The sequence below is a fragment of the Eulemur rufifrons genome, chromosome 8 (assembly GCF_041146395.1).
Source record: "Eulemur rufifrons isolate Redbay chromosome 8, OSU_ERuf_1, whole genome shotgun sequence".
NCBI lineage: Eukaryota > Metazoa > Chordata > Mammalia > Primates > Lemuridae > Eulemur > Eulemur rufifrons.
The window spans coordinates 119,440,762-119,512,850 of NC_090990.1; positions in this window are offsets into that span (position 1 = coordinate 119,440,762).

Consider the following 72,089-nt stretch of genomic DNA (forward strand, 5'->3'; position numbering starts at 1 on the left):
TAAAAGAAGAGGGAAATTTGGACATTGACACAGAGAGAGAAGACCAGCATGTGAGCATCGGAGGCAGAGATTGGTGTGATGCATCTGAAAGCCAAGAAACACCTGAAGATACAAGAAACTGGAAAAGGCAAGAAGGATCCTTCTCTGGGGGCTTAGAGTGAGCATGGTTCTGGTTCGTCAATAACTGTGAGAAAATAAATTTCTGTTGTTTTAAAACTACCTAGTTTGTGGTACTTTATACAGCAGCCCTCGGAAACTAATACAAGTACTCTTCTGAGCACTAAACGTTAACTACGATTTAGGTCATTAAGTATGAAATGCCCGATTTCCTTAAATACTAAGTTGGACAGTTGATCTCTCTGATATTTCACTTTGTTGCCTCTTGTTTTATCTTTATTGTGAGGTACATCCTCAGTCTTTCAAATGCATGTTTTGGCTTGTGATTATCTTTCAAAATTTTTTTAGAGACATTTTTGTGAAATCATGGATATGTCAAAAATTCATGTTACTTTAGAATATGAGTTCTGTCGTGAAACCAATGCAGAGCAGACAGCTCAAAACATCAAGTGTTTGGGAAGGATGTGGCTAATGAATGCACAGTATCTCAATGGTTTGAGAAGTTCCATTCTGGTGATTTTAATATTGAAAATGAGCCACATGGGCGACCAAGGTGGATAATGATGAGCTGAAAGCTGTAGTGGAAGTGAATCCATCTCAACCTGTGCGTGAAGGTTTGACATTACTATTCCAACATTATTGGACCATTTGAAACAAATAGGTAAGATAAAGAAGCTGGATAGATGGGTTCCGCATGAATTAAAAGAGCGTCAGAAGAGAAATCATCTCGAAGCTTGCCTTTCTCTGCTGTCATGACATAAAGATGAACCATTTCTACACTGTATTGTTACATGTGATGAAAAATGGATTGTTTTTGACAATCACAAGCATTTGGCACAATGGTTGGATAAAGTGAAGTGCCAAAACACTATCTAAGACCGAATATTTATCCAAAAAAGCTAATGATGTCTGTTTGGTGGTCCAGCGCTGGTCTTATCCACTACAGCCTCATAACACCTGGTCAATGCATTACAGCCATGTCTACTACAACCAGTTGGATGAAATGATGAGAATGCTTGCGATTAAGAAGCTGAGATTGGTCAACAGAGACAGGCCAATCCTCTTGAAAGACAATACTTGACCACATGTCGCACAAACAACTCTGCTCAAATTACAGAAGTTGGACTTGGAAACTCTCTGTCATCCACCGTATTCACCAGACCTTGCACCAACTGACTACCACTTCTTCTAGGCTTTGGACCACTTCTTGAAAGGAAAAATATTCCATTCTCAACAAGCCATGGAAAATGCCTTTCACGAGTCTATGGCCACTCACTCTCCAGGCTTCTTTGCTGCTGGCATAAGCAAGCTACAATTAAGATGGCAAAACCATGTTGATAGTTTAGGCACATACTTTGATTAATTGTACTACTTCTTGTTTGAGATATAACAAACTAAACTTTTGACTCGAAATTGGACATTTCATATTTAATGACCTATATTTAAGTAGTTGCTTTAACCCACTTACCTTAAAGATCATGATCATTGGTTTCTATACGGCATGATGTCATTAGTGTAGAAAAAGAAAACACTGAACCCTTGTAGTTTTGCTGATATAAAGACTATATAAAAAGCTAGCTACTAATGATGGTAACAACGATTATCATGTATGTGATGCGTGATCTTCAGTCTCCTCCACAAACGTAGGTGGTGGGCAATACTTTCCTCATTTTATAGGAGAGGAAAATGAGTCACAAATGGATTAGGAGTTATCCCAAGGTGAAAAGCCACAATTCAAATCCAGGCCTGTCTGATTTCCATGCACTGTTCTCTGCATGCTGCCTTTGTTCCTTCTTATAAATCTATGTAATAACAAAAAAAAAAAAACTTGGCTGATTTTTCTTAATTGAATTGACTGGATGTTTGGACATTCAAAGTTACATTCTGCAACAAGTCAAGGGAAAAAGGAGCTTGCCCAAACTCACGGGCATTTATTTGAACTTTTAGTCCTGTCAATCAGCATAAAATAATTAATTAACAGAGAACATATTTATTTCTTCTCCTACTCACTACTTCTCCATATGTCTGCTGCATGTCTTGTGTTTTCCAAAAATGAAATGATTCTGACTTGCTTCTTCAGGGAGGTGGTATAATATGTTTATTAAAATGAGAATGGGCTTTGATGTGCTACACTCCCTGTGTTCCAGTTTCAGTTCTGCCTCGCAGTAGCTGTGTGAACATGGCACCCTCAGGGCCCGGTTTCCTCATTTGTAAACTGGGGGTCATAATAATTACTTCCCAGCATGGCTGTGGAGGTTAGCTGCTCGACATAATGGCAGGCTTATACCCTAAGTTATTATTACAATTATGCCTACAATAATGTACTTTACTTGGAACTAGGGAAATGTGTTGATTATATGAAATTGACCACAAATGTATTTTGAATTATATCTTTTAAACCATAGGTTTAAAGTTCCTACCATCAAAATGAATTTTTTTTTAAAAAAAGACACAAATCAAAGAAGGCATTTCTTTCCTGCATTATTTAAAGTATTCCCTACAAATCAAAATATACAATAGTTCTGAAAAGCTAATCTTCACAATAAAAATGAGTCTGTAAAAATTCAAATTCTATAGAAGAAAAAGTATGGCTCATTATATAAGCAGATTTTGCACCAAGCTGTTTCCAAATTTCCTCCGATAAAACACAATAGTCACACATTTCCTATCCAAACCGCTTTTGCATTACAGTAGGAACCAAGGATTAAAAATAAAAGGTATTTACTGGATTTTTTTCCTCCAAATATAGTCTATCCAAATGATTAAATACTCCCAAAAAAAGTGTTGAAAGGAAAATGATGATAGCATTAAGGGAGACAAAATATTTATATTTTTCTTTAAAAATGCTATCATAGAAAATATGCAAATTTGTCACTTCTTAAATGTTGTCTTTTTTTTTGTCATTAAAATTAATGGCAGAGAGACAGCATACTGTTGGATTGAGAGGGTGGACTTTGGAATTAGAGTTTGGAGTTATAATCCCATCTCCACAGCTTCCCAGTTGTGAGAACCTGGGCAAGCCAGGTACCCACTCATTCCTCAGTTTCCTCGTGTGAAAAATACAAATATGAATAATACTAATGTCAGAGTAACTGAAAAGATTACAAAGGCATACATAAAATGCTTTAAGACAGTGCCTAACACATAGGCATTCATTCATTTAATGCTAGCAGTTATTGCTGAGATAAAATTTTATAATGTGTCTTTTGAAAAGAAGACACTCAGTAGCTACTAAAAAACAAATAACAAAAATAGCTGCCACGTATTGAACACTTACTCTGAGCCAGGACCTGTAACGAATACTTTTACATGGATGTACTATGTTCCATACACTATTATCATCCCAATTTTACAGACGATGGAATGAAGGGATGTACGGAGGGGCTCTCACTTGCACACTCAGCAACAGGGAGAGCCAGGATTGATTTTACTATTCATATTTCCTCAACTGTGTGCTAAGCACCGAGAGGAACACTTAGAACAGAAAAAGCTGCCATCAGACTTCTGCTCTTGCCTCCGAGGTGCAGATAGGGTTTTCAATTTGAACACGGTTCAAAGCTGGTTTTCTGGAAACTGAACCTGAAATAGAGACTTTTGTGAAATCACCCGTGAAAGTGATTCAGAGAGGGAGAACTTTAGGAAGAAGGAGAAAGAGGAAATCAAGGTAGAGCAAGGAAACAAAGCTAAACAAAGATGTGGTGTCGCTGGAGAATAGCTTCATCTTGGAGCATCAGTTTTACCACATGGTTGATTCCTCCTTGGGGCAAGGAGGCTAGACCTTTCTACCGTGTGCCAGCCAGTCAGTATTCCTGACAGCCCAGGAGTTGGATATCATGGTTTTATAATCTGAGCAAGGCAGCTCTCATTCCTCCAAACCCAATGCTCTTTACAAGGCACAGCAGTGTGCCCTTAGCAATCACCGCTTCCAACATCTGGGAAAAGTCACAATGAAGGGGATCTGGGAAGGGCACTAATGGCATATGCTGTCATCTACCCCTTGTTGCAAGGTCTTTCTTCACGGAGACCCAACGTTTCCTTCGTTCGATGGGTTCTATTTCTGAGTACTGGTTCAAGTCAAGAAAGGATTTTGACACCACTGATTTCAGCATTCTGCTTGTTCATTATGTGTATACGTATACTTCTGTTGGCTGACCTGGGACCATCATGCTCTACTACCATCTCCACTGATCACAGTGAGCCCGGTGGCCCTGGCTGCCATTCTGACCTTGCCACTTATTTGCTATGCTGGGATCCTGTCATCCTAGGAATACAAGGGAGCATGTGTATGTAATAACATCTCCTCCCATCAGTCCTGTCTTAGAGAGGACAATCACTACTGATCTTAGTGATGCTGGTACATTCCTTACAAACACATTTGTTTTCATCTTAAGAAATAATCATCTTGTGAGCCTCCAGTGTTTTATGGTGGACCCAGTCTAGTATGCCCAATGCTTGGAAGTTTTCTGTCCTTTACTCCAGTCTGTCACAGATCTCTGGTGTTTATACTTTAGTTGGTGCAAGCCATTTAATTTCCCAAGATTACAAGAGCCAACCAAAAGGTATATTAGAACTACTTCCCAAGCCTCTTACCAGGGTATTAAATCCTATATCATGGAAGGATGTTCCCATATAAAAAAAAACTCCATTTTCTTTTTCAGCATATAGTCTGTCTCATTTGATCCAGTGCTCTCAGAATGCACTCCTGGGCATATTTTCCTGCTGATACATGTTAGCCAGGTCTTGCAGCGCCTTTAGCATACAATCCATCTCCCCTCCTTTAGAAAGCCAAGCGCTTTTGCAGTCAGGTTTTGCTTAATGCTAGCCTGATTGACATGGTTCATACTAAGTATCATAAATAAGGGTCAGCTTTCCCATGGTGACTTTTGCATTGTAATCATAAATGTTTTTTACTCAAATGATTATTTATACTCAAATGTCTCTTTAAATTAGAAAAATATTTCACTTGAAAATTTTTCACATTCATTCTCTATGTATGATTAGGAGAGGGGGTGAGGGCAGATCCCGAGGGGGGTAGGCATTGTTTTGTAAGGCATCTGCCTCATTTGAGGCCTCTCCAGGGTGGGGAGTTAGCATGGGCTGCTATTAACTAAGAGATGGATCTGTGGGTTCTGGATTCTCAAGTGCATCTGCCTATGTATCCCAATCCGGTCTGAGGATTCCACTCTTTTCTTATGAGGGCTCTATCTTTGGCATAGGAAACTTTCCTACCCTAAAATTCAACCTCTTTACGGATCTTCCATTCTTCCATTTAGGTCCTGTCCCTTGTCTTCAGCACTGTCTGCCCTCTGGCTGTGGGCAGCAAGAGTCCCTAAAAGAGCAGCTAAAGAGGTTTCTGTCCCTATCACAAGGCTGATCATAGATAGGCGTCTCTAATTTTCTCTGTTCAGTACTTCAATGGCACTTAGCAACAACCTCTAATCCCACCGTCTTTGTAATTATTATTTATGTCATACCTCTGAAATTTTAGAGACTTTGCACTACCTAGAGAATCCCATTCCATAAGCAGCTTGTTCTAGATAATTAGTAGTAAAAGTCTTAGCAATTACACTATTACAGTATTCCAGGCAGTGCTGATATTTCACCTACCTTATCGGGGTCTTTATTGCCATCCTGCTAACAAGTGACCCACCTTCAGAACCCCATCCTAGGACAGAATCTCAAAAAGCAGGGCCTTAGACGGTCATTGTTTTAAAAGTGCTACATTGAAGAAGAGCTCTCAGAAAAAGAGAGAGGGTTCCACCTTGAGGCAAGGGGGCATGGCCAGAGGCTATCTTTGTATCCCAGAGTTGGTCTGCCTTTGGGCTCTGGCTAAAACTCCTGGGAGAGGCAGCTCCAGTTCAGATGAGGGCCATGCTCTGGGACAGGGGTGGACGTGGGGCACAGATTACGAGCCAATAACTGACAGCTGAGGAAAGGTGCGCTGGTCTAGTGGAAGGGATCCTGAGAGCCCATAGAAGGCACCCACTATGCCATGTTTCTGACACAGCATTTAAAGTGGCGCTTCAAAAACATAATGCCCTTGTAGTGATTTGGCACTTTTCTCTTTCCTGTAGTGTAAGACACTGTGCCTCTTATTATACAGAAGAAATTATATTATCTTTCTGGGGAAATCTACAGCTTCAAGTAAGGATGTTGACACCCCCCAAAATTCTCCTCATTGGGCTGAGCTGTGGCTGAGGTCACTCTTTCTGCTGTCACCCTGCACCACCTAAAATGAAACCCTTCACGTGTTGTGCTCGGCTAACATGTGAAGAGTTTTTACTCGATTCTTTTATTCTTTGTTTGTTTTCTAATTTCCTTCTTCAAAGAGTTGCAATGTCTTTTATTCTCTAGTGGGCCATCTGAAGAAATAAAACAACAAAATATCAAAGGATCTTCTGGCAGATTATCAGTATTTACTTAATCCTTCATTCATAAATGTATATTTTAATTCACCTTTTTAGGAAAACCAAGAGCAGGAGAGTAATAGCATCTGAAAGAACAAAGGCATAGTGCATCAATGGTGAAAGTACTGGAAGCAGGAGAAGCCACTGAATCTGAAGACTCAGATTTTCAAAGACATTAATAGGTTAAGGTGAGCAATAAAATGGGGAATCTCTTTAGACAATCACATTTCAACAGTAATCTCAGGCCTCCATCTTTTGAGCATGCAACAGCAATAATGAGCCTGTTACGGGGGATGAAACATCTAGTTTCATAATCTACCATCATTAAGATTCCCTTGGGTGTGGACGTCCATCCCCACCCCCAGAAGAGTCTGAGGGCGGAGAAAGTAGACAAACTTGCCTGTTAATCCTGGGAGTTGAAGACCTGAACGTTATTTGTGGAAACACTACATTATTGCCACCCACCCCCCAAACAAAAATTGAAAACAACTCAGTTACATATCTGTGTCATGATGGAAAACAAACTAGTCATTTATTAGATTAGTAAGTCTGAAGGAGAAAATATAAACTACTATGTGCATTTGATCTGTGAAATTCTAGTAACAAAATGTATTAGCTCAATTGTGCACAGGTTAATGCAAAGAAATCCTACAATGTTTCAAAAGATAATAGAATGAAACTACCCCACAATTGCTTTCAATGATATGTTAGAAATGTAATTCTCTATTCTGGAAGTATGTGATCAGACTATTAACACCTATGCATAAAGAAAATTCCTTTTTAAAGAATCACACAGAAATCAGCACTAAAGTGTTGCACATTATGTGATGATATTTTTGTTTGCTTAATATTTAATAGGCTCCAGGTAAATGTAGTAAAAAATGGTTCTATAAACTCCACTCCTCAATTTAGGGGATAATGTATTTCAAATCAGGCTGCATATCAATCCCCACTATAAAAACATTACATTTAAAAAACACCCCAGCTTTTTAACTTACATTTTTTATCATTGGTTAAGAAGGTACCTGTTTGCATTTCCCCGTTCTAAAATTTTCTTCTCTTTCTATCACATCTTGTAAAATCCTTTTAGTTCTTCAAAATTCAGCTCAAATGTCATCTTTTCTTATGAAATTTTCTGTGTTTCTAACAGCTCACTCTCAAGTGGTATTGATCAGATCTTTTTATTGTCTTCATTCTACTTGCATTATTGTAATTATAGTTCCTATCATATCATCTTGCAAATATTATTTACAAACTTGGAATCTATATGACATGGTGATCTCCTTGAGAATGGGAATCCTTTCTTATCCTTTTTTATTTTATCAGCATCTTGCACAGTGCCAAGAACTTATTAGTGTTCAACAATTGTTTTTAGAATGAAGGAATAGATGAATAAGTTTTGCCAGAAATTGACAGAGGAGTATCTAACATGTTCCCTAATGCTTAAAAGGCAAAGTCCCAATTCTATCGGAGTACACATGTGCCATACTATGCCTTTTTAAAATCTCAATTTGGAAAATCCTAAATTTCCTTTAGCATCTTCTTAGATTGCTCATTTGAACAAAATGTAAATAATGGACCAATTAAAAAATCATCATGACTCCTGATTACTACTGAGGGAAGTGTAGGAAAAGAGTAAATATATTGCCTTCCATAGGATTTAAACAGCTTCAGGAAGCCCCTGGTTAAAATTCAGAAAGATGGGTCTTTCCAAAGTTGACTCACTACCCATGCCAACTTCATCTTCCCTCAATTTTTAACCGAAAATGTTATTACTAAAATGTCTTTGTATCAAGTAGAAAACTTCAAATGGATGCCTTTGTCTCATATTTACATATCCTTGAAATAATTGTCAACATTTGTATTTCAAATTGTCACTGATTTCAAGTTTTACAGATATTTCATTTAATTTTTCATTAATCTTAAAGTTTGCGGTATCATAACATAGTTGTCCAAGGAGGTTATGTAGACTTGTCTTTATGAGGCATCATCTGTATGATAAATTAGCTGTTTAAGCTACTAGAAAAGCTTTTTCCCAACTAAGGAAAAACAGCTAGGCTTTGTCTAGGGTTGATCTCTACTATAGTGCAGTTAATTGTAGCTGGTAAGTTTTTGGTTCTCTGCAATTGTCACGCACTTAATTCTTCAAATGAGAAATTTCTCTTCCCAAGGCTGCAATACAAAAATTAGACGCCCTGCAAATTTCATCTCTATTTTAAAGGTACAACTTTTTATCAAAATCATGTTGACTGTAAATGTTTCCTTGGCAATTTAGTTGTCATAAATGCCTCATATATTTATGAATTTGTAAAGCAATGCAGTGACAATAAAGGGGAAAAAAAAATATGACTTGCAAACCTCCAGATGGTGAGATTTGTTTTGTTGTAATTCTGTATTCCAAGGTCTGAACTAGATCCAAAGTTCAGAAAGAGAAATACATTATAATTTTATCACACTGTGAGAATACAACTGACTTGGAAATAGCCAACCCATCCAAAGACTCACAGGCAAATGTTGCTTTGTTGTGCGTGAAACAGTTGGAAAAGTGTGAATTGGGAAACTAAGTTAGTATGAGAAAGAAATTTTTTGAGTGTTTTTTTAAGTAGGACCTCTTAAAAGAAATGGAAAGAAATTTTATAAATAGAAGGATTTGAATGTATACTGGCTGAAATAGGTGTGAGAAATGAGATAAATATATAGAAATAGATATCCGTATCACATATGAAATTTTGAAATTTCTTAAAATTGCCAGGTTATCTCAAAATGTTCAGCCTTTGTCATTAAATCAAAGTGGCCTGTTATATCAATCATAATGTTGAAAATTATGGTCAGAGTTATCTATATTTCAAGGACATTCATCATGCATGCGTCAATTCATCCAGCATATCTGATATTTATTGAGTGCCTAGTTTGTGCAAGTCACTGTGATGGGCATTTCTCCTCTCTTTTAAAATCTTCTATTAAAGGGAATATTCTAAAATCTATACTCTACCATTTTATTATTATTTGTGTTTTTATCTGATGGCAACATATGGCTCATGAGAAATAATGAGGAAAACATACATTGTCCATATCAAGTATCATCAATCAGCCTTTCATCTGCTTCATACAAATTCAGAAATAGCAGTTATGTGAAATTTGTTCATCTAAAAGAGACTTGAGAAATTTATTTTATTCATAACTTTCAGTAACATACAGTTATCAAAATAATGCCTGCCATTTTGGTATTTTAGATCTCAGATTTTTTAAGCCTAAATAAAATTGGGAGAACCATATGGCAAATGCAGCATACTCCAAATTTGCTTTTTTACTTTTTAAACATCTTTCATTTTTGAATTTTTAAGCTATACATGTGCTTATTTATATATAAATTTTACATTATATACATATTTATGCTATCTATTTTATTAATGATACATAGCTCAGAGGCTGAAAATACCTTTATAAAGTAAAAATTTAAATTAAAACTTGTATTTGCTGCCAAAGTGAAAATTAGACTAGAACTTTCAAAAAACCCTTTTTTAATTCCATAACTGATATGCTCCATTTTGACAGTCTATGAATTGTGCATAACTTTAAACGAGTACAGAATAACACATGATGATATAAATATCATTTTATAGGGAAAAATATTTCTTTAACTGAATAATTTGAGTCAATATCACTTGAAACATTCTCCATTGTGTGTCTTCCAGATGATTGCCTATAAGTAACATTATGTACGTTGTGATGGCTAATTTTATATGTCAAATTGACTGTGTTAAGGGATACCCTGATAGCTGTTAAAATATTATTTCTGGGAGTGTCTGTGAGAATGTTTCAGGAAGAGATATGCATTTGAATCAGCAGACTGAATAAAGAAGATCCACTCTCACCAATGTGAACAGGCATCATCCAACACTTTGAGGGCCTAGAAAGAACAAGAAGGCAGAGAAAGCATGAATTCAATCTTTCTTTCCTGAGATCAGGACCTAGTTGATGACAAAGCTAAAATTTGGACAGAAATTCAAGTCTTACTGGTTGATAAATCAGAGGACATAGTTTTGTGTGACTACAGCAGGAAAATGTGGAGAAAATACTGGAAAGAAGACAGAGACAGAGAGGGAGGCTCAAACTGTGCCTATAAACTCTGCCTCAATTGCTGGCTGACTGGATTATTCTAGTATAGGGTGCTTGAGTCAGCCGACACTCACCATATGGGAGACAGTGTCTGGAGTGTTATTTCAGACAAAGTTAACTGCCTGTTCAAACAAAAATTTCTAGACTCCTCAGAGAAACAAAGCAGAGCAGAATCTTAAATAGCTTATAAAGATGAATAAGATTGCAGGATTTACACTACCTAATTTCAAGATTTAAAGTGATACAATAATTAAGTCTATGTGGTACTGGTGTAAAGAAATCAAGGAAAAGTAGAAAAAGGAAAAGTAGGGAAAAGAAGAGTAGAGGAAGGGATGAAAAGAAGTTTGTTAGTGGGCACAAAAATACAGTTAGGTAGAAGGAATAATTTCTAGTATCTGATAGTATAGTAGGAAAATTATAATTAATAATTTATTGTATATTTTGAAATAGCTAATAAAGAAGAATTGTAATATTACCAACACAAAGAAACAATAAATGTTTGAGGTAATGGATATCTCAATTACCCTGATATGATCATTACACATTTAATACATGTATTAAAATATCACTTGTACCCCCAAAATACATACAATCATTACATATCAATAAAATAATTTCAAGAAATTCACTAATGAATTATGAACCTTCCAGCTTCATCAGCAAATACTAAATTCTCATGTATTAATAAGAATACCCAGCACTGTTTATTATGAGCCTCCTGAGTTTCAGGGACCATTTGAGATCATGAGACCATCAGATACTGATATTACACGGTTAATCTTATTTTGCTTTATAATACTCCACAAGTATCAGATTAAAAATACTCCACAAGTATCAGATTAAAACTTTGGGGCCCCTACTAGCTAAATAACTTGCCTACATTCACGTAAGTAAATTGTTGAACATGGATTTAATTTAGGTCTTTCTTAAACACATCTCATTATTTTTCGCTAAGAAAAACTTAATATATGTGTTTCCATATACCTCATAACATTTTAAGCAATATGTGTCACAATGTAGTTTATTCTCCATTCAAATATGCATCTAAGTTAGCTTAAAGGTCATTGAATTAGCTGGAGGGAATTCTGCCTGAAATGATGCCTTTCCTATTAATATCTGAGTAAGCCAACATGTTTACTGATAGTGCTGAATCTGAGAAATTGTTTCTCAACACTTCTGTCTGCTGTTTCTAGACACTTCTGAATGTCCCCTGTGTGCAAAATTGTCCCCTGCTAAGAAAAACTGATCTAACATGTTGTTGTTGTTTTTTTAAATTCAGGATGTTTGGAGCTAAATTCCATACTCCAATTATTAAAAAAAACTTACATGTTTCTTCCCTAAGTACCGCTGGTTAGAAGTTGAGTGTTCTTTTCCCGCTGATACTGTTACTGCATATATGCTGCAGAATTTGTCATATGTATATCCTAAGATTTTATACTTATCAGGTAATGATACTAATTTATTAATATTATACCCAGCATTTTTACCTCTGCATTTGAGTTATCTATCCTCTCAGCTAACTTAAAATGAATCGTTCTCTTACTGACCATTATTTTTATTGAAATGATGATACAAAACATGTTTTATTAAAGTGAATATTAATATTTTAGCTTTATACCTGAAATTGAAGATGAGATATGCAGCTTAATATATAATAAAATTATTTACTCTCATCCAAATTAGTTTGTCTACATAGTACTGAAATTAAGGCTGGAAGACTAGAGACTCGATGATGTGTTGGAGAGGGAATGACTGCTGCAATATATTTGTTAGTGTAATTATTCAACAAATATTAATGAGCACCTACTCTGTGTAACACATTGTTTCTGAGGAATCACAGAAGGACTCGCTACCCAAAATCCTTTATGAAGTTTATGTCCTAGTCAAGAGAGCACAAAATAAGCAAATCAGCAAACAAATATTCCACCAAGAAACTCCTGGAATTGATAAATAAATTCAGCAAAGTCTCAGGTTACAAAATCAATTTACACAAATCAGTAGCATTCCTACACACCAATAAAAGTCAAGCTCAGAGTCAAATCAAAGACTCAATATCATTCACAATAGCCACAAAGAAAATAATAAAATACCTAGGAATATACTTAACCAAGGAGGTGAAAGATCTCTACAAAGAGAACTATGAAACACTGAGGAAAGGAATCGCAGACACGAACAAATAGAAAAACATATCATATTCATGTCTTCGTAGGATTAACATTGTTTAAATGTCCATAGGAGTTTTTTTTAAATAGGTTTATCAAAGTAGTGATTTTTTTTCTTTAAATACAATATTATCTTTCTAAGCTCAGGTGGCTCAAAAATAAAAGTCATAAAAAAAGCAAGACATGAGTAAATTAAATTGTGGAGGTCTGCTTTTCTCAGGCACTGAGTAAATACTGACAAATGTTATTTTAAAACACAAACATTTACATGTTAAAGTAGAACTTCTCAAACTTGTAAAATTTTAATTATAACACTTATGATACATCCGCAAGTTATGGAATTTCTTTATAAAAAGTGATAGATTGACATAGTAAGAATTCAAATCATTCTCTAAATGTGTAAAGAACCAATAAATCTATGTTTGAGGATATTTGGTACATAAATTCATTGGGAGAGAAAAATCTTCAATAAATTATTTTATAGGAAAAGTATCAGCTATTTTTTAACTATTGGTGGTATTCCAGAAAATTGTACCTTTTGATCCTTTAATTGAAATGGAACCTAAATCAAAGAGCAGGGCCACATTTATAACGTTTGCCTTGAAGTGTCTTTACCACAAGTCCATGTAAACTTCTTACTGTAAGTCTTTCTAAGGTAATACCTGAATTGCAATCCTTATCTCAGCAAAGACAGACGACATTTTTTTTAATCCATTGATCTTAGGCATAATGATTTGTTTTTTGAGAAGAAACTGAAGATATGTTAAGCAAAATAAATTGAGAAAAGGTAAATATCAGAACCATGGCATATCCCTGCTGTCATGGGAAGTCTGAAAGCAGTTCTATGATCTAGTGAATTTAGGGAAACAAGGATAGTAGAGAAAGTACACAGAGGGAATAAAGGCAAACAAAAAGACATTGGTCTGCTGCACTGTGTGGTCTCTGGTCAATCCTTGTCTTACTTACATTACTCTGACTTCTTACTAAGGAAACGTGATGTGTAATTTGAAAATAATTATTTCCAGGCCAGCTATTGTCCTTTTGGAATTGGCCTTTATGCTCATAAAACAAAGAAAATAAAAATATAAATGAGAAAAAGTTCTTAAACAAGTGAATTTTATTATACTCTAAGGAAGAAAAGTAAATCCCATTATTTCAATATACTAAAAGAAATGTTACTGACTCCTGGGGTTCAGTAATAAAACATAGTCTGTTTTACCTCTGGGTCATTTGATAATTTTAAGTGACCTGTGGAGACTGAAAATCTTTTATGCTATTTTCTATCTCAGTGACAGCAGGATTGAGTGGAAAGATAATTAAGAACAGCCTTTATGTATGAAAATAAGTGAATGTAAAATAACAGTGTATGTTCATATCTTAAGAAACAGATGACAAATGTTTTTATTATAACATTTTAAATCACCAAAAATAATTAAATCAACTAAATCCTAAGTACCTGGTAAATTCTGAACTAGACCTTTAATATTTGACTCTGAAAATAGTTGACAGCTAAACTGTGGTCACAGAAAACTTAAAAATATAGAATATTTATTAAAACTTTTGTTAAAACCTACAGATAATAAATCTACTAAAACTACAATAATAAAGGAAACCTCTAAAAACTAAAATCCAAAAAAATATTCAGTACACTTCATTTTTTTTTATAACTGAACATAAATGCTGTCTCTCATCCTTATTTAAACTAGAGGTTGAAATGTAACATAATTCCGGTAGGGGAAAGTCAGCCAATCTAATTTTTTTAAAGTTGTAGACAGAATTTTGTTTGTTTTTTTCATTGAGTCTTTAGGTTTCATCTTACATCTAGAGAGTTAAATAGTACCCATGGAGCTATGATGGTAGTGGTAGTAGTTATACTGGGGTTTCTAGTTCTCAGTCATTGCCATCTACAAGCTTTTCAATATGTACCATTCCTGCTGGTCCCAGATTGTCAGCATCGAACTCCTTAAAGTTTGCTGAGACACCCATGTCAGTCATCTTCTAAGGTTGGTGAAGTCTTTGCGTGTATGACTTCCTCACGGACACGGTGAAACTCTGCAGATAGACCAGCTTTTCCTCAGGCCCACCTAAGCCCCTGCAGAAACTCTCATACTCTTCCTTTCCAGGACACTTAGGCTCAGCAATTAGAGCATGAGTAGGAGTTTTTCACAGGTCCAGTGGGAATGTCAAGGCTCCTGGAAAATTCCTCATACCTGATGACTTCCCACTTACTCAACTAAAACCCAGGCCTAACTGATCCTTAGCCCCAGAGACCACATGCTGCTCCTGTCTCTCCATCTTTATTCTCCCAGCCCCAGACTTGTGAAACTACGTGTACACTGTGACCCTCCATTACCTCAAGTTTCCAAAATTCTTATAAAGATGCCTTATAAATTTGCTCCTTGGCACTGGCAAGACCTGGAGCAAATTTCTTTCCTCAAATTTCTCCTGTGCTGAATAATGATTGAACTTGGGTTTTAGTCTCAGAAAAAAAAAAATAATAATAAATTATTTTTCCAGATGACAGTTCTAGCAGCTGCAGCAAACCCAGTAAACTGTCTCTTAAAACAGTGACTTAAAACAATAACTTTACTGTATTTCATGATTTTATGAGTCAGGAGTTCAAATGGAACTTGGTTGGGCAACTTTTCTACTCAACATGCCATTGAATTACTAGAGTCACTCATTGTTTTCATCTAACGGGCTCATATGAAGGGTTCAAAATGACTTTACTCAAATGTGAAATAGCTTAGCAAAGAGAGTAGGACTGCTGAACTCAGCCTAGCCCTTTTTCTTCTCCAGGTAGACTCAGGCCCACTGTACATGGTTTCTTTCATAGTAGGTGTAGTTCTGATATGGAGGATACCTTTGTATCCATTGTGGACTCTTTTTTTTCTTTATTATCCAGGAGTTATTTAGAAGGGCTTAAGTTCTGAGTATTTGGGGATTTTAAAATTATATTCTGTTATACATTTGGCCCTACATATCCACAGGTTCTACATCTGTGGATTCCACCAACCACAGATGCAAAATATTTTATAAATACATAAATAAATAAACCAAGACAACAATCCAAAATAACACAAATATAAAAACAATAGAGCATAACAACTATTTACATGGCATTTACATTGCATTAGGTATTATTAGTAATCTAGGGATGATGTAACTGAACAAGAGTGTGCGTAGGTTACATGCCATTTATATCAAGGACTTGAGCATCCGCACATTTTGGTATCCAAGGGGATCCTGGGACCAATACCTCAGGGATTCTGAGAGATGACTATTGTTTGTTATTCCATTAAATTTTGATTTATTTCTCCTGTGATCAATCTCTAGGACTTTGACATTTTGAAATTTACTGAGCTTTGCTTTACTGAGCAGCATTTGGTCTATTTAGAGTTAAAAGTAGACGAAATATAGTCAATGTATAGTTAAAAAATAACATATTCTAAAATTGGTGGGTAAAAAATACTTTAAAGAAACAGTAATGATTGATTGATTGATTGGTTGATTGATTGATTTTTGTGACAGGGTCTTGTTCTGTGGCCTCGGCTGGGGTGCAGTGACATCATCATAGCTCACTGCAACCTCAAACTCCTGGGCTCAAGCAATCCTACTGTCTCAGACTCCTGAGTAGCTGGGAATACAGCTAATTTTTTAAATTATTATTATTTTTGTGTAGTGCCAGGGTCTTACTTTGTTGCTCAGGCTGGTCTTGAATTCCTGGCCTCAAGCTATCCTCCCATCTCAGTCTCCCAAAGTGCTAAGATTATAGGCATGAGTCACCATACCTGGTCAAGAGATAGTAATTTAATTCTTACCTGTATAACTTCCAGATAAATAGACTCAGTCACAAGTGTGTCCATATTATTGTGATGCATGAAACATCTATGAGTCATTAGCAACTGTAAATAATTTTATTACCCTGAGAAAGTTTTACTCTTGGCCTAAAAATATTTATGAAATTATTTTGTTGACTACTAAAGGAGCCCCCCCCACATAAATATTACACATATTTATATGTATTGGTGACCACATTAATACAAATCATTGACTCTTTTTATTGGCTCCCTATGTGGTTTGATTTAAGTCATACAAGTTTAAGCATTCTATTGAGACACATTTTTTCAAAAAGTATAAAATGAAGAAAAAGTGTTTTCTGCTCCCTAAAGCAGTTAAGCAGTTATTTGAATATGAAGCAAAACTTTGTATCACTTATTACTTGATTTTTCCTTTTTGTTTTTTTGTTGTTTTCCTTTTTTTTGTTTGCTTCTGGTTGAGCTACCCATGGGATAGAAGAATTGAGTTTTAGAACAAAAAGACTAAGATGATATTGAAAGTAAGTTAAGGAAGTCCATTGTTGCTCTGGACAGGATATTCTGGGGGCAAAATCAGTAGTCCAACACTGTTGGGTAATTGGCTCATGAAACATTGCCTAAGCCTGAATACATGTATGACCCACATCTATCCTTATTACAATGATTTAAATACTGCTATATGTTGAAATAAATAGTGAATTCTGTTAAAATAAATAGTAAATGTATAGTATCTTTTAATAATCACATATTTTTGAACAAAAATAACTAAGGTGAAATTATTATCAGGTAGGGCTTCATGATGCTTATTTTTCTTTGAAATTACTTCTTAAAATCTAAAAGGTTAGAGTTTCTGGAATAAATGATCTATTCTTGCCTTACTGCCAGTGTCCCATGTTTTAAAATGCAACAGTGTGATAGCCTAAATTATTAGACACCACTTGTGTGTATTGGTATAATTCTTTAAGCTCTTGAGAAGTAGAGCCTGTCACTTGTTCATGTGTTTTACATAAAAACAAACATAGCAAGACATGTCTATTTAATAAAATACTTGACCATGATGCCAGAAAAATATTAAGGGAATAAGCATAGGTTAAATGTATGTATTGGAATATTAAACTGTATGTAAATTCATGTAATTATGATTGGTGAAAAAGTTTTCAATAAAAAAATTTAAGACTACATAAATATATTGAAATTATGTGAACTATATAACATCATCTAACAAGAGCAATGACAACAACATTCCCTGTGTCTGTTTTACATGTCAGGTCCCACACTAAGCTTCATACACGCATTGTCTCATTGAATCATCATAACAGATGGACAAAATCAATAATGTTTTCAGTCTCATTTTATAGATGAGAAAATTGAGACGCTAAAAGATTTTTACAAAGGCTGTATAGCTAGTCATCAATAGGTCTGATATTTGGGCTAGGGAAGAACCTATGTTGTTATTCAAAGTGTGTTATCGTGTAGTATAAATAGGACATGGTGGAAGATGGGAGGGAGGAGGGGAGGTCTATGGGGACTAAGGCTGGCAGATCAAGTTATGGGCAAAATTACGGGATGTTGACTTGGAAAGGGAAAACCCACATCTTAAATTTTAATTTAAGAAAGAATAAAGTCCTACATGGAAACTTTAAATTTAGGAATATGATTAGTATAATTTGTTTCACCAGCATTGACAAAAAGAGATAATACATTATGATAAGCTCAATTCATAATGTTGCTTAAGTCTGAAAACTTGATAAGAATTGTTTAGAGGATTACCATCAACAGTTTATAGCCAGTTAAACAATAGAAGTAAAACATGACTTAACTTGTATTTAATTAGAATTTTAGTACAATTTTTATGCTGTAAACTTGATACTGAGCTCACTCTCACTCTTTGCATGAAATTAAAGAGAAGTAGAACTTATCAATAAATCTCATTTCCAACAAGCTCCATATTTTATGGGATCATTGAGTAAATCCAAACTGTAGAAGCTGTTCCAGGGGGTGTAAATTCTGCATCTGGAATACTGAGTTCTAAATGCCTCTGAGGAGGAGCAAGGCTGTGATTATGGAAGGGACAGACACCCCTTGTATGGAGTTTCCTTACTCTGAATAACAGACAAACATGGCTCAGAACCTCCATAATCAGATCCCATTCTACCTTTGCTGAACTTCTTGGCAATTTTCAACTCCCTACTCCGTCTTCCCCCCACAACACACTTAAAAGAGATGCACACGTTCTTTCCTAGTGAATTAATATAAAAACATTGTATAGGCCTGGCACGATGGCTCATGCCCATAATCCTAGCACTCTGGGAGGCCCAGGAGGGAGGATCACTTGAGCTCAGGAGTTCAAGACCAGTGTGAACAAGAGTGAGACCCCGACTCTACTAAAAATAGAAAAAATTAGCCAGTCATGGTGGTGCATATCTGTAGTGCCATATACTACAGTGGGAGGCTGAGGCAGGAGGATCGCTTGAGTCCAGGAGTTTGAGGTTGCTGTGAGCTAGGCTGACACCATGGCACTCTAGCCCAGGCAACAGAATGAGACTATCTCAGGAAAAAAAAGGAAAGAAAAAGAATTAATATAAAAACATTCTAAGGTACATGTACTGAATTTGCAGCAAATTTAAGCTAAATAACACTACATTATTTTCCTTTTTAAAGGCAACTTGAAGTCTGTACAATTCCTCTTGCATTCAATCAAATATATTAGCATTCTACAGGTAAAGACATATCTTCCCTCTACTCTGACCTCTATTTTCAATCAGTTTCAAAGATTTAAATGATTAAGCCTTGAAATAAATGATTAAATATGCCTGTGACAAAAATGTATTTGGAATGAATAGATGATGGGCACATAGCTCTCCACTGAAAGTTGAAAGAGAATTAGCCTGTTAAGAGGCATAACACCAATAGAGTTAGTAATCTATGAAAGAGCTTTATTTTGCACAACTTCACAGATAAACACAAAGTACAATATAAATACTGACCACTGGAATTTTGCAACATGGCTGCTTATGATTTTGCTAAAAAGATTCTTCTATTAGAGAACAAAGATTATATGTAAAATATTTATTTAGGTTTTGCCATTTTTCTGGGTGGGAATACACAATATTTTCATGATTCCAAATTACAAAAGGGAGTCTTAACTTTTTTTCATACTTACTTTCCAATTTTTTATAATCTCCTCTTCTTCCTTGCCATATTCATTCTTGCCATCTACTCTGCCTAATCCTATGAAATCTAGTGCCAAGTCAAGTCGATGAAGCTGTCCCTCATAATTCTATACAATGTTAATCTTATCTGATTCTTCTGAACCTGAGTTGAGTTTTTATAGGGGATTTTTCTTTCTAGAGTAATAAGTAGATTACCAGTCAATATTGTTGGCATCTAGACATTGCCATACATGTCAATATATATTATACATGGACTAAATCATTGGTGGTTGTGTGCATGCTCACTGAATTTCAGCCTAAACTTTTCCCCAAACTCTGTCCAGATGTTAAAGTTAATCATAAAATATCAATCTTCCTACCCAGTATGTCAGATTCCATGTGGGATTAGAGCCCCGACCTGAATGACAATTCACTTAATGAGTTCCTATTGCTTCTTACAAAGGGTATGACTTTCCAAAATGGTAAACAACCCTTAGTAAAGTTTCAAATAAAGTGTACACTTCTCTTGATTGACACAGTAGTTGCCTGCTTGGAAAAACTGGCAAATCTTAATAACATGCCAAAAATAATTTGTTTTCCTATTTAAAATTGATTTATATCCTGGGTTCAAATAATTAAAACAGGTTTTTCATCTACATTATGTCTAGCTAGAAATACAAGAGCCATAATAATTTTTCATTATGTGATACTTTCTGTGTAATGAAGGGTGCCAAACATCCTAGTTTTTATCCAACAAATAGCAATAGTGTCTCCTTTCCCACAGTTTTTGTGACAAAGAATAATACTGCATACAAATTTCATTATTTCTCTGTAGGTCCCCACTGAAAACCACATCCATAAGAAAGGGAGTGAGGGCAGGAGCCAGTTCATAGAGAGGTTGTGATATATACATAAAGAATTTGAGGTTTACCTTTAGGGTAAAGGAAAACCATTGAAATACTTTAAGCCAAAGAGTAATGTGATGACATTTAAATTTTAGAAAACATAATTGGCCTACCATGTACAGAATGAATCAGAGGGAGTTACTATGGCAAATTGAACACCTTAAGTAGTCCAAGTAAAAGACAAAGGTGACCTTGACCAGAATGGTCTGGAATAAGCTGTTTAGAAATTAGATTCAAGAGAATTCAGAGATTGTTTGAAGGGAATAGAAAAGGACAGGAAGAAATAAAGGATAAATCATCAAATAGAAAAAATTAGAAAGGATCTAGTTTGGAATTCAGTCTTAAATATATCATTTTCCTTTCTGAGTTTGAGTTGTGATATCTCAGAAGATATTTCTACTTTTAAAAATTTCTTTCTTTTTTTTTTTCTTTTTTTGAGACACAGTCTCACTCTGTTACTCAGCCTAGAGTGCAGTTGTGTCATAAATCACTGCAACATCAAACTCCTGGGCTCAAGCAACCTTCCTGCCTCAGCCTACACACTAGCTAGGACTGCAGGTGGAGGCCACCACACCCAGCTAATTTTTCTATTTTCTATTTGTGGAGATGGAGCCTTGCTATGTTGCTCAGGCTGGTCTTGAACTCCTGGCCTCAAGTGATCTTTCCACCTCGGCCTACCAAAGTGTTGGGATTACAGGTGTGAGCCACCATGCCCAACCTTAAAGATTTCTTTTTTGTAATTTTCTGATTTTTAAAAAATTAAGTTATAAGTTACTGGAAAAAAAGAAAAAGATTCCATATACAAAAATTATCTACACACAGAAATTTTTAGGAATAAATTTACCACATAAAAATTTGAAGAGTTCTAGCAACAATCTCTAGATCAATTTAAAATTTTTCCATAAATCTCCATATTAATGGAGATTAGCAAGGCCCTGACTTCATTTTGTTTAAGGGTTTGGCACTGAATTTTCTCAGAGCAAACCAATTTATAACACTTAACTGATTTAACCATTTTATCAAGTATTCATTTTTTTCTTCTCAGATTCAGATTACTACATGCTTTACTTTTGCCCATACAAAGAGATACAGAAAGTTCAGTTAGAAAAGAGTAATTTGAATGCTTGGATAAGGTAGCGTTCTTATGCCAATATATTTTAAATTTTAATGCACACTAGAAGCACTGTGGTGCTGCTTAAAAACACATATTTCTGGGCCCTATATTCAAAATTTCTAATTCGATAAATCTGAAGAAGTGTTCAGGAATGTGATTTATTTATGTCTTTGTTCATTTCTTTACATATTAATAAGCAACCTGGTTAATGGAAGTAGTACTCAAATCACACTTTGAGAAACAATGCTGTATTATATCCAAGGAAAATTTCACTATGTTTTGTTCCATCTCAGATATATAGAAGAGAATAGAGTTAGTAGTTTCCAGGCCTATAAATATAGCAATTCTCTTTAAAAAAAAATAATAATTTATTAATTCTTTTTCTAGAGACAGGGTTCCCTCTGTTGCCCCTGCTGCAGTGAAGAAGTGTCACTGCAACTTCAAACTCCTGGGCTCAATCAATCCTCCTGCCTCAGCCTCCCAAGTAGCTGGGACTATAGATGTGTACAGCCACACCTGGCTGATTTATTTATTTATTTATTTTTTTTAGTAGAGACGGGATTCTTTTTTTTTTTTTTTTTTTTTTTTGTTGAGACAGAGTCTCACTTTGTTGCCCAGGCTAGAGTGAGTGCCGTGGCGTCAGCTTAGCTCACAGCAACCTCAAACTCCTGGGCTCAAGCGATCCTACTGCCTCAGCCTCCCGAGTAGCTGGGACTACAGGCATGCGCCACTATGCCCGGCTAATTTTTTCTATATAGATTTTTAGGTGTCCATATAATGTCTTTCTATTTTTAGTAGAGACGGGGTCTCGCTCAGGCTGGTCTCGAACTCCTGACCTTGAGCAATCCACCCGCCTCGGCCTCCCAGAGTGCTAGGATTACAGGCGTGAGCCACCGCGCCCGGCCTGGGATTCTTGCTATGTTGCCTAGACTAGTCTTGAACTCCTGGCCTCAAGGGATACTACCGCCTTCGCCTCTCAAAGTGATGAGATTATAGGCATGAGCCACCATGCCCAGTCAACATACTAATTCTCGTAATTGTGGAGGGGTCTATACTTTTTCCCTGAAAAAAAAATTAAATAATATTAGGAGCAAAAATTTCCCTATGTGCTCAGAATTAAATAAAGTAGCTCAGACTAGCCAATAAAAAGAGAATTTACTCATTAATGTTTCCTAGGTTTTCAGGGGGAGGGTAGCTACAGGGTGCAAACACCTAATTCAGTGATTATCCACCTAATTGTGTATGAGTATCACCTAAGTAACTTTAAAAGGTCATCATCATCCTCAGGTCATATAACAGACTGATTAAATAAGAATTGCTAGAGGTGTGACCTGGCATTTTAAAAAATCTTTTAGGTAATTTTAATGTATAATAACCAAAGTTGAGAATCACTCATTGAAAGCATCAGTCAATGATCAAGCAAAACACCTTCTCAATACAGCTGAGAGGTGAAATAAGCGTGCCTTTCAGGTACTCCATGAAACGTAAGTATGGCTTTATCAAATCATCTGCTAGTGGCCTGCAGATTAGTTTTGTGTTGTCTTTCTAATATCAGTAACCACCTAATATGTATTAATTTTCAGGGTGAGAACCCCATTTTGAGGAACCAGTTTTTTTAAACTTATGGGTGATAAGTTTGGGGACCCATACTTGGCTCTTAGTAAGCATTCTGTTCAACTGCTGCAAGCAGATGAGCGTGGCCATATTAAAGAGTAGCCTGCTTACTAGCGTTTAGAATATTTGGGACGTTAATCTGTATCCTTTCTAGAGAGAATAGAAAGCTTTAGTTAATGAGGCTATTTGGTTACCTGAAGGTTAGTTAATAGAGCTTTTCTACTCTATAGTTTCATGTTCAACAAGAAATGATTGCCCCCTCCCCTAAATTCTGAATTCCATAATGATTTACCATACTAGCAAATATTGTTTGTATTTTTTGCTTTTTGTAAGCATTCTTTACATTTTCTATTAGATTACACGCCCACATGGAAAGGAATCGTGTCTTGTTCATCTTTATATTTTTCTCAGCTTCTCCTGACATAGGCATTATATACACCGAGTTTTGCTGAGTAAATAAATGTTGCTTTAAAAAAAAAAAAAAACAGGAGTATTTTCTTACTAAATTAGAAACATATCTATGCTTTGGTCTTTTCTGTATTTGGAACTCCTTTTGGAAAACTTAGGAAATGTACTTGGTGAAAAAAGTTATGTGTTATATTAGCCTAATTTGTATTTTTTCAACAAGAAAATGTGAGGGAAATTAAATTTTATCTATGTTTTAAAAAAAGTAATTCTGCGATATATCTAAAAATTACATGTGTATTATATGTATTTAAAAATCACATGCTTTTATAATCTGTGTTTCAATTTTTTACAAGTTAGATAGCTGTATTCTACAAAAAATCTGTATGTTTTCTAAAATAATATTGCATTTTTATTTTTAAATACATGTATATTTATTGAAAGAATCCTTTGGTGTTAAATAATTTCAATATAAACACAAAGCAATCATCGTGTTAAAATAACATTCAAGTTGATTATCAAAAGCAATGAATCACAGATTTAAATTGTGATGGTTGGTCCAAAGCCAAGGAAATATAAAAATTATATAAGAATTTTGCCTGCCTTCATAGAAAACAGCTAAAACTGGATTTAACGTATCCAATATTCTATGTCACCTATCTGAATGCCTCGCATATAGTAGAGGTGTCCAATAGATGTTTCTCAATTGATGGGTTGATGGAAGGATGCATTAGTTGAACACAAACTGAATTTAAACTATCTTCTTGTCTCAATTAAAACCCATATTATGGGGCATCCCAGAAAAACCGTTTGTTCAAAACTTCTCAAAATTGAAAATATCAGTAAATTTTGTGCTATACTGTGCACAAGGAGAGAAAGCGGTGCTTGTAGGTGTGGTATCATCTTTTCAGCTCCATTCAGTAAAAAACAAAGATGGAGCAATGCTCAGAGGATGATGTCATCTTGGTTTAGTTTTCACATGGCTTTTTCAGAGTTAGAGAACAGTACTGCCAGCTGTAGAATACCAAATACCACCTCAGTGTTTACACATGTAAATACATAAATTGAGCATTTCTTAAAGTGATCAGTAGCGCCCATAAGGGAAATAAGCAAGTACATTACAAAGGTGACAGAATGAACATAATAAATCACTGAATAATAATTTACTTCCTAGTTATTGCATATTTTATTATTTTTTTTCTTGTAAAAATTATGCGATGCTCACATAGGAAGCCAAAGAATTCCTTGGTTGTTAACAATCTGGCCCTTCTTACTCTATGACAATGAGTATTCTTATACAAAATTTCAGAAAACAAGAATAAAATCATATATGGTAACTACTGACAAATAAAAATTTCTTGATGCAAACTATACGTTCCTACTTTATCCTGTACATTCCTACATCTATATTACCCCTCATACTATATTTTAAATTATTTAAAGTTTCTGTCTTACTGTTCTTACTACTATGTGCCAAAAACTAATTTGATTTTTTTTTTTCACATTTGGATACCTGGCACTGAATTTGCTGCCTGGTAGATAGGAATTTAGTAAATGTTAGATTAATTATAAGTGACAAATGAAAGTCAGTAAATATAAAATGAATTACAAGTGACAAATGAATGAATGTCCCTGTGAGGTGTTTAGAATTCAAAGATAAATTATACATCTACACTGAAGTAATATATCTATTATGTTTTAAAGAAGACAAGCAATATGCAATTCATCAATACTGAAAGTCAGCCTTTTCATAAATCCAGCTAGATTATTTATAAAAGTTCTAGAGGAAGACAGGAAAGATAGTGATGAATTCTGGAAGTGGTCAATAAGGTATTGGTATCAGGAAGATCTTGACAGATTTGACAGAAAAACTGATAGTTGACTCAAGTTTGGAAGGATATATAGGAATTCCACATTAGCTAGAAAGGGAGAGGTAATAACAGAAATTTCAGACAGAAAAAAAGCATCATCATCATCACGTACATGCACACACATTATGAAATGCAAGTATGCTTAGTACTTTAGGTTATAATCATCCAATTCTCTATCTAGATTTTTACCATCTAAGATTATCCTAATTTCTCTATTCAGTAAACAATATTTTTGGTCTCCATCTTCAAAGTACACTGTGGATGTCTCTCTTATTGACTTTGTCCTAAAGGTTTAGTTCACTGTTATAGGGGAGCTCACTAAAGTTTCCAAGTTGCATATGCAAAAGAAAATTCTGAAGAATCAGTGTTCCATACTCCAATAAGAACTCAATGAAATGTGTTATAAAAAGTTAATTAGTCACCATAATAAACAAAAAAACTAATCCACAGATTTATCAGTGCTTTCCGGGGCTCATTTCTCTTTAGTGATTTTAAAACAATAATCTTTCTTTTTTTGTAGAGCAAAGACAGGGAAGCAATGAACATTTCATGAGATTCAAACCTGGCTCTCTACCAGACATATATCTTCTCCTAAAAGACTCATCCTCTATTTCCTCAAAAGGCAACAGTCTGGCACAGGAGAGGGGGTCTGGGAAGATGGCAGAGTAAGAAGTACCAAAAGTCTGTCTCTCCACCTAGACCACAATTACACTGCTAGAATCTGATATAGCTATTTTGGAATTCTGGAGTCTATTGTATGCTTGCAACTTCCAGGGGAAGGCTTGAACTGTAAATTGGATTAATTTTGGACAATTTAGTGCTTAGCATAGTAGCAGCTACCCATCCTCTACCCCCCTCAGCCCCATGCACATATTCTTGGTGCAGCTTGCTCACAGTCTACGGGACCCCGATAAGCTAAAAGGACCCTGTCCTCCAAATACCAGAGATTTGTGCTCTGATCACTGATTGCTGCTTCCGATCACAGAGGTGCAAACAAAGAAATGGCAGCCGTTGTTGCCGCACTTCCCCCCATTGTTGCAAGCCCCTTGCTCATTGGCTGTAGTAACTTTTAGAGGAATTAACGAGCCTTCAACTTCATCCTCTTCATGTTTCTCCTTTTTCCCTTCTGAGAGTCACCATTGAAGACTAGGCCATTCAAAAGCAACCACAAATAGGAGGAAATTAGAAAGTCAACACACATGCCCAGAAAAGGCACAGGCTCAGAAAAGACCTGAGAAAATCTTAAATTTACACTTCAGGCTGACCTCAGCACAGAGGCCACAGACAGCAATAAAAAACGTGCACAAATCAAAACTGTAAAACAAAAAACCCCGGGCAAGGGGGAGACTCTGACTTCCAGAGTTACCACAGGAAGAAGAAAGAATCAGTGAACCTGAAAATAGGACAATGGAAATTATTGAGTCTGGGGAACAGACAAGTGAACAAAGCCTGAAGGACACCATGGGGCAGACCAAGTGCACGTACATTGTTGGAGCAATGGAATAAGAGAGAGAGAAAGAGGCAGAAAGATGATCTGAAGAAATGATATCTGAAAACCTTCCAAATTTGATGAATGACATGAATATAAATATCGAAAAGGTTTAATAAGATCCAAGTATGATGAACTCAAAGAGACCTACGCCAAGACATACTATGATCAAATTGTCAAAAGGCAAAAATAGAATCTTGCAAGCAGCAAGAGAGAAGCAACATGTCACACATAAGAGATTCTCAGTGAGATTATTACCAAATTTCTCATCAGAAATTTTTATGATCAAAAAGCAGTGAGCTGATATATTCAAAGTGCTAAAATTAAAACAAAACAAAACATAACTGACAACTAAGAAACCATTATCTGGCAAAACTGTCCTTAAAAAGTGAGGGAGAAATTAAGACATTCCCAGATAAACAAAACCTGAAGGCGTTTGTCATTACTAGACTTCTCCTACAAGAAATTATAAAGAAGCATTTAGGTTAAAATGAAAGGAAGCTAGACAGTAAATCTAAGCTACATAAAGAAAAAAGGTCTCAGTAAAGGGCAGTGCATAGGCAATTATAAAATCTACTATTATTATAATTTTTTCTACATGACTTAAGCGACAATTACATTAAAAAACCCTAATAGTCTAAGAGCTATTATTATAATTTTGGTTTGTAACTCCATATTTTATTTGACATATAATTTAAGAAATACAAAAGGATTACAAAAGAATACTATAAAGAGAAAGAGAAAATTACTATGAACAATTGTATACCAACAAATTGGATAACCTAGATAAAATGAACAAATAGCTAAAAATACAAAATTTTCCAAGACTAAATCATAAAAAAGTAGAAAATGTGAATAGTAAATTTTACTATAACTAGTAAAAATATTGAATGAGGAATCAAAAATATCCCAGAAAGGAAGAGACCTGGATCTGATGGTTTCATTGATGAATTCTTCCAAACATTTAAAGAAGAACTAACACCAATACTTCTAAAAATTTTCCCCAAAATTAAAGAGGATGGAACACTTTTTAAAAAAATTATTGAGGGTAGTGTTACACTGATACCAAAGCCAAAGACACTAAAAAAAAAAAAAAAAGAAAGAAAGAAAGAAAGAAAGAAAGAAAGAAAGAAAGGGAAAACTATATGCTAATATCTTTTATGAACATTGATGTAAAAATCCTCAACAAAATACTAGCAAACTGAATTCAGCAGTATATGAAGAGGGTTATACATCACAAACAAGTGGAATTTTTTCCTGTAATGCAAAGATGGTCCAAAATATCAATGTCGATTAACAGAATGAAGGAAAAAAAAAAAAAGATCATCCCAATTGGTGCAGACAAAGGACTTAAAAATTTCAAGACTCTTCCATGCTTAAACAATCAACAAACTAGTCCTAGAAGGAAACTATCTGACCATAACAAAATCTGTATATGAGAAACCCACAGCAAACATCGTACTGAATAGTGAAAGACTGAAAACTTTTCTTCTAAGATCAGGAACAAGGCAAAGATGCCTGCTTTGCTACTTCTATTCAACATAGTACTGGATGTCCTAGCCAGAGGAATTAGGCAAGAAAAGAAATAAAAGCCATCCAAATTAGAAAGGAAGATGTATTATAAAATTATCTCTGTTCACAGACAATTAAACACATGTAGAAAACCCAAAGGATTCAACAACCAAAAAAATCTGTTAGAATAAATAAATCCAGCCAAATTACAAGACATAAAATCAATGTACTAAAAATAGTTACATTTCTATACACTAACAATTCATAAAGCAAAAAAGAAATTAATTGTAATTCTATTTATAGTAGCATCATAAAGAGTAAAATACATAGGAATTAATTTAACCAAGGAGTTGAAAAAGCTTATATAATGGAAATTTAAAGCTTATATAATGGAAATTATAAAACATTTCTGAAATAAATTAGATATAAATAAATGGAAGACATTCATGTTTATAGACTAGAAGACTAACTATTGTTCAGATATGAAAACTACTTACAGTTATATACAGCTTTAATTAAATACTTGTCAAAAATTTTAATAATGATTTTTGCAGAAATATAAAAACCCATCCTAAAATGCGTATGAAATCTCAAGTGGCCCGGAAGAGCCAAAACAATCCTGAAAGAGAAAAGCAAATTTCTAGGACTCATGCTTACTGATTTCAAAACTTACTACAGCTATAGTAACCAAAACAGCTTAGAACTGCCATAAAGACTAACAAATAGGTCAGTGGAATAGAATAGAGTCCAGAAATAAACCCTCACAGATGTGGTTAAGTAATTTTTGATGAGGGTATCAAGACCATTCAATAGGGAAAAGATATTCTTTTCAAAAAATGCTGATAAAACAGAATATCCACATGCAAAATAATGAATTTGGACCCTTACCTAATACCATATTCAAAAATTACCTCAAATGGGATCCATGACCTAAATGTAAGACCTAAAACTATAATACTCTTAAAATGAAATCATAGGGCAAAAGGTTCATCACATTAAATTTGGCAATGACTTCTTGCATATGATGCTAAAGACACAGGCAACAAAAGAAAAAATAGACAAATTTGACTTCATAAAAATAAAAAAAACTGTGCATCAAAAAACACTATCAACAGAATAAAAAGGCAAACCCATAGAAAGGAAGAAAATATTTGCAAATCATTTATCTGATAAAGGATTGATATCTAAAATATATAAATAACTCCTAAAATTCAATAACAACAACAAAAAAAAAACAATTCAAAAATGAGCAAAGGACTCAAATAGACATTTCTCCAAAAAAGATATACAAATGGCCAATAAGCAGATGAAACAATGTTCAACATCATCAATCATTAAGAAAATGAAATTAAATCTGTAATAAAATACCACCTCACAGCCATTAGGATGACTACTAAAAAAAAAAACAGAAAATAAGAAGTGTTGGTGAAGATGTAGAGAAATTGAAACATTTGTGTATCTTTGCTGAGTATGTAAAATGGTACAGCTGCTGTGTAAAATAGTGTTCTGGTTCCTCAAAAAATCAAAAATGGAATTACCGTATGATATAGCAATTGCACTACTGAGTATATACTCAAAAGCACTGAAAACAGGGCCTTAAACGGCACATTTGTCTACTGATGTTTAAAGTATCATTATTCAAATTGTTTTAAATATGGAAGCAGCCCAATAGGAAGTAGAATAAATGAATGGTCAAGTAGAATGTGGTAAATACATACAGTAGAATATTATTCAGCCTTTAAAAGGAAGGAAATCCGGTCACATGCTGCAACATGGATGAAACTTCAGGATATTATGCTAATTATGCCAAGTCAAATAAGCCAATCACAACAGAGAAAAATATGTTGCAGCCTGATTACAGAACGGGGGATGAACACATAAACATACAGACAGATACGCAGAAAAAACACACGGACACACAAGAATGGTAAAGACTGCAGTACTAAGCAGTCGCTTTATTTTTATACACCTTTTGTCCAGCAGCTACTTCCTGGTACGTGACTATCTTTAGGGTCCTGAGGCGACATGTTCCATTTCTTATGGAAATTGCTCAAGGGAAGGCAAACGTTTGCATCTTAACCTTTGGACCTCATTACCCACCCCCCCCACCCCCGCAGGACAATGAGACACACCTTGGCTATTTGCCATAGGAAACAGTTTGTCTATTTCAATAGGCCATTGCCGTTTAGCTCCAAGAAGCATTCAGCAGTCAATGGGCCGTGTCCGGACCCATTGAGTTCTGGCCTCAAGGAGTGTTCTGGACCCATTGACCTTTGGACCCAAGAAGCATGTCTAGCTTCGCTGACTCTGAGCTCAAGCCAATTCTTGCTCAGGGAGGATCCCTACAAAATATTATATAATTCCATTTATATGAGGTACTTAGAGTAGTCAAAATCATAGAAACAGAGTAGAAAGGTGGTTGCCAGGAGCTGGCAATCATACATATGGTGTGTTGGCCATACATATGGCCAACAATACATATGGTGTATTGTTAAAGCTTCAGTTTTACAAGACCAAAAGAGTTCTGGATATCAACGGTGGTGAGGGTTGCACAACAGTATGGATGTATTTAACACCACTGAACTATATACTTAAACATGATTAAGATAGTAAATTTTAAGTTATGTATATTTTACCACAATTAAAAAAAATTGAAGGAAAACAAAAACAGTCTATTTGGGCCTCAGGTTACCAGATACCCAGTGAGCTATTTCAGATATATCAAAAAGAATCCACTATAATTCTTCCCAGTGCTGCTATCATATTTTGTAAGCATAGCTCCTCCATGTCTGGGACAGATTATCTTGGTTGGATGACCAAATATCAGTTTTTAAGCTTCTTTTTCAAAAATATTATATAAATGGAATCATTCAAGTTGTAACCTTTTGGGATTGATTTTTTTTTTTTTTTTCACTCAATGTAATTCTCTGCTGATTTAGCTGGGTTGTGTGTATAACTATAATAATTTGTCCTTTTTATTGCTGCACAGCATTCAATATTATGGATATACCATAATTTACTTAACCATTTACCTGTTGAATGACATCTCAATTGTTTCTAGTTTTTGCCATTATAAATAAAATTGCTATAAACATTTGTGTAGAGAGTTTTGTATAAACATAAATTTCTATTTTTCTGGGATAAATGGCTGGGAGTGCAAATGATAGCTGGTATGGTAATTACAAGTTTAGTTTTGTTTGTTTGTTTGTTTAAGAATCTATCAAACAGTCCATCTCACATTTCCACCGGCAATGAAAGAGTAATTCAGTTTCTCTTGGAAGAGGTAGAAGATTGAGAGATAGGAGATGAAAGCCAGGGAAAGGAAAGACAATTGTTTTCCTTGGTGGGTCCCTCCAGTCTTTATGTATCAGTCTGGGTATGAGAACCAACTTTTGTGTTGGGAGGGGATTCCCCCGACCCCGACTTTGCAGAGGGCCAAAAATCTCTATGACTTTTATTGAATCTTTTTGCTTATTTTACTGGCTAGAACTAAAAAGCACTATATTGAATAAAAGTGATGACTGAAGACAGATATCCTTGCCTTATTCCTGATCATAGGAGGAAAACATTCAGTCTTTTACCATTAAATACAACGTTAGCTGTAGATTTTTTGCAGATATTCTTTATCAAGTTAAGTAAGGTCTCGTGTATTATATTTTCTGAGAAGTTTTATCATAATCAAGTTTGAATTTTATCATGTTTTACATCAATTTATATTTCCATGTGATTTTTCTTCTTTAACGTATTAATTGATGGTTTACACTGATGAGTTTTTGAATACTGATGTAGTCTTGCATTCTTGGTATAAACTCTTTTTGATTATGGTATACATTTCAAAAAATATATTACTGAATTCTATTTGCTAATATTTTGTTAAAGATTTGTGTGTTTATACTTATATTAATCTCCTAAGACTGCTACAACCAATCATGACAGAAATTTATTCATTTATTTTTTCACAGTTCTGAAATCCATATCTCCAAATCCAAGTGTCAGTGGAACCATGGTCCCCCACCATACTCTTTAGAAGATAATTCATATTTGCCTCTTCTACCTTCTGGTGGCTGCCAGTTGGCTGGTGGCTGCCTTGGCATTCCTTGGCTTGTAGCTACATCCCTCCACTCTCTGCCAACATTTTCACGTTGCCTTCTCAGCTGTGTGAGTTATCTGAAATCATCTTGCCTCTCTTTTATAAGAATACATGTGATGGCATTCAGAGCCCACCCAGATAATCAAGAATAAGCATCCCCTCTAAGGGTCATTAACTTAATCACATCTTTTGCCAAATAGGTGGTATTCACAGGTTCTCAGGAATAGAAAGTGAACGTATGTTTGGGGGTCATTTTTTCATCTTAACATAGTCTAATCTCTGGTTCCCAAAGATTCATGTTTATCCCACATGCAAAATACTTTCACCCTATTCTAACATACCCCAAAGGTTCCACCATCTACAGCATCAACTGAAGCCCAAGACCTCATCTAAATATTATAAATATAAACATGCCAAATCTTGTCATCTAAATCAAGTTTGTATGAGACTCTGGGTATAATCCATCCTGGGACAAAATTCCTCTCCATCTGTGGATAATGTGACACTAGAAAAAATGTTGTGTTTTTATATAATATAACGACAGGGCATTGAATAACAGAATAACAGTTATTGACTTTCCCATTCCAAAATAGAGAAAATTGAAGGAATAAAGAGATCACTGGTCCTACACAAGTTTGGAATCCAGCAAGGCAAATTTCATTAGGTTTCAAGACCTGAGAATAATTCTTTTTGGTTTGTGTCACATTCTCATTGGCTTCTGACTCCTCCTTGGGGCCCAGAGTTCTACCCTCTGTACCCACAGGCCTGTGATCTGGGGCCAATAGTTGGCCCTCAGAGTGATCCTTTCTTTTTTTGAAAGATACCACATGTTTTCCACTGAATAGTGTTTGTAGCCTATTTACTGCCTGTAGAATTTTGGGAGTTCAACAACTTCCTTTCAGTCAGTTTAGTCTGTGTCCCTTTCAGTCCAAGCCAGCTGTATTTCTGCTGGTGTAATATTTTTAAAAGCTGTGTGGTCTCCTTGGTATGTGGTGGAAATTCACAGCATTAGACAAGAGGTTCATCTGTTAGATCCGGTTCCCCTTGGCCCCAGGAACAGAGAGGCAGAGTCACTGAGGCTGCAAAAAGGCAAAGGAGTTTATTGACTAGCCCGGGCCAGGGTCCAAATTCCAGAGCACCAACGCAGTGGCCTCTCCAGGAACTAGGACCCCGCCCTGCGGTAAAGGTTAAGCTTTTATACTTTTCTGTATGCTAGTTTTCACACAACACGTTAGTCTGCACACGACACGTTAGTCTATACACGACACACTAGTCTGCACACAACACACTAGTCTGTACTTCATCCCCCCCTTTAGTTTATTTGTCCTTTTTTTAGAAGTGTCTGATCGCATTGGCTCCTGGTTTGTTGACTCTAAGCTTCGGGCTTTTCTTGCTGGTGCCAGTTGTAGTTAACGTCATCCTGGGGAAGAGGAGGGTCTCCGATGGGGGAGGGGGGCTGTTGTTGCATACCTTCTAGTTTTTGGTTACAAGCGATACTGGGAACACACGCCCTGCACAAGCCGTTCATGCGCTGATCATGTCTTGCTCTTCTTATCTGCTTAGTTGGTTGCAGGGCCCCTGGACTCTCCAGCCCTTTATCAGGAAGCAACTTGCGGTTACCTCCCTGGGGCTTTGTTTTCCTTTACTTTAGTGAAGCCTGCCATGGCTCCACTTACGCTAAGCACCTAGCCAGCAAGCCATATATACAGAAGCAGAACTAGGCTTCTCACATCCAGGAAGCCTAGCCTATCATGGAGTTACCTTTGCTCTTATCCCTGTTTTTCATTCTGATTAACTATATTTATCAAACAACTAAAAGCAAGCATAGTCACAGAAGCGAATAGCATCAGTTAGAATCAAAGAGAGCACACATTTTCCTACTATCAATTTCTGTTCTTCACATCTACAAATCTTTCCTGGATAATCCTATTTCTATTCCTGCTTCTGCTGAAATTGTTGAGTATATCCATGAATCATATTCTTAATCTCTTCAGGAAAGATTATTGAACCATGCCCTTGATATTCTCTCCAGAGCATACTTTTAATCGTAATCTTCTAATTTTGTCATCTTTTAAAGTCTGGATAATCTGAGAATTTCTTAATTCTTCAAGTACTGGTTATTTCTTTTATCTTTTTTCCTTACTCACTTTTTTGCTTAATAGTTCCTCAATTTATCTCTTTCCTCTAGAATTTTACCATAAGCAGCAAGAAGAAACCAGGCTGTACCTTCAACACTTCATTTGAAAATCGCTTCAGCTAAATACCCACGTTTATTGCTTACAATTTCTGATTTCCACACAATTCCAGAACATAATTCAACCAAATATTCTTTCACTATATAACAGTATTTCCTGTTCTCCAATTTCAGATATCGTGTTACTCATTTCTTTCTGAGCCATCACCAGAATCACCTTTATCATGCACATTCCCACCAACAGTTTTTATGACTCTATATGTATTCTCTTCAAGAATAGAAGCTTTCGCTAACATGCTCCTAATTTCCTTCTGAGCCCTCACCAAAAGCACCTATAAGGTGTGTATTTCTGTCTACAATCTCATCAAGGAAATCCAGACTTTTTCTATCATATATCTCAAAATTCTTGCAGACTCTACACATCATCAAATCCAACCACTTCCACATATTTAGGTATTTGTTAAAGGAGAATCCCACTCCCAGGTATCAAGTTCTTCATTGGTTTCCTTGGGCTGCCATAACAAATTACCACAAATCTGGTGGCCTGAAGCAACAGAAATATATTTTCTCACAGTTCTGGATGTTTGAAGTCTGGAATCAAAGTGTTTGCAGATCTGTGTGCCTTCCTGTCACCTAGAAGATAATTAATTATTTGACTCTTCTACTTCCTGGTACTTCCTTCTACTGCCTGGCATTCATTGGCAACCGACTGCATCACTCCAATCTCTGCTTTAATATTGCATTGCCTTTTCCTCAGTGTCTAATCTCTCTCTGCCTCTCCCTTTTAAGGAGACGTGCGATGGCATTTAGGGCCCATTCAGATAACGAAGGATTATCAACTCATTGCAAGATCCTTAACTGGAATCACATCTGCAAAGATGCTTTTATAAAATAAGCCAACATTCACAATTTCCAGGAATTTGACCTGAATATCTTCATTAAGCTTACCACCACATCCAGGGAATGTATTAGTCTGTCATTTTTATATTTTTTACCAATTTTGTCTGATTTTATTATCAGAGTAATACTAGCTTCATAAAATAAGTTGGAAACTTTTTTTATTATTTTCTATGCTCTGGAAGAGATCATATTAAGTTGGTGTTATTGTTTTTTTAAGTGTTTGCTAAAATTTTCCATTGCAATTACCTGAACTGAAAGTTTCCTTTGGGGGAGTTTTTAAATTATGAATGTGATTTTATAAGTGAGTTACATAGGAGTTTGTGTTTTTTGAGGAATGATTCCATTTTACCTAAGTTGTCAAATTTATGTTGTAGAGTGTTTTTGGTAGTATCCCCTTTGGTCTTTTGATGTCTGACAGGTCTATAGTGATATTTACTGTTATTTCAATATTAGAAATGTTTATCTTCCCATTTTTCTTTCTGATCTTGCTACAGGTTTGCCAACGTTAATGACTTTTTTTAAAAGCTCAGTGTTTATTAATTTTTTCTATTATTTTCTGTTTTCAATTTTATTGGTTTTTGCTCTTTTCTTTATTATTTCCTTCCTTCTACTTGCTTTGGGAAAAAGTACCTTTTTCTAGGTACTTGAGGTAAGAGATTAGATTTGACATTTTTCCTTTTTACCATTTAATACTATAAGTGTCCCTTTCCATACTGCTTTAGTTGTGTGCCACAAATTTTGATATGTTATGTTTTTATTTTCATTAAGTTCAATGTGTAGTGTTATTTCTCTTGAAATGTAATCTATGATCTGTGGATCACTTAGAAGTGTGTTTCTTTGTTTTCAAGTGTTTGATGATTTACTTATTATTTTACATTAGTAACTAGTTTTATTCCATTATGGTCAGAAAATACATTCTGTATGATTTCAATTCACTTAAGTTTGTTGGGTTTTCTTTTCTGGACCCAGAAGTAGTTTATCTTGACATATATTTTGCTATCATTTGAAATGATTGTATATACTGCTGCTGCTGGGTGGAGTGTTCTGTAAATGTCAGTTGTATCCTATTGGTTGATAGTGTTGTTTAATTGTTTTATATAATTGCTGATTTAATGGCGACTAGATCATGGCAAGGATAAAAATCCTGGCTCACTACTTAACCTTCTCTGACACCACTTTGGTAGAGAGGAGGGAGGGTACCTTCTTAAAACTTGATGAGGTTTCCTACCCAGCCTTTGCCAGTGTGGGTGAAGGTGGGACCACAGTTAGTTTATTTTTTTTTTTTAGCTATAATAAAGTAGTTTTATATTTTAAGTTTTCTGTTTTCCTAGGTTTTCCTTTTGCTTGTCTTCTAGTTAGAATTAGCAGGATTTCGATGAGGTGTGTTTTTGTTGTTGTTTTGTTTTGTTTTATCTGCACTCATTGGCATTTCTGGGTTGTCATCTTCTCCAACACCCTGTCAGGCATATAAAAACAAAACTCAGAGAACTCACCACCGCGTCACTCTTTGTGTCCTGAGATTCTCAGCCAGTTTCCCTTCTGCCCTCTACTTTTCAAGAGTCTTCTTATGCTTGTTTTATATATAACTTTTCAAGGTTTTCAAAAAAAAATTATCCAGACAAATTGTTTTGGTAAATGTAATAGTAAAAGTTATATAGGCCAGTTCAAAGATGAAACTTTTAGGGCAACCAAGTGATTTCATAATTGCACTTTTCTTTCTTTCTTTCTTTCTTTTTTCTTTTTTTTTTTTTTTTTTTTGGCAAACCAATAGGTAAACATGTGGGTCTTATTTTTATGCCAAGACTTTTGGTAAACCTTGACTTCCAAAGATATATAAAAAGAAATGAAATCTGAGCTCCCATAGATTCTCACATAAAATGAGAATGTTTGTATTAAAAAATACTAGAATTATCTAAGACCTTTTAAATTGAATTTATATCATATAATTTGTCTACAATGAAAGCTGTGTTTGGCAAGGTCTCCATCCTTGAGATTGTCTAGGACAGAAATTCTCAAAAACCACTGATGGAATATAAAATGGTGCAATCACTGTGGAAACATTCATCGGTTTCTTACAAACTTAAACAAATACCTATCATATAATCCATCCATTTTATTCCTACATAGTTGCCCAAGTGGAATGAAAGTATATGATCATGCAAAAGCTTGTGCATAATGTTTACAGCACCTTCATTTATAATAGCCAAAAACTGAAAATAACCCAACTGGCCAACAACAGGTAAATGGACAAACTGTGATATTGCTGAACAATGTAATACTGCTATCAATAAAACTGAATAAACTATTGATATCAACACCAGCCTCAAGGAATCTCACAAAATTATGCTGAGTGACAAAGCCAGTCAAAAACTGGTATGTACATCCTGAGTGATCCCATTTATAGATTTTTTAGAAAATGCAAACTAACCTATAGTGGTAGAAAGCAGAACAATGATTTCCTGAGGACAGTGGATGAGGCAACGATAAGCCAAAAAGGAGTGATTACAAAAAGTTACAAAGAAACTGTTGAGGTAATGGATATGTTATCTTAAAGGTGGTGATAGATGAATATCTATATAATTGAAAATTTGTCAAGCCATAAAATTTACATTTAGCTTATTATATGGCAATTATACCTCAATAAAGTTGATGAAAAACAAGCTAAATAAGAGTTAAAGTCTACATTGCCAAAAATAACAAACAGAAATTGTTCTGAAGGCCTGAACTTTTTATTACATCATTTAACTTCTTTCCATCACTTTGGAATCTTGAGTTCTTCCTCATTTTTTAATTGCCTAAAAATGTTCCTTTCAATCTTTATTCATATGAGTCTGCAGCACACTTAAAAATAATGTGAAAACCAAATTACAGCAAGAACTTCGTCATTTTGTCAATATCACAACATAAAATACAAAGTGCAAGCAGGTGGAAAAGGTGTTAATGGGTTTTCAGAAAATGCATGTATAAAAATAACCTCAAAGCTTTATTATTATCAAAATTATAGAAGTACAGACATTTATGCAGCTGTATCAGGATGCAATATGTTGTTCATTTAAATCCTAACCGTATTGAATATGTTTATTTTTTTAGTTCAACAAGCCTGGGAGAATTTTCCGGCATTGTTTCTTTTTTTTTTTTTTCCGTCCACATTAATGTATGGAAATGTACATGTAAGATTTTTATGTTAAAATCTAAAAACATTTCACATAAAAAAATGCCAATAGCAATTTCCTCAAATAAACTATAAAGAATAAAAGTCACATGACTCTCCTGAAATACATGACCGAGAGCTGAGAGCTACTGGAACACACTACCAAAACTCTTCTGGTGATCAGGCAGCAATCTGTGATTTTTAAATGACAGGTGACCATGACAAAGCTATAAGCAGTACTTACAGGATATTGTAATTCTCTCCTAAATGTCTTTGTTTGGCATCCAAAAAAATAAAAAACCAAAAACCCTATCTGCCGAAAATTAATATAGCTCCTATAAGCTCTGGCTATTTTGAGTTAAAAACATTTTCCCTGAATATCTTTATTAAAATATATTAATATGAGAAATATTACATTTACACACCATCAGTAGTGCTTATTATATGCCATGCATCATTCTAAGTGCTACACAGGTATTAATTCTCTCAATCTTAACAAAAACACTATGAGGTAGATAATAGTATAATTCTAATTTTAACAGATACAAAATGTTTAGCTAAGGGAGGTTAATATAAAAAATTGTTGTAAGTTGAATTGTGTTCCCCCTACCCCAATTCATACGTTGAAGTCCTAACTTCCTGTACTTTAGAATATGAATTTATTTGGAAATCAGGTCCATGCAGAGGTGATTAGTTATGATGAAGTTACACTGGATTAGGTTGGGCCCCTAATTCAATATAACTGCTATTCTTATAAAAAGGGGCAATTTGGAGACAGGCACACACACAGGAAGAACACCATGTGAAAATGAAAGCAGAGATGGCGGTGGTGCAGCAGAAGCCAAGAAACACCAAAGATTACCAGGAAACCACCAAAAGCCAGGAGCAAGGCATTAAACAGATTGTCCCTCACACCTTTTAGATGGAACCAACCCTATCAACACCTTGGTTTCAGACTTCTAGCCCCCAAACAGCAATATAATAAATTTCTGTTGTTTAAATCTCTCAGTTTGTAGTATTTTGTTAATACAGCTCTAGCAAAGTAATACAGAGATAGAATCCAGATCTCTGACTCCAGAGTGTCACTATGCTGTGAATTCCCAGGACACATTAACTACATTGTAATTCTATGTCAGAAAGGAAAAGATCTGTGTTCAAAGAAGACAGACTTACAAATCGATCAGAGGAAGGAAAGTTTGGAGACAAAAATATAAGCCTTTAGTACAAATGGTAGGGAGTACAAGCATTCCGAATGAAGCAATAACTAGAAGTATCTTTAGTATTGGCACGGAGTAGGAGAAAGCAGGGAAGGGGAGATGAGTGGAAAGTAAGAATGATAACACTAAAAGAGTAGTAGAATCAATTTACAAAAGCTTTGCTTATTTTTCAAATGCACCTAAAAATTTGGCTATGCCTAAATCCCGGTATAATGAGAAGTCCAAGAAACAGGCAAAAGAATATATATTTCATAGCAAAACCAAGAGCGTGGCTCAAATAACAGTACATTGCCTGAGTCACAGAATAGCTCTCATGAATAGCCTCAAGCATTGTTGATTCAAAATTTCAGGCCAATTGATCTGAAAAAGTCAATGATTTTTCTTTAAATATCTTATGTCCAGAAACTAACTTGGTCTCAGAAAATGTGTCAAAAAAAAAAAAAAAAACACTTAACAGTATTGCCAAAAAGAAATATAAACTCAATGTAGTAATAACACTTTTTGTTGCTGTGCTTTTTGTTTTATTGGTAGAGAACCTATTATATTCTTTCTGGAAGCACTGAGATTTTTTTCTTTGCAGGGTAAGCCAATATACACACTGTTTATTAGTACAGTTCTGACAGGTATGTGGAGGATGAACCTGCTCTGGTTCCACAATGCTGAGTTCAGGAATGTTCTTACAATCAGGCAGTATTAGAGTCGAGTCTCGAGATGATTATTAAAGATGTTACTATGGACTATAATGTTGTGCAACATTTAACTCCTACATTAATGAAGTACACAGTGTCCAAATCAGGTGGTTTCAGCAGCTATCTGGATTAGGCAATATGATGGACTATTCCAGTGTTAATCATTGTATATCTAACACTGGATCTGGCCAAAGACAGTTATGCTTCTAACAATTCTTATTTGACCTTTTACTCACCAAGACTTTGTCATCTAAGCTATGCATTTGTTAGTAAGAAATTTTGGAGGACAAGAAATTCTCTCTGTCTCTAAAAATGTTGTTGCTCTCTATGGTACTGCATATCCTGACTGCAGTACAAGGAAAAGCATGTCCTAGTCTTTCCTTGACTAAAGAAATCAAACCTTGGACACAAAGCTGGCAATGGTTTAAGTGTGACTAAAGGGGCATAGTATCCATAGCAGCGAATTGCCCCGTCTTAAATTGTAACTATGTTGTAAACCTTCTGATTACTTATGGAATGTTATTTCACAGGAAGAAAAAGAATCATTATCGAGTGTAATAGAAGAAATGCTTCTCATAGCGGAAGAAAAAAGTGGTGTTATGAACAGGTAAAATTATTTAAAATGCTTTAACCAACTTTCACATCGTTGCCTACAGAGAAAAATTTTAGAACCCCAAATAGCATAATTGTACCAGTACTCAACTTTTTGTTTGAACTTCTATTTCTAGTTTTACATAATACAAAAGGTTTATAAAATGCCATATCTACCCAGTAAAATACTAACTTTCAATCACACACGTGTGTGATTTTTACAAAATAACATAGTTGAGTGCTCTAAATAATTATTTTTAGTAGCTCTGGATATTGAGGAATTAGCTTTTATATTTTCAATTGCTTAAGAGAAATGAAGGAATGGGCTTTTATGAAGTTAAATTTTCTAGATGGAAAAGCATATATGCAAAAATAGCTGCAAATATGAAATAAATTAAATTTCCATTTGGAATTGCCTCATATATAAGTAAAGAGCTCTTCAAAATTAAACCATAATAAAGAAATCTCTCTTTCTCTCTCTCTCTCTCTCTCTCTCTCTATATATATATATGGAAAATGGTAAATTAGAGCTAATATTCATTCATATTCAAGTTTTTTATATTGAACTACACTTAGGGATAATGAGCCCATTTCTTTTAAGAGCATTAGCACATAGATACAAATTATTCACTGAAGCTATGGTGGACATGTATGATTAATGAGAATTGGTTTCAAATGTCACAATATAATGATTCCATTAAGTGAGTAGAATGTGGATGATGGGAGCATTTTAGACACACACAAAAAATGAAAGAAATAAAAAGATCATGAGCAAAATAACAAACATCCATCACCCCAAGCTGGTAGTTTTGACCAAAGTCTTAACTAAAAGCAATACTAAATGAAGATGAGAATAATTAAATATGTTCTCACTTTACCTTGATGCATAGGCTCTGTGAGTCCTTGGGGTCATTTTGTCTACATCTGGCAAACAACGTCTACTGCAATTTATATATTGCACTAAAAGGACAGGGGTTGTGTCTGCAGATGAGGAAGCCACTACAATGGTCGGAGAAGACTAAATAGAAAAGATGAATCTTTTATTCCCTAATACTTTACCAAACACCACTTATATTCTACTTCTATGATATTTATTCTCCTTTCAATTTAGAGAGTGGGTGGGGAGACTTTTGCTAAGTATCTGGTCAAAATAACTCTTAATAGTCTCTTCACTACTAAAGTCTAGCAGTAACCCCAAGGTTGCGAGCTAACAACGTAAAGGCAATGTATATTGATCGTCACATTGCAACTGCAATAAGTGTGTAAAGGCAAACTGACATGGTTTTCCAGAGCAGTACTGGCTTTCATCTCATGCCAGCCTGCATTAATTTTCCCAGCTGTTAACAGGCCCTGATGGAGCTTTTGACACTTATCAGTACTTTACTGTGTTTTCCATTGACTCAATAATTACAGTCATTGATTTAAAATTGATTATAATCTTATTAATATTATAATCTTGCTCGCAAACTATTAATAGTATAACCAAATAACATGTAAATTGCTCTCTCGCTCTCTCTCTCTTATTTATTTATATAAATTTTTATGTTTTATTTTTATTGTTGCCAGTGATAGGGGAAATGGTGTATTCCAGCATATTATTTGAATGTGATATTCCCTAAAACTAAACTTTTGCCAGGGTAGCCATGAACTTGAACAATCTAGCACTGCTCAGTCAATGAGGGATATTCAATAAAAACATAAATGTGAAGTTTTGTTATAAAATAGGATATAAATTTTAGAATAAAGATGAAACCTTTATTATTTACAGAAATTTAGTTTTTGTGAGGTAGAGTGAAAAGCATTCCATTCATTCAGAAAATTTGGCCGCAAATCTCAAATCAGCTAGTTGTTAGATGTGAGTCCCGGGCAAACCATTAAACTCTTTGTGGTTAAGTTTAGCCATCTGCAAAAACGGGGATAATATGCTTGCTTAACTTACTTCTTGTTGCTGTTAGGGTGATCAATGGAGAAAATGAATACAAGGTCACTTTGTAAATTCTAAAGAAATATATACTAAAACTTGTTATGAGCTTTGATTAATGCTTTTGATGAATCAGCTATATTGTTTTCTTGTGCAAAAGGTCTGAGTTATATTTTTTAACAATTGACATGACAAGTGAGATGAAGCTACATCTTTAGCCTAGAGAATGTCTCAATAAATCAAAGCATAAATGTGCGATGATGAAATCCATTCCAGTGTGACAAAAATTTTCTCTATTCTATTGACTTTTTTAAAGCAATTTATTACTCTTTAGGTACAAGTTGGAGTTAAGACTTTAGGATCATCTTAATTGCAGAAGACTACCAGGTTCATGCGAGTGATGTAGCCAGTATGAGTAATTTTCATTTTATTTCATTACATTTAAGGAAAATTCTTATAACTTGTGTTACATTTTAATAAAAATCTAAACAGAATTATGGGGAAAATTAGAATAAGATGTGGGATACATCTCAATTTACTAAGAGAACTTTAATCATTCAACAGGAATGAGTAAATCTTTAAACTAATTTATCCTAAAAATACCTTCTTTTAGCTAAACCAAAAAACCTCATATTTGAAATGCTTATAGACATTTTTGTCATGGTGTACAAAAAAATCGGAAGGGAATCGTGGTAATCTTATTGAAATTCAGAATTTTCTTGAAAGTAAACTCTGAAAAACCAAATAATAAAAAAATGAAAGCAATGTCACTTCTCATTTCTTTATTATACTATAATCTCCAGTACTGTTATTTCATGCTTTTATTCATGGCAATTATTGATTAATGCAACATACTTGACCATTTAATCTTTATTTTTAAAGTAGTTATTTCCAAGAAAACAATATTCATCTCCAGGTAATTAATACAAATATATAAAGTTGTGTTGTTTTTTATGAAAGATGAAATAAATGTTTAGGGGATTAAACTGGGATAATTGGAGGTACTTTGTGAGAATACATTAAATTCTGAAGAATTTGTAAACATAAAGAAATGAATTTCATGTTTTCGTTGAGTATATATTCTTTGAGTCACATGAGCTATATTCCAGAGAGTATTGAAGGCATTGTTTTATTATAACTAGAAGAAAGAGAAGCAGAAGAAGAGTAAGAGGAGAAATTGACTTAAACAGAAATTCATTGCAAAATTCTTAGAACATAAACTGAATACTGATATGCCTTTTCCTCAATCTTGGTTTATACTATTTGGAAATATTAAAGCTTGCTTTCAGATGACCAGCAAATGGTAGTATTTTATAAGACAATTATTTTTAATGTGACATTATATACTTGACCCTTATAAAAAGTAATAAGTAAAAATGTGGCTCCTGGACTTTCTGATGTTATGTTCCAATATGGACCAAATTAACATTTAATCATGTGAAAATTTTTTGTTAAGAAACCTAAAATATTGACTAAATATGTAAATAAATAAAATAATTAGACACTAATTGTTTTCATTTATTTATATTCTGTAACAGCCAAAAACTGAATGCCAAATGTGGAGCCAGAGTGTGAAGACAAAAAACCTTGGAAACCTCTGATGCAGAAATGAAGCATGAACCTGTGGAGAAGTGTTCTTGGGCTTGTAGTGAAGGATACAAAGAAGGTCAATCCCCAGAGAGGGGCCCCACTCCCACGATGCTTTACAGTTATAAGAAAATTACAAGGGGTCAGGAAGCAACAAATTCATTATCTTGCAACAGGAGCCTGTGCCCAGGGCATGGCTCCAGAGGAAAAGGAGCTTGTAGGCACAACATCAGCACCCTGTGAATTCACACAAAGCTACTGTCAGCCAGAGACTGAGTCTCTAAGGCAACACAGTTTCGCTGGGCCGCCTTCTTGGTAGGAAACCTGATGTGAGCATGGCAAGCATCCAGCAGACAACGCTTATATCCATGAGGGGGATTTTTTTTAAATGAAGAACGATGATAGAATTATTTCAATTTTGAAAAATGGACATGACATAGGATCAAGAATCATGATTCATAGACCACAGTTACTTCATCAGTATTTGTAGTAACAAACCAAGAACTTAGAGACCCAAATGGAGTAATAATAAACCCTACTGGGACTGACACAGCACCTAAAAATTAAATTCTTTGAATATTTAAATTATCAGGATTTTCTGTGGCTCCAAGGACCACTTTAAAAAAATTTTTTTTTTGCAGTAAATAGAAAGCCACTCTGTGTTCTGTTAATATCAACAATTAAAATACGTTCAAATTTTATTTACTATTATGTGAGAAGGTAGGAAGTATTTTAACATTGCAATTTAATTTAATTCATCAAGAAAGAAACAGAGAATTTTATTCCACATTGATTCTCCAACTTCACAGCTTCTATGCTTCATTCTCAGACCTTCCAGCATGCTTTGCTTTTGCACAGCCAGAGACGAAAGTAGTATCAATGTTCTTTCAAGCTTGTTCACAGCTGAGTTGCCAATGACCAATTTAATTCCAGTGATAAAGTGCATGTGCTTGACTCTCATCACTATTCTTCTCATTCAAAGAACAAAAATAAATGTGTGGTCTCAGTGTTATTCTGTCTATTCCAAATCTCAGGATATAATTCCAACACAAGTGCAAAAAATGTGGTATTGACCTTAAACAAAAGGAACTGAATATTTCCACACTTGATTTGTGTGAAATGTCAAACATTGTAAACTGCCTATCTACAATCTGCTCCCCACGCAGAATCCTATATAGCTAGAAACATTGAAGCAGGTGTTTGTTCAACTAGACCAAATATTGGAAGCATGACATGGCAGCACATTTCAAACAGAATATAAGCCCATGGCAGTAGGGTGATCCTAGCAGATGTAGAGATATCACGTAGGCAGAGAAGTTCATGCTGTGCCTGCTCCCTGGAATATTCTTTATTCTGTGTTCCTAGCTAACTTTTACTCGCCATTCATATGTAAGATTAAATGTGTCTTCTATAGAAAGCCTTCCTAGTTCCCATTAGCTTCTCCTAAAGTACCCTATTTTTGTTGTTAATAACATTTATTATAATTTGTAATGTTATCTTTGTTTTGTGGGCATTTTGTATGTGTCTTCACTAAATTGTAAGCTCCATCAGGTCAGATTAATATATACATGTTCACTGTAGTTCATTCAGCTCCTAGAAAGAGCCATTCACATTCTAAACTGACAATAAACATTTTGGCCAAATAAATGCAGCCGTTAGGGCTACAGTGAGCATTGAGATGTCTTAATCAGCACAGACTAACTCTAGCTGTGTCAAGACATAGATGTTGACTTCAGTGAGTCTGTCCATGGAATTGCAGAAGAATCCTAATTTTAGACAAATTGTCTTCTAGTGAGAGACAAAGGTTGACTCAGGGTGTGAAAATGTGACCAGTAAATCTTTCCAAAAATCTGGCTTTTTTATTTGGCTTACCAGACAAAACAGAAAGTGTCTCTCAAATGCATTGAAACAAGAAGCCCAAGAGAACCCATTCTCATTTAGCCTTGTATTCTGCCCTCTTTTTATACGTGGAAACAGGAATATTTGAGATTGTGAAAGGATAAGAATGTGTTAGTCTTTGCTGAATTCAAGGGGGCTCTTTAGATTTCCAAGAATAGAAGCCTTCAGCAGAACTTTCTAGAGTATTTATTATGTGTCAGTATTGAAAACCAGCAAACTTCTACCAGCTGTAGTACTTTGACTTTAATGTAACAGAAAAGCTGTTTTGCATGAGGAATTACACTGTTGTAACCAATATTATAATTAGGAAAGAAAGGAGATACATTAGATTCACATTTAGAAAAAAGCTGCAGAAGATTAATTACAGTCTATTAAAATTCTAAGTTCATCGTCATTTAAATTTTTTTTCGCTTGATGCCAGAATGGAAGGATTCCAATAAATTGGTGAGATGAATCTAGCGTGCCCTAATCTACCATGCTAAACCCATTCAAACTTAAGGACCCAAATGTGTTATAAAGCATAATTACTTGAGAGTTAAAATCTTAAGCAAGACTGAAATTCAAATTAAAATCACCAAGGATCATAGATAAATAGAGAATATAATCCAGGAGAATCCTTACAAATAAGTCCTTGGCTTTAAATAGTGCAAAATCACAAAATTCACAAAATTATATGGTTCATGTTGTCTACCATAGTTTTAGATGGCTTCTTCTGAATTAATTTTAAGACATTAAAAGATATACCCATTTTCATGTGTTTAAACTTATTCATTTTATATTAGCTGGCAGATGTCACAATAGAGTGTCATCTGAATTTTCTATCCAATTGTGCATGCAAACACAGAGAAGCCAGCAAGAATATTTTTAATGTGAGTATCCAATGCCGTTTTTTAAATTTTTCTTAGACTAATTAATATAATTTCATACAATACCATTTGTGATATAAATTTCAAATAACAAGCTGTCAATCATTAAAATATAATAATAATGATAGTATGTCTTGGTTGATCTTACTCAAAACTAGAATCTTAGACTTCAGAGCTCCATTTAGCTTTTATAACAATAAATCAGTGCTTTTTCAAAGATAATCATGAAAATCTTCCTTGTGGGAATAACATGATGAAAACAAGTGGGGTCAAAACTGACAGTGAACAATAGTACTTCACCATCAAGAATGCTATTCTGAAATAAAATCATTTTCAGCTAAACTTCTCATGTGAGGTTTTAAAAATTCTAGTGCACTTGCTTTATGCTAACAGAGGATGGGAGCAAATTAAACCTACTCTGTCCTTCTCAGCTGCATGTACTACATATGAAAAAAAAAAAATCCTCTGACACAAGCACTTCATTACTTTTCTTACTTATCTTTACTACCCATAGCTTAATTTATCCTGGAGTAATTATAGCTCAACGATCAGCTAATTAGTAGTAGTCATTATCATTTTCATAGGCTCTTTGTAGAGTATTATGTTTGAGTGATTTAATATGCATTGGTTTATAAGCACTGTCTTGCAAGTAACATATAAACAAAGCCATAGATTGATGAAAGCAAATATCATGTCATGACCATGAAAATCACTTCATTTTTTAACAAGAGTTATTAGTCTGAGTAACTTTATATATGTTAGAGTCAAAAGAATAAAAAGCAGCTCTTTAATCTTCAAAAACACATTATCTGTATTTATATGTAATTTTCTAATTTCTCATAGTTCTCACATGTGCTTTTTGTTATTCAAATGTTAGAACTTTTCAACTTGTACTTTCATGCTAAGTCAATCAAGGAATTAATTACACTATTGAAAAAAGAATTATGAATGCTAGAAAAATTAGTTGAGAACTGGCTTCACCAAGCAACTTACATTAAATTAAGTAAAATGTTTAATAACTCTGACCTCAATAACCTCATCTTAAAATGGGTTAAATAATTTCTCCTCTGTCTCAGCATGGGTGAAACTTTAAAGAGAAAATGTGTATCTAGAACACAGTCTGAAAAACCTTTAGATGCATATTATATTATTTGGTCTGTACTATAAAATTCAGGCTGATATTATCAAAATGAATACGCCATTTACCTATTAGCAAGAATCGTGTTATATCCTAGAAGAGTCAGCTTAATTTGACTCTAAAGCGAAAATTTATATGAGAGATTTTATTAAAATTAGGTGATAAAGAATGAAAACCACATTTGCTTTAATTTTGATCTGGGGGTCCCAAACATATTTTTTGAAATAGACATGATTTTTTAAATAAAAGCAGACGTAAGAGTCAAACACTGATGTGCCCCAAATATTTATATAATTCAAATTAGACTAGGTCTCTATGGTCAGTTTCTGTTCTCACCTGGAAACCAATCTCAGCTCATCATCGCAATAAAAAGAAACACACACACACACAAACACACTTTTGTGCATGTGTGCAGATAGAATTACAAACCACTGATAAAAAGTACAGAAATTACTGAAGATTTTGTGAAAAATGAAAGAGAAAATTATAACAAATGCCAATATTCAAAAATATTTCCACATATCTAGTATTTATCTCTATAGTTCTTTCTCCTTGCCTACACCACCAATGATGACATGCCACTGCAAAATTTTCCTCACCCATGATTTCCCACTGTGTGATGATCCTATCCTACTCTCTTCATGTTTAGTTTTCTTTCGACTGTTCCAGGTTGCATCATTCTTTTCAAACTGAGATCATCAAACAAAAGGGGAAATTCATAGCTTTTAACACATCTATCCTAAAATAAGATATATTCAATGTACATGAATTAAAATTTCAATTCAAGAGGCCAGAGAACATTAAATTAAATAAAAATGCAATGTTGAAAACAAATGGAATAGATAAAAGTATAAATTAATGACATGAAAAAAAAATCTTCCCTCAAATTAGATTTAATCTAATAGCCTCCTTTTTTATTGTGGTAAAAATCACATAACAAATTTATCACCTTAACCATGTTTAATTGTACAGTTCAATAGTGTTAAGTATGATATCATTGTGAAACAGAGCTCCAAAACTTTTTAATCTTGCAAACTGAAACTCTATACCAATTGAACACTTCTCCCTCTCCTTCCCACAGCCTAGGAAGCATAATTCTACTTTCTGTTTCCACGAATTTGACTGTTTTGACATCTCATAAGTGAAATCATACAGTATTTATCCTTTGGTGACTGGCTTATTTCTCTTAACATAATGTCTTCAAGGTTCATCCATGTTGTAGCACGTGACAGGATTTCCTTACTTTTAAATGCTGAAATGCATTGAATGTATATACCACATTTTAACTATTTATTCATAAATGGGCATTTGGGTTGTTTCCATCTTCTACTTATTGTGAATAATGCTGCTATAAACATGAGTGTGCAACTATCTTTTCAAGACCCTGCTATTAATTCTTTTGGATATGTACCTAGAAGTAGAATTGTTGGATCCTACAATAGGATTTAATAGTTTAATATATTAGCATTTCTTTAAAATACTGTTTTCCATACCTATGGCATCATTTTACTATCTCACTTACAGTATACAGGGTTCCAATTCTCCATCTCCTTACCAATAGTTGTTATTTTCTGTTGTTTTTTTTTGTTTGTTTTTGATAATAGTCATCCTAATGGTTGTGAGAATAACTTATTTTAATTTTATTCCTCTGATGATTAGTAGTGTTGAGCATCTTTTAATATGTTTGGTGTTCATTTCAATACAATTTTTGGAGAAATGTCTATTCAAGTCCTTTGTCTGATCTGTAATTGGGTTATTAATATTTGACTTTTTTGTTGTTGAGTTGTGGGAGTTCCTTCTATATTTTGGATATTACTCCTCATCAGACTTATGACTTGCACATATTTTCTTCCATTCCATAGGTTGTCTTTTCACTGTTGAATGTGTCCTTTGATGCAAAAAAAAAAAAAAAAAAAAAAAAGCGGGGGGAGGGGTTAAGTTTGATATAGTTCCATTTGTCTATTTTTGCTTTGGTTGTGCATTTGATGTCATATTTAAGAAATCATTGCCAAATTCAATACCATGAAGATTTCACCCTATCTTTTTCTAGAATTTTCATAGTTTTGAGACATTTTTTGCATATTAGTGTAAGAGAAGGGTTCACCTTCATTCTTTTGCATGTGAATATCCAGTTGTCCCAGCACTATTTGTTGAAGAGACTGTCTTTTCTTCCACTGATAGTCATGGCAACATGATGAAAATCATTTGACCATATATGTAAAAGTGCATTTCTGTTCTATTTCATTGGTCTATGTGTCTGTCTTTATGCCTGTACCACATTTGTTTTTTGGTAACAGATTTTCCAGTTTGCTTCCACTTTCTTTATCTAGTTTTTTTCCAATAGACTGGCTTAACAAAAAAAACAAAAAACAAAAAACAATGAGTGGCATAAATAAAGAAAACTTTTATTGTATAGGTACCACAGTCAATATTAAATTTTGTCCTAATTTTAAAATTTAATTTATTAAAAGTATCACAGGGCTTTGAGAATGAACTAAAATGGTAAATCACTGCTTTAGAAATTTAGCTGATAAGAAACCCAAACAAATTTGTCAATCTTGACGTCTAGAATAGGAAGTTTGAGAGACGAAAGTCCTTGAAGTACTGCAGATTTGTTTTCTTCTAAGTATATTCTCTGATAATTGTGAAGCTTTGGGATGAGAGGACTAAAAAGGGAGATGAGAAATATTTTCATCTTCAGTTACCAATTCTTCAAATAGAGAAATAGGAATGCACTGTGGGAGATTGTGGTGGTAGGGGGAAGTAAATCAACAGAAAAATATTAACTCTGTGTAACTATATTTTCATTTGTGATTATTAATTTTTGTTTTTATAGTCTTCTCCTCTGAAAAAGAAGAATGCCCTTGCAGCACTATAATTTGTGCAAGTTAATTGGATTTTTTCAATATAGTATTCAGAGGACAATGTCTTGAAAATAAATATTTATTCAGAATAGTCATCTTCCAAGTGGAAAATTAAAAGTATATAATTGAGATATAAAACTGCCATGAATATATACACCAAAACACTCACAGAAAAAATGTTAAATCCATGTGAGTGTATCTATGTATATGTGTGTGTGTGAACTTTCTTCTTTAAAGATGAATGTATGTGGCTGTGATCTGGTACAGCAGAATATCAACATGTATGGTCTAATTGTTTAATTTTCTTAAAAATTTCATTATTTTCAGATGATCCAAAATACATTAGATAGATCCTGAAATAATTCCACTAAAGTGTGAAATAATTGACTTCCGTGCTTTAGACATATCAAGGGAAGAATTTAACCTTAATGGAATAGACCAATTAAATTAAAGGGAGAGGTTAGCAATAAGACCCAGATTCTCTAAGGCTATAAGTCTTAGAAAAAGAAAATAATTTTCTGGCTTAGCTTGAAATCATGCCCTTCTAGTTTCTGAGTAGAAGAGTGAGAGTGGAAAAGCAGATATTCCCAGACATTTTTTATAAAATTAGCTCCACACAAGATTACCGATTGTAAATGTTTTCATATTTTAAAAAATAAATATTTTGAAAAGAACGATGAATTTATTTTCAACAGAGAACTTTTAAAAAGACGAAATAGAAGAAAAGTCCACATGAGAACCACTGTTATCAGGAGCTGGAGCCGTGGACATGGGAAACACAAGGTGACAGACCACAGCATGGTGCTGGTGCCTACACCGTAGCAACATTGTCACTGATGGTTTGCCCCTCATGAACTGGGGTCAGTAAAAGGCAAGCTTCTTGTGCATCAGAGACAAGTGGCTTTTCTCAGAATTAACACTATAATCGTCCAGTTATGGGACCATACAGAGCCTGAAGGAACTGATAGCGTCTATTCATAAATACAGGTGTCAATTAGACATTCAAAATTTTAACTTCTAATATAATCACCCCCCAAACAAATAGATAATTTTAAAGTGTTAAAACACGTGAGCACAAGCACCTATAATCTATAGGCGATTTAGAATAAATTATCATTGTGTTTCTGGCCAATATGGAGTAATAGACAACAAATTTACCCCCTCACCTTAAAAAATGAAAAGAACAGATAAAATATATGTAACAATGATTTTCCAGGTATTCAATATCACGCCATAAACCACAGTGAACCCTGAAAGGAGAAACAAATGCGATGAGCCCTATGATTGTCTCAGCATACTGCCTTAAAGAGTTTTTCACAGCACAGTACAAAGAGGATGACAGGGTCTGGCAGTTTCCATAGATGAAAATGGGAATTTGGGGAGGCCACGGAGACTAGAGTACGCAGGGAAGAATACTGGACAAGAGAGAACTGGGAAGAGTGAGAACTGAAAAGAGTTACATAGGGTTTCCCCCACGGGTTCACGTGAGTATTCTTGAGTACATGCATGTGCAGAAATTGCCCAAGGCCAGGGAAAGAACCACCTGAAAGGATTAGAAGGAAAAGATGTTGGAATTCACGAAAGGATGCTAATATTTTCTGTTCCCACAAGCCAGAGTGGATAACCCCATAATTTATGGAATATTGAGTAGAACACACAGGATGTTTTTGCCCCAGTAAAGAGAAAAATTCGCCTTAGATTATCTGCTGATCTGGTACAACCTAGTAAATCATATAATAATGACCCAAAAGATCAAAGTATTTTCAGTGAATTTTACTATGTCACAGAATAAAGCTCAAGAATATTTATAGTACACAAAAAGTAAAATTTATAGTGACTGATAGCCAGTAAAAACTTACCAGGCATGCAAAGAATCTGGAAAACATGAGACATATTGAGGAGAAAAATCAATCTAAACTGACTGGCACATTTGACATAATTAATAGACAAAGAAATGAAAACAATTATTATAACTGATTTCCATCTGTTCAAAAAGCTAGAAGAAAGACTATGTAAAATAGAAACAAGGAAAATATTATAAAGCCCTAAATTTAAATGTTAGAGATGAGAAATATAAAATATGAAATAAAAAAAATTTAAAAATCTGTATGGGATTCATGGCAGAATAGACACTGCAGAAGAGAAGATAAAGTGAACTTGAAGTTACAGGAATCAAAGCTATCCAGAAGGACACTCACAGAAAATTAGCCTGGAGAAAGAAAGAGGAACAGAGCATCAGTAAGCTATGGAAAAAAGTTTAAGAGCCCTAATATACATAGAGTTGAAGTCCTTGAAATGTAGGACACGTAGAGGCTAACAAAACAAAATTGGAATAAATAATGGTTAAAAAAATGTTCAAGGATGATGAAAACCCTCAGAGCCAAGTAGCTAAATAAACCCCAAGCAGAATATTTTAAAAGTAGCCAGAAGATGGGAGAGAAAAGGTTCATCACATACAGAGAAGCAAAATAATGGTGGCAGCCAATTTTTCATCAGAGCAATGCAATCCAGAATAAAAAGAAGCAATGTCTTTAAAGTACTGAGATGAAAAATCTATCAATTCTATATCCAGCGAAATATTTTTAAAATACAAAGCAAGATAGAGACTTTTTCATTATGGAAACATTGACAGATTCATCATAAGCAGACTGGAACTAAAACCAACATTAGAACCCACTTTTAGGCAGATGGAAACATGACACGAGATGGAAATCCGGATCGTCATACAGGGTGAGCAATTCCAGAAATGGTAGCCACATAATAAATGTAAAGAGCCTCATGTCAAGTGAATTTTCTAAAGAGACAAATGACTGCCTGAAGACAAATAATAACAATAATTTGTAGAGCTTATAATAAATATGGAAGTAAAAGAAAATGTGTGACAAGAATAGCACAAGGAGGGGTGCAAAATGAAGTATATTGTTGTACACTTTACTATAGAAGAAGTCAAGTAATATCACTTGAAGGTAGATTGGGACTAGCCACAGTTGCATGCTAGAAACTACAAAAGTAACTGCTAAATTAACACAACAAAGAACTATAGTTAGTATACCAGCAAAGGAGATAAAATGAAATTATCAAAAAATAATCAAAAGACAGAAGAAAATGAGGGAAAAAAGAAAAAAGAACAGATGGGACAAATAAACAATAACAAGATTATAAATTTAAATGTAATTATCACTAATCACATTACATGTACATTGTCTAAACAACTAAACACGAGCAAAGTGCAAAGATTGTAAGACTAGATTTCTAAAAAAGGCAAGATTCAACTGTACGCTGCCTACATAAATATCGCTATAAATATTGAGACCCAAATAAAAGGATGGAAGATGTATACCACATTAACACTAATTAAAGCCTATAGTGGTTATGTTACTATCAGAAAAAAAAAATGAGGTTTCAGAAGAAAGAATATTATCATGGATAAGGAAAGTCATTTTATAATCATAAAGTCATCAACTTTAAAAAGGGATGCAGTAATCCTAAATGTTCATGTGCCCAATTACATGTGCCCAATTTATGTTGCTTCAAAACACGTGAAGCAAAAACTTACAGAACTGCAGGGTAAATAGACATCAATCAGCTTGAATTAATAGACATTTGTAGGCTACACCACCCCAAAATAGCATAATGCAATGCACATTCTTTTCAAATGTAGTGAAATATTTGTCAGGATATTCTGGGCCATAAAACAAGCCTCCGTAAGTTGAAAATCATTCAGAACTGTAAAGTATATTTTCTGATAACAATGGAATTAAATCACAAATCAATGACAGAAAGATACCTGGAAAAGCTAAATATTTAGAAACTAAAAAAAATTCTAAGTAACTAATGAGTCTAAAAATAACTGAAAACGGGAACTAAAGAAATGTTCCTAGCTGAATTAAAATGAAAATAAAACAGATCAAAAGGATTACATAGAGGAAAACTTGTAGCATTAAATACACATATAGAAAGAAGAAAGGTCTCAAATCAGTAACTTCAGTGTGTATTTTGAGAAACTAGAAAAAGAAGATCAAATGAAACCCACAGTAATCAGAATGAAAGAAATAAAAAGATAAGAGCAGGAATGAATAAAATAAACATAGAAAACAATACAGAAAATCGATGAAATTGGGTTCTTTTAGAAGATCAATAAAACCGATAAAACTATAGCCATACAAGTCCAGAATCAATGTGAGATGACCCAAAAAACTATTGTTAGGGATGGGAGAGGTTATCACTTCAGATGCTCTGATATTAAACGGATAATAAAGGAACTGTGTGAACAACTTTATAGCAAAACATTTAACAACTTATACAAAATGGACATATTACTTGAAAGATATAAACTACCAAAGTTTACTCAAGAAAAAATATATAATAAGAAGATCCCTATGACTATTAAAGAAATTGCATTTGCTATTATACCTTCCCATGTAGAAAACTCCAGGCTCAGATGGCTTTACTGAAGAATTCTACCAAACAGAAAATAAAATACCAATTCTACACAAACTCTTCCATAAAGTTGAAAAAGAAGGAATACTTCCCACCTCAAAAGAAAAAAAAAACCTATAGATCAATCTTATAGATGAAATATTTTACATAAAATTTTGACAAACTAAACCCAACGTTATATACAAGTCCAAACCTTATGTCTTTTCCATTACTCTCCTGCTGAGACATCATGGTTCCTCATGGTTTGTGATCTCCTTTATTACAACAAGCAAAGATTCTAACTTGTTCAACTGTAGGTGTGTACCTGATGGTCTTTGGCTTTGGCAATCTGAGCAAAAAGGGAAAGAAACCAAAAGAAAGATACAAAGATCACAAATAGGAACATGAAATGATGCTCAACATCTTCAGCCATTAGGAAAATGAAAAATAAACCTATAAAGAGATACCACTGCTCCCTCAATAGAATGTTTAAAATTAAAAAAAAAAATTGATCATACCAAGTGTTGGTAAGGTATAGAACATATAGAATTTTTCATACTACTAGTGTAAATGTAAAATGGTGCAACAACTTTAAAACAGTTTGGCAGTTTCTTTAAAAACTTAAATATTAATATATATACCAGATGACATAACCACTCTACTAGCAGATATTTACATAAGAGAAATGGATGCCTATGTCAATACAAAAACTTCCTCTTAAATGTTACTAGCAGACTTATCTATAATAGCCATAAATTGTAAACAATTCAAATGACTATTCATAGGTAAATGAATAAATTGGACGATATCTATACAATTGAATACTACTCAGCCATATAAAAGAATGAACTACTGATGGAACCAACAATAGTGATGGCTCTCAAAATAATTATGATGAATGAAAGAAGTCATGTAAAAAAGTGTACATACACTATGATTCCATTAGTTTAAACAAAAATTCTAGAAAATCCAAACTAATATACTGTGACAGAAATATCAGTTGTTGCCTGGGAATGGGAACTAGACAGTGATTAGAGAGAGCTCAAAAGAGGTGAAAAGAAACTTTTGAGGGTGACAGATATGTTCATTAACTTGATTGTGTTGATGTTTTCATAGGTGTCTAAATATGTCAAAAATTGTCAAACTGGGCACTTTGAAGTTTACTTTTGTCAATTATATTTTAAGAAAGCTATTTTAAAAAGAAAAGAATTAATTACTCCTTTTAACCCTACCCAGGTGCAAACAGAAGCACAGCTTTTTTTTTGATAAAAAATCCCATGTTTTGAGTATCCTATATCTTTAAAATTTAAATGAAACTAGATTTCCTCTCTGTAATTATTCTGTAGTTACCACAAGAATAAAAAGTATGACATTTTTGTTCATATAAAAATTTAATTTGTGTTAAAATTTTCTATGACTAACCTTTTTTATTTATAACATTAGTAGTAATAATAACAAATATTTGCAAATATATGACCACATGAATTGAATGCTAAAACATATGACCCCATCAATTGTCAATGTAACATGAACAGAAAATTGTAATCAAAATAGTTCAATTATGCTAGTGTCTTTTATAAGTTGATTTTTGTGGAAGTCTGACAATATTTTACAAAGTTAAGTGCCTGCATTATTTATGACACTTAAACAGTATGATGAAGTTTTAAAAATGTTGAATGATTCTTAATACTGAGTTATATTTTTTGAGATCCTTAAAAACTTTTAAAAGATTAGATTAATATAAAAATTATATGATAAATTTCTATATTCTCCCAAAGGTCTTTGACAAAGGTAAAAAATAAAAATAGAGATAGACATTAAAGCTGCTTTTAATTAAAAAATAAATAAATAATTAACTTAGTTCCCATAAAAATTGTTGAGACAGTTTTAGGTAAATACAAAATATCTATATTTCCCTTCAAATTTTATGAATATTTTGAGACATGTGTATTAGTTAGAGCAGACTAAAATATTTAATAGCTCAAACATGGTAAAAACTGATTTTCTGCTTCTATAACTTGGGATGAGGTGGGTAGGCAGAGTAGCCATCATCTACACAATATAACACAGGACTATTCAGGATGCTAGTGGCTCTGCCAACTTCAATTGGTATCATTGAAGGTCTTGCTGGGTGCTATTGCCATTAGAACCAGCAGAAAGAGAAGAAAAACATGGAGGACCACAGATGGGAGATATTTAGGCATCAAGCTATGAAATCCTACACATCACTTCCATTCACATTCTATACATATAAAAATAAATTCAAGGTTTAAAAATAATTTGAAAGAGAGCACTCATGTAACCACCACCACCCCCCCAAAAAAAAGAAAAAAAAGCAACAATGTCAGATGTCCTCTGTTTATCCTTCTAAATTGCAACATCCTCCCTCCCCATATAGGTAACCACTATTGTGGTTTTATCCTATACTTTCCTTGTTTGCTTTTTTTTTTTTTTACAAATACCTTAATGCCTATGACTGTGTTGTAAACAATATAGCTTTGCCAGACTTTGAACTTTATATAAATGCCATCACAGAGTATGTATTATGTGTACATTTATTTTTCTCTACATTATTTTTATAATATTCATCCATATTTTGGTGAGTGGTTGTTCATTAGTATGCATTGCTGTATTTTTTGTCATGTTAAGAATATAGCCCATTTTATTTTCATTCTTCTATTGATCAACTAGTAATTGTTTGTATTAATAGTTTCGGACTATTACGAACAAAGTAGTTGCGACTTCTTGTGCCTGGCTTCTGGTATATGGAGGAAGTTTCCCTACCCAGGAAAGGAGTTGCTGGACCATATCATATATTTACATCAACTTTACTAAATAATGCAAAACTAGTTTTTCAAAATAGTAACACTAGATATTCCCATCATTATATGAGAATTCCCATTTGCCGTATCTTTGACAACAGTGCCATTATACATTTTTAAAACTTTTGTAGAACTAGTGAGTGTGCAATTATATCTTACATGGTTGTAAACTTCCCTATCAATGTGTGTTTTCATGATGGTCAGTGAAAATGAGTACCATTTGATAGTTTTATAGACCATTTGAGGTTCCTCAGTATTTAAGTGCTTGTGGAAATATCTTATTATTTTTCTAAGGAATTTTCTCTTTCTCATTAATTTGTAAGAATTCATTTTATATTGTGAGAGTTTGTCAGTTATTTGTGTTGCCGATTCTATGCTATTTAGTGATTTGTTTTGACTTTTAATTTTCTTCATGGCCTCTTTTAGTGAACAGAAGTTTTAAACATAGTCAAATTCATTATTTATTGCTTTGTGGTTAGTGCTTTTTAGTTCTTGTATAAGAAAGTCTTCACTACCATTCTTTCAGCATGATTTTATCAAATCTTTTCTTACGAGCTCTATGGTTTTCCCTTTTACATTTATATACTCTTGAAACTGACAGTGCTTAGGTTTTAGGTCTAATATTTTCCATTGTTTTCCTCCTATGAATGACCTAGCTTTCCCAGCACCATTTATTAGCTACTCTATTCTCTCCTCAGCAATCTAGTGTACCACCTTTCAAATGTTCTAACTATGTATGAGTCTATTTCTAAGCTCCATTCCATTCCATTTGACACTATCTTAATTACTTTAGATCTACCATTCTTGACAAGTAAGGCAAGGCCAACAAACCTGTTCTGCGAAATTTACTAGCTTTATATTAATTTTTAACTGCTAAGGCTCTTACTCTCAATAGCACTTTTTGAATTCCTCAGAGGCACCCATCAGAATTTTTCACTGCACTATTTTCTGACACTATTGTCCAACTGATTGCTTATGACTCCTCTCTCTGCATCCCCTTATAGTCATTATCTCTTACTCTGGCAGGCCTGAAGTCATTCAAAATGATCCATGCCCAAACATTTTCAGTAATATTCAGTCTGGCCCAGGAGAAAACAGCATTTTTCTGCCAAACTCTTGAATCTCAATCCTAATCCTTTCCTTCTATTCTCCTTTTAGGAGCAGTTTTAATCATTTCTGCTTTTACATTTTTTCTATCAAGGACCCAGTCCCAACTCTGTGGTTCTTTTTCCTCCGAGCTCCAGGGAACAGATTTTATACACACTGGGCCACTCTCTTGAAACCGCTTTTATCCCATTTGCTTTGAGATAAAGGTCAGATTGGAGAGTGGTAGAAATAGTTACATATACTTAAACTCACAGTGTTCCAACCAAACTCTCCGAAGAAACTATCACTACCAATCCTTCCTGAATACCCTTTGTCCTCTTATGTACCCTGGAAGAAAATGCAGGGACAAAAGTCTCAAAAGCAGTTTAGAGCCACACACAACCAAAATCTGTAGAAAGTATCTGGGACCTCTTTTTGGCATATGAGAACATTTAACCCTCACTTTCTTTGGAATTTCTATCCAAAACCTCAAGACATGAAAGATCATATTTGACACTATGTTTTTCTTTATCATTTGAGGTTTTAAATAAAAAGCCAGTAACATTACTCAAATGTAGTCAATTGAAATCAATTAAAGTCTATAAGGGGCCATAGACAGAGTAGTCAAAAGAAACACGTTTAATCTGAATGTGAAAATATCATATCTACTAATATGAATTAACTAATTTGATTGTAATTAAAGAAAAGCAAATTATGACACACCTTGGCAAAATATATCGCCAGCTGCTGAGAAACAAGTAATTTGTAACACTGTACTCTTTGTACAAATGACTTTAAAATGGCAGGTCTTTTTGTACCATAGCTGTATTATTCAGACACATTAACTTGAAACCTCTATTTTTCTTAGTGTCATTCCTTTTTTACATGAACTCATTCACTAGACAGATTTCCACCCTTGTTCAAAAATAATATGTCCCTTTCACAATTCCACAACTCTGAATATCTTTCTGCTCAAAAGTCTCTTTTACTTATTTGCTAGCATATCTATTTGCTACATATTTATGGTAGCTTAATCACAAATGTTATAACTTCCACTAACTCAATCCTGACTCACTAAATAAGGGTTATTCACTTTATTGTTGATTTCATCGCCTTAAATTCATGATCTATTATAGCACATAACAGATTGTATTATAATTATAACAACTTGATTGTTTCCCCTATTAAACATGAATTATATCCTCCCAGAGCAAAGCTCCTGGAGTATAATTAGTTCCTCAATAAATATTTAATAAATAAATAATAGTATCATATCTCCTTTATTTGAGAGCCAGAATTAGGAAGACTGATACCAGGTTTTCAGTTCTGAGACAGGCAGCATTATACACTTGCAGCTGCTAAAAATGTGTAAAACCAGAGTATTAAGTAGTCTGTTTTAATTAGTGTCTTTCAGATTGCAAGGTAAAAAGATATATTCAGGTTATTTCCAGTGGTAAGATTTATTAGTAAAGACAAATATGTAAGGACCCAAAGAAAAATATATCAAGAGTCAACGAGTTCCCATGAAGAAGCACAGTAATAGTCATTGCTATTTTGGATTTCACAGCAATTGTAGCAGCTCAGCAGTAATTTCACTAACTCAGCTGCAGCTCTAGTGACCAGATCGATTTGTCAAATAGACACTCAGTGCTTACTGCTCTAGTGACTTCATGACCTAGCTCCTCTTATTTCTAAAATTTTCTATATCTGCTTCTTTCTACATAATACTTCCTCTGCTTTTACTCTTAGCTTTTCCCTAATCTGCCTCTGCATTGTCTGTGCTATTTTTGTACATCTGAACTCTAAATTTCTTAAGACAGTATTTTAGAGAGTCCTGTAATAGGCAGAATGCTTATTCCAGGTCACCTTATAGGCTACAGTACATTTTGCATCTAGCCTGTAGATGGTTTTGTTTACCACATTCTCATTACTAATTCAAATAACTTGGATTAATCTAGCAACATAATTTAAACACTAAGTAGGCAAAACAAAGAAAAATGCCTAAGTCTGTATATCTATCTTAGAATCATTGGACATAGCATATGAGTCTCATGTAACATCCTATAGCATTTAAAATATCAAAAATGAAAAGCTGGAAAGCAGGTTCCATGACCAAGTTCAAGGGAAGTGAAATCAGTTGAATATGACCCTAAGCCAGAGAGATTTGAAATGAGTTAAAAATCAAAGATTTGAGTAGGAGCAAAATGAAGGGGTCATTGAAAACCTAATGGGAGGAAGAAAAAGCCTGATGTATTCTTTTGATGATGTCCAGGAACAAATAGCTTCAGTGAGTTAGGCTAATTTAAAAGCACAAGGTTTGAAGAAAATTGTATTTAGAGTAAAATTTCTGAGTGTTAAGTGTATTCCTTGTATTTGAGATGTCATTGCTGCTGGGTCTTTTCAGAAAGTAGCTCTATAAGTGTGTGTGTGTGTGTGTGTGTGTGTATAAAAGTAGGTTTACATTCATATGTTCAATTCAAATGTAATATTATAGTATTTATGGGTTTTGGTATAATATAATATTGTATCATATTTCTGTCTCTTACACTAAATGTTTTATTTCCAACTAAAATAAAATGGTTTATTTAATATTTTTCATCATTAATTTATAGAGTGAAATATAAAGTTTCTTTGTGGTTCTTCTTGCTTTTAGAATATATCCTTCCTAAGATGTACAGAATTCCATGTTCAAAAAGCACATTAAATAATTATTTTTTCTGTATTATTTTTGTTCAATTATGTATTGTTACATAACAAATATTCCTAATTTAGTGGCTTAAAACAAAACAAAAAATCATTTACATTTCGTATAAATCTACTTGTTTCTTTTCTATCCAGGATCATCTAAGGTGGTTCAAAACACAGCTGAGTGTTGGAGTCTTATGAAGGCCTGATCACTCACATTTACGATGGTTGGTGTTAGCTGTTGGTTCAGACACCCACACCTGGCCTCTCCATTTGTTGTTGGCTTTCTTACAGCATGGTGGCTCACAATACGGTAGCTGAACTTCTTACATGATGACTCAGGCTTCTACAGTGCAGCTCCTGAGACAAAGAGAACCAACCAGAAGCTGTGACCTTTTTTATGATCTAGCCTATTCCTCCATATTCCATTTATTAAAAGCAAGACACCACGATTAGTCCATATTCAAAGGAATGTAACTAGACTCCACCTTTTGAAGGGAGGAGTGTCAAAGAATTTGCAGACATATTATAAGACAGTTATGTTACCAATTTAATATAGTTAAACTCATTTCTTTCCATTTGTTTTCAATTTTAGATTTGCTTTTCTTTTTTGCTTTCATTAATCTCACTGTTTGACTATATCTAAAATATTTATATTGTACAAAACTCAAATTTTACAAAGTTATATGCTCAGAAAAATTTTTCTCCCATGCTTATACCTTCTACCATATTTTTCTCATCATTCTGTAGGTAATGATTTTTTTTTTTTTTTTTTTTTTGTTTTTTGTTTTTTTTTTTTTTTTTGAGACAGAGTCTCACTCTGTTGCCCAGGCTAGAGTGAGTGCCGTGGCGTCAGCCTAGCTCACAGCAACCTCAAACTCCTGGGCTTAAGCGATCCTACTGCCTCAGCCTCCCAAGTAGCTGGGACTACAGGCATGCGCCACCATGCCCGGCTAATTTTTTGTATATATATATTTTAGTTGTCCATATAATTTCTTTCTATTTTTAGTAGAGACGGGGTCTCACTCTTGCTCAGGCTGGTCTCGAACTCCTGACCTCGAGCGATCCACCCGCCTCGGCCTCCCAGAGTGCTAGGATTACAGGCGTGAGCCACCGCGCCCGGCCGGTAATGATTTTTATTGTTTTTGTTTTGTGTTTCTTTACAGTTTTTATTTTTGTATACATAAGCAAAACTCTTGTCATACATATAAAATTCCTTACATATAAAATTCCTATTTATCTTGTTTTCTTAAACAAGATATATATATATATATATATAGTATGCCTTAAGGAAGAAATGGCTGATTTTAAGACTAGCTCAGGAAAAGTACAAGGTAAGCTTAGGACAGTTTGTTGTGCCAAAGCATGGAAGCACACAGGGACTAACGGGAAAGTGTCAAAAGACACATGACCCAGTTAGGAAGGATTTCTACCAACTGGAAATAAGATAATTTAAGCATCAATACAAAAATAATAACAGCAAATGATTATAAAATATTATATAAACAAGAATATTTGAGTCCATGGTGATATTTATAAAAAGATAAAATAGAAATCATTTGCCACCATTGTTAGTGACTATGACATCAGGTTTTTTCGTAAAAATTAGTGTAGGAAAGTAAGGATTTGCTTACCTTTTGAGGCAAAAAGCATTAACAGATACATTATGTAATGCTGCAGTCCCCAAGCCCTGCGCCAAGGACCAATACCAGTCTGTGGCCTGCTAGAGACTGGGCTGCAGAGCTTCACTACCTGACCTCCCATGCCCGGTCGGTGGAAAAATTGTCTTCCAAGAAACTTAGGAACCAGGAGCCTCACAGCAAGAGGTGAGTGGTGGGAGAGGGAGCAAATCTTCATCAGTATTTACAGCTGCTTCCCATTGCTCACATCACTGCCTGAGCTCCTCCTTCCTACCCCCTCCCACCCCAGGTCCATGGAAAAATTGTCTTCCATGAAACCAGTCCCTGAAACCAAAAAAGTTGGGGACCAGTGATAATGGATAGGCACTGAGATCTTCATACAGTACCCAAGTGATCAAAATTACCATCCATCAATCACAATGAGGCAATCTGACATATGTGCCTACTGAGGAAGTAAATGGCATCAACTATTTTTTGCCAAGGCACTCTTGGCAAAAATATTTAACCTGAATCTAATTAAAACTTTAGATATAATTTCTTTTAAAGGAAATATAATAGAGAAACAAGTTAAATGATACCATGAGAAAACAATAAGATATATATAAAATGTGGTCACAATCTATCCTTATTAGCCTTCTTGTTTTCAAAATAGTCATAATTAAAGAAAAGTTTGGGGAAAAACAACTGAATGCAATAAATCAAATCTGATCAGATTCTTGTTTAAAGTCAAGTGGCAATAAATTAAGTGGCAATATTAAGACAAAATTGGAGAAAATCAAATATGATTATATTAAGAAAACAAATTTTTCTATATATGATAAGTTAAAGAATGTTTATGAGTGTTCTTTAACATAAAGAGATGTGTGCTAAAATATTGAAGGGTGCGAGATTTTGATGTCTACAATAGCTTTCAAATGAATCAACAAAATGATATATAGATAGGAAAATATAATAAAATCTTTTAATAGCTATCCAATTAAGAGGTGATACATGGAGGTATACAGTTCTGTTCATTTGTTTTCCTATGCCTTTAAATCTTTATATAATATCGTTGAGAGGAAAAAAAAACAAAGTTGAGGAAAAAAGACTAAATGCTTTTTATGTCAATATTTTATGAAGAAACTTTTCTGGTATTTAAGACATTTGTATAAGTTTATAAATATTTGGGAAGAAATAAAAAATAGAAGCTATTGTTCTGATTTCATCACATTTTGTAGGAGTTTGGGTCATTATATTAGTCATTGTAAATATGGAACATTTACTGTCTTTTCAGGATGTTTCCAGCATTAATATTTTAATGTCTTCATAATTCTCAGAACTCCTTGTATGAGAAGTGCTTTGCAATTGAAAACTATTATTGTAACGATGGTCATTATTACTAACCCTATATGGTACTTTATTCTTGAAAGTGCTTGACAACCATTTTATTAGCCATTATTAACATCTTTTTGAGTGCACTTCAGATTGATTAACCGCATTCTGACCTGACTATTCAATTTATGTGCAAGTTTTTCCTCTATGTTCAGTTACAATTTATTTCTTAAGGCTTTCATTTGTTTTTTAAAACCCAGAGATTTTCAAAGGTTACCTATGAGATAAAAGTACTTTCAGGTAATTTCATTTTTTTCTCTAAAGTATTTTACAAGATAGAGTTATTATTTTTACTTGAAGTAATAGTCCTTTAGAGGTTATACCATTCAATCTGTGAAGACAATTGCCAGATTGTATTCACATTTTATTCATATCAATCAAATCTGTTGCCTTTTTACCTATCCCTAAGTTGGTGGATTTATTTTTTTCATTTATTGTTAAGTCCTTGATTATTGCTTTTACTGAGAATTAAAGAATAAAAGAGCAATGTCTTTGGTGTAAGAAAGTTGGGTGTGATTCTTGAACCCACCATTACTTGACCATAGGTCTCTTAATTGACCTTGATGGGTTTCCTTTTTTAATCTATAAAAAGGAGAAAATCACTACTTTAAAATTTGTTGTGAAGATCTAACGAAGTGTCCATTATAATTTACTTGTTACAGTTTCTGGCACATGGTTCTGAACAAATTAGCACACAATACACCATGTGTCTAGTTTTGTTATCCTCCTTTTTACCATTCAAACTTGTAGTAGCTACATCTTTATAAATTGCAAATTAAGAGTGTTGCTTTTATTGCTTAATATTAGAATGAATTCCCATTTTCTTTTTAGGCCAATACACAAGGTCTAAATGGTGAACCCCGTACCATTTCTGCTTATGTTCATTTGTTGCCAAGAGATGCTGAAGCTATGAAACTAAATAATATTGGCAACTCTCCTTGACAGTCATCCCAAGAACTGTCCACTTTCCTAAGCACTAGATGTCTTGTAAAAGCTTTGCATATGCCGAGTGTGCAGAATGCCCATAGGGTCCTTGGCAAAACTCTATTTATTCAGCAAAGTTTAACGCAAATGTCATGTTTAGCAAAAACTTTCTCTGATAATTTTTCCCTCTATTATGCTCTCATAGCATCCTGCTGCTGTTCATTTTCCACATTTCTATAAATGTCTCTCTTCCCTTTCCCACTCTCTTCCCTTGACTATGAGCTCCTGAAAGATTGAGACTGTCATGTAGAACTTCATTTACCAAATATTTGTTGCAGTAGTTGTCGATAGGTAATTTTCCCAGTATTTATCCAAAGAGTATAATTTAAATAGCAACACTAGTTTCTGATTATCTCTAAATATCTCCTTCATCAGTATCAGATGATGCTATTTTTCCCCCATTTTACCTGGAATTTCTAACAATGGGATCACTGACTAAAATGCGAGCACCTTCTCACTAGGACTGTAGTTTAAAATGTGCTACATGGTACTGCAAGATCTATTTCATATCTGAAGTTTTTCCATCACCAATTAGTTTATTAGATTATCCAGTTGTGACTTTAGAAGGTACAGAGAAATTCTCTCTATATTTGGAACAAGACACAGGGCAAACAATATTTTAATTTGGAATAGAGGAGAAATATAAGAGAAAGAGCAGTGTATATATTTTACATACAGCAAGCTAAAGGATTCCACAGCTGTTGTGAGTCAATGTGCACAAAGAGCTCACACCATTATATTGCTTCAGTGAGTTTTCATTATATACAGTATGGTGGGTGCTACAAGTGGGCTTCGGAGGAAACTAGTTTAAATTAGAGTTCCATGTCTAATGCCTGTGACATGAGACAATGTAAATAACCTCTGAGTATCAGTTTTATCATCTACATTATGCATATAAAATGATACCAAATATTTATAATTATTGTGAGATTTAAATAAGAAAATACATATAAAGTATTTACCACAGTGACAGGGACATGATAAGGGGTCAATCATGGTACCTATTACTTAAAATATGATTATAATTATCCCCCTACTCAAAAATCATAAAGCAACTGTTACCCCCTATAGGTAATCAAGAAATGTTGATAACTTGCCTACAATGTAAAGCTTATATTAATCAATGGACATAAAATTCAAACGCAAGCTTTTTGATTCCCTTTACGATATTCCCTGCTGCTTCTAACTCGTGAATGTCCCAGGAAAGGCATGAAAGATCATTAGTGGACACCCAAAGCCAGGTACCTAAGGAGGGGGAAGGAAGGAAAAATAACTCTAAAAAAGAATTTATTTGTTTCTAGGTATGTTCTTTGTGATGTTATCTAAAAGTTGATGCTGCCTACTGTTAGTAGGGCAAAATGCTAAGTATGGATGTGGAAAGACAAAAAAATTAATTTCTTCTTTAATAACTTGTCTAAGTTAAGGAATAACAAAATGCAAATAATATGTTAATAGAATAAACTCATAACGGCAAAAAATTTAATTGAAAATGTTCCTATAAATTGAATAAAATTATTTTGAGTTGACATAGAAAACAGATCTAATGGAACAAATTGTCTTAGAACATGCTTTTTAAATTTAATTTTTAAATGTATAATTGACATATAATTGTGCATATTTATGGGTACAATGTGATGTTTCAATGCATATATACATAATATAATGGTCAAATCAGCATAATTATATCCATCACCTTAAAAATTTATTATTTCTTTGTGATAACAACATTCAAAAATCTCCTCTGGTTATCTTGAAATATACACTGCTATCTGCTATAATCACACTGCTTTGTATTAAAACACCAAAACTTATTCTTCTTGACTAACTGTAACTTTGTACCCATTGATCAACCCCTCTTGGTACCTCCTCTCCAGGCTCCGGTAACCAATATTCAACTCTCTACTTCTATGGAATCAACTTTTTTAGATTCCACGCATGAGTGAGATCATGTGGTGTTTGTCTTTTTGTACCTGACTTATTTCACTTACAATCATGTCCTCCAGGTTTATTCAGGTTGCCACAAATGAGAAGATTTTATTCTGTTTTTTATGGTTGAATAGTATTTCACTGTTTGTGTGTGTGTTTTTATATATGTGTGTGTGTGTATGTATATATTAGATATATAGTGTGTATTGACATATGTATGTGTATATATCATATTTTTATCCATTTATCTGTATATAGGCATTTAAGTTGATTCCACATCTTAGCTATTGTGAATAACAATGCAATAAACATAAGTGTACGGATGTCTCTTTGACATACTGATTTCACATAGACCAGTGGAACAGAATAGAGACCCCGGTAATATATCCGTACATTTACAACCAATTGATTTTTGACAAAGGCATCAAGAACACACATTGGGAAAAGGAGAATCCTTTCAATAAATGGTGCTGGGAAAACTGAATATTCACATGCAAAAAAAAAAAAAAATGAAACTAGACTTCTGTCTCTCACTGTATACAAAAATCAACCCTAAAAGGATTAAGAACTTAAATGCAAAACTCAAAACTATGAAACTCCCAGAAGTAAACACAGGGGAAATGCTTCATGAAATTGAACTTGGCAAGGATGTTTTGAATAAGACCTCAAAATCACAGAAAATAAAAGCAAAAATAGACAAAAGATATTACATCAAACTAAAAACCTTCTGTATAGCAGAGGAAAAAATAAAATGAAGGAACAACATGCAGAATGGGAGAGACTATTTGCAAGGGGTTAATAACCAGAATAGGATACCCAAACAGACATTCATACTGAATACCAAAAATAAATAAATAAATAATACAATTTAAAAAATGACCAAAAGACCAGAATAGACATTCTTAAGACACATAAATGGACAATAGATATGTGAAAATATGTTCAACATCACTGATCATCAGAGAAATGCAAATGAAAACCACACTGAGATATCACCTCGCCCCAGTTAGAATAGCTATTATCAAAAAAGACAAAAAATAATAAGTGCTGGTGAGGATGTGAAGAAAAAGGAACTCTTATACACGGTTGGTGGAAATGCAAATTAGTATAATCACTATGGAAAACAGTACGGTGGGTCCTCAAAAAATTGAAAATAGAACTCCCAGATGAAACAAATATTTTTGAACCAAGTTTCCAGATTTTTGTAAGGTAAAATAAGGCAGAATATTCTAAGTAATGTGACTGTTCTTCCACTTTAGTTTTTACTTTCCAACCATCTATCTTCATCTACCTCCTAGCAATTTTTACGGCTGCTTCTTAAAACCCTAGCAACATATGTCCTATTCATTTTATTTTCTCCATTATGAAGATGGGTGATAATATCCTTTTAGAAATGACCAAATTGTTCATTTGAAAAGAACCAATTTCAACAGTCCCTTCCGATATACAAGCTAAATACATTTATTGATACTACAGTATAACAAGAATGTTTTGTAGGTATATAGGTTTCCATTTCAGTTGAGAAAATTCAAGCATTATATAATGAGTTGTTCATTGACCGTCAGTGTTTTGTCTATGATGAAAAAAAAGGAAAATTATTATCTTAAATTTTCAGGTAAGGTAATAACAGAGCAGAGATTACATTACTTGCCGCAGGACAGATCATGAATCAGGACAGAGCCACTCAAATAATCTCACATATAGAAAAACTATATAGTATTTTAAATATTTACTAGAAAAATATAAATAAATTGAGATAATATATTACTCTACTAAATTACACTAATTTCCAGAAATTACTTTATCTAATATCCTTTTTGAAAGCAGAATTGTAACCATTCTGTGAAATCTAAAAATTTCTTTTTCCATTCTCCACCCAAGATTTTGTTGAAGAAAGAAAAATTAAATCATTAGAATAAAAAAAATTGCTGTCTTAACTCCATATTTGATATGGTGTTGGTGAATCCTTCCTTTGAGTAATCTTAAATTCAAGTCAATCTGATTAACTAGTGAGATTTGCATGTGCCAATCACTGAAGACAAAAAGTTTAATAAAACCTGCTTCATTCCACGAGAATTTTGCAATTGACTGGGGAGGAAAAGTACACACATAAAGTAAAATGTGCTCCCTGTAAAGATCTTTCACCTTCTTAGTTAAATATATTCCTAGATATTTTATTTGTTGCTATTGTGAATGGTATTGAGTCTTTGATTTGGTTCTCAGTTTGACTGTTGTTGGCGTATAGGAATGCTACTGATTTGTGTACATTGATTTTGTAACCTGAGACTTTGCTAAATTTATTTATCAACTCCAGTAGTCTCTTGGAAGACTCTTTGGGGTTTTCTAGATATGAGATCATATTGTCAAGCAAAGAGCAATAGTTTGACCTCCTTTGTTCCCATTTGGATACCCTTGATTTCCTTCTCATGTCTGATTGTTTTGGCTAGGACTTTCAGCACCACGTTGAATAGAAGTGGTGAAAGTGCTCTAAGTCTTAGTGTATATACAAAATGCCCTATTTTAAGTACTCATAATGTCTCATATAGAAAATTGCTGGAGTGTAATAACTGCTTTTCTCTCCAATCATCTCTCATCCACCATTTAATCTCTTTTCCCCACTACTGACAGTATCGTGTATAAAATCCTGATCTTATTTTGTTACTCTAGATATGAAGACCTCTGATGGCTCACCATCAGATTACATACAGAATACAGCTCAATCCCTCAGCAAAAGACATGAGACCTTCCCAACGTGGGCATGTTCCTCTCCAGACTCTCCTCTATCATCTATTACTTATTTTCTGGTGATAGCTGACAAGAATCATGCTATTCTCCACCTTTTCTCTTCCCTTTTTCTGGAATGCCCTTTCCATACTTAGCCTAACTCACTTTGTTTACTTTCACACTTCCTTCATGATTGAATTAGGGCTTATCTCTTCTAAGAGACCTTCCCAAACTAAGTGGTCCTTCCTCTGCATTTTTGTAATACACTGTACCAATCTTTAATTTACCTCTCCTATAATATAGTTGGTTATAATATAGGCAAAAACATAAAATCCTTGTGGTGAATATGGTCTGTTGACTGTTAGCCTACCTTCCCGCCCATTCTCGCGTATCCTCCTTTCTTGCACACTTTCTTTTAGGTAGGGTGAATCTGCACTTGCTGGACTCAAATTACATTCTGCCACTAAGTTTCACTTTTATGCAATTTGAAAGGAGCTGAAGTAGACACCCATCTTCATGCCTCTTTCACTATTTAGTTCTGGCAAGTAAGGAATTTTTATGCAGCAGCGTTCCAGTGTCCAGTCTTCATCTTTGCTAGTGTTGGGGTATACCTTTTTTAATTGGCAGATAACATTGTATG